Source organism: Pinus tabuliformis, chromosome 7 (assembly GCF_031772625.1).
Source record: "Pinus tabuliformis cultivar Carrire ecotype Pingquan chromosome 7, CPIR1, whole genome shotgun sequence".
Taxonomy (NCBI): Eukaryota; Viridiplantae; Streptophyta; class Pinopsida; order Pinales; family Pinaceae; genus Pinus; species Pinus tabuliformis.
The window spans coordinates 425,842,229-425,914,317 of record NC_142293.1 but is presented as its reverse complement, the minus strand read 5'-3'; positions in this window follow the sequence as shown (position 1 = coordinate 425,914,317).

Below are 72,089 nucleotides of genomic sequence, written 5' to 3'. Positions count from 1 at the left end.
AGTGACCGGTAGCAGATTCTGGGTCGCGTCCAAACAGTAACTATATCAAAATAGCGCATCTAAAATAGTAACAACACAGTAAAGACTCAGGAGCATCCACAGACCAGTATAGTATAGTGTGGGCAAGTTCAAAAACAAACATAAAAATATCATCTGCGGGAAGAGATATACCGGTATGGCCGAGGCCCCGCAAACCAAGCGATGAAATTAATGAAAAATTCATAGCTTTTTCGAATTTGAGAACACTCCAGAATCCAGATAAGATTAACTCTCAGAGTCTCACGCACAACGAAATTAAAGGAATATCTCACAACTTACGCTTGACTTGACAAGAACTGCATAATTTTACGGTAATGAAACCTAAAGCACTTAATTTCAGTAAACGTGGCGGAATCGAGGATAAACGCTGAACGGCGAAAAGAAAAAACAATTAATTTGGAGAACGCATCGTATACTCCAGGCTGGTATGCACACAAGGGATTAATTAAGCCATAGGCCCGTATGACTCAACCTAGTACAATAGTCACAGACTTCAAGAGATAGGTATTACAGGTATTATAGATTTTTACGTTTTTTTAATGAAATTAAACATCAAAATGACAGGTTGGGAAGGTATACTACGCGTCTAACCTGGGTGGAATTTTTTTTCCGTACCGTCAAATACGTTCTAAAATAAAAAATTCGTCCTATGGGACGTCAAATTCCAGGCCTGGTCGAAAGCATCCTTTTAAGCATTATTAATTTTTTTTAGTGTTTATAGTATTTTTTTTTGAATTTTTCAAAAAGAAGGGAAACTCAATATATTAATGATATAATTACATTTTATATTATTATTATTATTATAAATATTATTATTTGAATATATATATATATATATATATATATATATAGAATTTAATAAGAGTGATTTATTTCATTTTATCATGAAAATTTTTAATTTTTAAATAAGTTTTATTATGGTAAGATAGACTAATATCATATTTTATCCATACCATTTGTCCAAAAACCTATTTCACCATCAAACTAATTTATGTTTATCTCATTCTAATTTAAAATTTAAATTTTTAATTAAATTGAAAAAAGAAAAAAAATATTATTACTTTCGAGATAAACATGGACTCTTTATTTTTCATTATTATTATAAATATTTATAAATATTGTATAAAAAATAAATCTTTATTATTTAATTATTAGTTCTAATAAATTAAATTAAAATATTATAAATACTATATATATATATATATATAGATATTTTTTTATAAATATATAGATTATAATAAAAATAAACTAAATATAAATCAATTTTTTTTAATATGTGTGATTTAACTTATTTTAAAATCATTCGTAAAATGAAGTTGTTGAATAATTAAATATTATTGATTCTTATATTGATATTATAAGAAGAATATTCCTGTAATTCTTAATTATAATAATATTATAAAAGTTAATAATTCTTAATTATAATAAGTAAAATGAAGTTGTTGAATAATTAAATATTATTGATTCTTATATTGATACTATAAGAAGAATATTCCTGTAATTATTAATTATAATAATATTATAAAACTTAATTCTTATTTTTTTATTTAGAAGAATTTATATTCTTCTATCTAAATAAATTATATCTCTAAGTTGGTATATTTTATAAGTGTTAGAAATAATGAGTAATAGTTTTAGAAAAACTATGGATAAGTGAAATTTTATTTATAAGAGAAAAGAAAATCTACCTTGAAAAGAAGAGCATGACTAGATTTATGGATGGTTTATCCAGTTATTATAGAATTTAGAAAAATATGATTTATGGATGATTTATGGAGTGATTTTAGGAGAAATTCCAAGCGTACATTAAAAGATAAGTAACTATGTTATTTGAAAATTATTGTGTTTGCATATGGTGCATGGAGAAATAAGAATCAAATTTATTTGCTTGAAAAAAATTCATATGATAAAGAGTGGGATTATTTTCGTGGGAAAACCTCTATGGACTTCCAAGCATAGAGGAGTAAGTGCTTTCCTAATTGAATTCTTCAAAGATTTCATGTGCATTGAATTCTTAAAATATTTTTATGGCTAAATAATTGTATTAGTTGCATGATTTACTGGAAAATAGCGTCCTCTGCATATCAAAAAATGTGATAAATATGTAAAAACCAAAACAGGGTATTGTAAATAAGCTCATTCTTGCAAGAATCCTCTTTAATATTTCCCACTTCTCGAAAACCCTCTCCAAATTTGATGGCAAAAACATAAAGTATGAAATATTTAAATCTAGAAAACTGTGTTGCAAAGATTCATTCAAATCTTCCTAACCATGATACATGTGTAAAAATTGAGAGAGGTTTTTTTAATGAATCCATCCATAATAAAAACCACTTGTGTTTTCCAAAAATCGTTTCTGCGTGTTCGGAAAATGCGGCCAAAGTTGATGGCTAAAACAGGAAAAATAGAGTAGAACAAAGTGTTTTCATTTGATTTATGGGCGCCATAAGAATAGGTGTTATGTGCATATAGAGATAAACATTGTGTTAATTTTCATGAAAAGAATAAATTAATTCCAACCATAAACAAATAACTATTAATTTTGATATTTTTTGAAAAGTGATATGTTATTCATATGCACAAAAATGGAACAATTGTGTTGACAATTCTTGAAAAATAATTAAGTTATTTCATTTAAAATATATGTTTTCATGATGCATGTGCATTAAGTTTTTAAAGAGAAATATTGGACTCTTAAAGAGAATATGTGCTTATGTGCATAAGAATAATATCTTGTATATTTGATCCACTGGAAATGAATATGTAACTTTTTTGAGAAAGAGTTCAAATAAAACCTTTGCATAAACGACAATTGGTTGTGTTATTTGAGAATGATTTCTTATTCAAGTTATTTATTGATGAAATATGACAAATTTGTCTGGTGAAATGATAGGAAAATATTTTCTATTGCATGCATAATAGCTAGTGAGTTAGCTAACTTTCGGAAAAAGAATAATTAGTGTGTTAATTTCCTTGGAAAATAAATAAATATATATTTGTATTGGAGGAAGTATTTGTTGTGTTAGAACTCTTCAAAAATAAGAGAAGAAAAAAAGAAGTCCTTGTATATATTATGGAATTAAATTCTTGGAGAGGAAAATGGGTAAATGTATGCTTTATTGTGTTAAGATTCTTTTGGAAGATTCTTTAGAGAAACATATACACTTGCATGCATGGAAAAATATACTTTTGGGATTGGATTTCTGGTGAAAATGAAGGTGCGATCGCATAATATTGATTGTATTAGCCTTCTTTTGGGAAGAATAATATACATTTCCACACCTAAAGGGATTAACTATAGTATTAGTTTTCTTTTAGGAGAAGATTATGTATAGTTATAGGGTTAGATATTTTGGTAAAAGGAAAGTGTTTCTTTGCATGCATGAAAGAATAAATGTTATGTGTTTTATCTCTTGGAGAAGAAATGTGTTTATCTTGCCATGCAAGATCTAGTTAGTTTCCTTTGCAAAGAAATATATGTTTGACATGCAAGAATAATAAGCTATCATGTTATTTTTTTGTTGAAGAGGAAAAGTAGTTGCATGCATGAAATTGTAACTATTATCTTATCTTTGTTTGAAATAGAGCTTGCATTTTATATATAATAGTCATTGTAAACAACTCTCCTATGGAAAAAATGTTTTTGGAAAAGAACATGAATTCACATGTATAAGTATATAATCTATTGCGTTAATCCATCTGGGAAAGAAACCATAACAGTAGGCACAAATAAAATTACTTGTTGGGCTAGTTCTCTTGAAAACTTGTTATGCATTTGCATGCACAAGAACAATATTTAGTATGTTAATTTTTCTTTGGAAATAATATGAAAGTGCATGCAAGATTATGTTAGTGTTTTCTTGGAAAGATGACACTTGATAGTGATTTTCTTGTTAGTAATGCATGTTTAGTGATGTTAAAGAATACATTTCATTACATTATGTCTATTATTTATGCATACACATTAATAGACGTTGAAGTGTCACCAATAAATATTGATTATTGGTTAATTAATATTTTATGTTTTATCTGATCATGATATCTAGTGCGATGATATAAGCAATGATAGGAAAGGGTGGTGACTTATGCAAAGGATAATTCACATTTAATGTTGTGGTAGATAAAGATTTGTTGGTCCATGTAGATTTAGGAATGCCAATTGTCAGATGATCCACTAATGGGAAGAACCAGGTTGAAAAGAGTTAATGTTCATGGCTTCATGGGTAAATGATATCATGATGTTTATAATAGCCTATAACTAGTTATGCTTCAATTCAGATGATAATTATTTGTACTGTTTTAAAAGAATGGCTAAGGACAGACTCCTTTACAAGCCATTGAGTGAGGGGTGAGCACCCTAACGAGAATTTGAATATAAAATTAAATGTTTTTTTGTTTTCCACTATGGGGTTTCTAGGGTATATCAATGTCTAATGGTGTGATTTCTTGCTGTTTCTTCCTTACATGATGTGATGGTTATATTATCAAGAATTTGATTAACTAACTGAGTTAAATTAGTCATGGAATTAATTAAATGTTACATTCAAAAGTTTAATTTAATATGTTGCAACAATGGTAGTAAATGGTTGTGCAACTCACTATGTTTTTACTAAATATTTCTCTGTGCAACTATGATGGTTATCATAATGGTCGTGGAGGGAATATAGAAACTAATTTAGAAAGTTACACATTGGTAAATGTTAAAAATAAATAAAAATTTCCTAACACCATGCGTTTTCTTGCGAGGTTACCTGGTATGTTATAAGTGGTATCAGAGAAAACAGTTGCAACACTGGCGCCTTTTGGGAATCATTAAGAAAAAAACCATAGGTATGGTGCTAGTGGGAATCATCTCAAGTATGATTCTAATTGAACTTGTATTAGACTAAAATTAACATGAGATTTGTGATGCATGATTAATTACCGCATTAAAGAGTAAAAAGTGATAGCAATTCTTTAAAATTTGTGCTCATGACATTTTCCTATCAGTGCGGATAAAAAACAATAAAACCTCTATTGCACCTATGAACATTCTTGACAACTAACTAGTTATAGTGAGGTTTAATTACCAACCTTTGCATGCATACTATTACAATAATGATTATGGTGCATAAAAAAATTGACTAAAGCTGCAATGTACTGCTTATAAAGAATGAATGCATGTATGGTTTGTGTGATAACTAAAGAATATAGAAGTTGGGGTTGACCCTGAAGAGGACAATAGAATGTTTTGAAAAGCAAATACATCGAAAGAACATCTTTAGATGTTAAAAATAAACTATGAGTGAAGTGGAATTCATATAATGAACTTAAATTCAGTGAAAAACTAATAGCAGCATGATGTTGGGTTTTATTTATTCATGTAGAGTTGTAGATGAATGTTTGCATTCCATGCATTTGACAAAAGTAGTAAATAAGGTTCAAAATTTGGTTGTTTTAAAGAATTGTGTCCCTGAGAGTTTTGGATGAAATTTAACTCAACATCAGCGGGTATTCATACCATTAGGACATGTAACCTCCACTTTGATTCCAAAAACGTGCTTTTTAGACTCAGGCACATAATCTGGTCCATTTTGTTGATTTGTTGCTGCCCTATAGTGATTGCATATTGAGTTGTTTTATAGAAATTTTACCATTCATGACATTAATATGATTCATGCTATTTGCTATTTCTAGTTTTACTATCTCTCTGATAGTTTAGGCATCTCTATGACAATTTATTTCATCTCTGCTAACTAATTGCTAAAATGCCTCAATGTCGGTAGACCAGATGCATGCAAACTATTGGTTAAAATGCTTTAATGGTTGTAGATTACATGCTTGCAAACTATTTTTTAAAATCCCTCAATGGCTATAGATTTCATGCTTGGAAACTATTTGATAAAATGCGACAGTGGTTGTAGATCACATGATTGCAATTTGTTTTTCCAAAATTCCCCAATGGTTGTCACTTACATGGTCGCAAGATAATTGTAAAAAAAATGCATTTTGTGTCCTAGTGTTCAATGAGATTGTTATTTCTCTATAATATTCATGGTTGGTAAGGTGGGACCTTATAGAAAGTATAATTCTATGGTATGCAAGATATGTTAATGTTTTTTTCTATGTTGCATGATTGTTGTTATGTCAAAATTTGGAATGTATACCACTTGTATGACATGTGATGAATTGTCGTCAATCTAATTTTACAAATTGTGGAACCCATGTTGAGGGTCAAGTATAGATGCATGGTTTACATAATTTTTATTTTTTATTTTTATGATAACATGCAAACGGAAAATTATGTAAATTACAATGGATTTTTAGACATTGACTATTTTTAGATATTGAATTATTATTGGATTGAATGGCTATGGAAGTCGTGATGGTCCGAACTTACGTGATGATGTAATAATTTATTTTATTTTTGAGCTAATGAATACATTGTTTGATGAAATAATTTTAAAGATTTAGAATACTTCTTATCAGCTTATGAAAAACTAGTGGTGGTTAAGTCCAAGATGGACCTTCCTTAAAAGTGTCCTACAAATCCTTAGAAGAAAATAATAAATAGGACAATATTAACATAATGGGAGAGAAATATTATGTCAATCACTTAGTTGGAGATAAATACTAAGTGGGGTGAAACAAATCACATTGAGAGAGAAAGACATGCTTTAAGGGAAAAGAAAAGAATCATATTTGAAAAAACTAAAGAAAAAATGTGTAGGAAAAAGGTTGGCAGACCTTAAAGCATGACGGTGCTAAAAATATGGTCGGAGAAAACCACCAAGGAATCAATGAGGTTGTTGATTATAGTGGCAAGTAGTTCTTAGCTTGGTGGGGAGCTATTGGAGATAGTTCACGGTTGGGTGGAATATGCTCAGTTCATGAACAATTCCCAAACATTAAATACGATTAGATGAAATTATGTCTATATTTTTCAATTGATTTTGAAATCATCTAAAGGTATCGAATGTTAGAATAAACGATAAGTTTCATGTCTCTAAGTTGTTGTATGTGTTATAGTTCTTTATGCATGATCTATTAATTTATCTAAGTGACAGTTTTGATGAAATAGGGTGTGTTTGTAGGTTTGTATGAGAAAATGAACATGTTAGAAATGACTTATCTATATGCATGCATAGAGAAAATAAATTGTTAATGTATATACTTATGATTTAACTTATGATGGAAACAGTGAGACGAGATGAAAATGGTTGGAGATGAATACCATGAGTTTGAATTTGATTGAAATTATTGTGGGAGAGAGAGACAGTAATTTACAAACAACACCAGTGAGAAAGAAACATTGGTGTAACCCCTAAATAAAAGACAACATCCACTTGATACAACGTTTTTATCATTTTGATGATTAGAAGGCTAGTGCTCTTGGAGTACTTGTGAAGGTATTATGATTAACATATTATTTCACATTGCATAAATAATCGATAATGAAAAGTATTTCATTTGATAAACATTATTGATTCTAAGTATAGGGGGTTTTACGTAGTGCATTATATTAGATATCATTTTTTGGATTCAACTGCATTAAGTAAGTCATTCACGTATCATGAGAAATTAGTCACTTACGACTACCTCTCATGGAAATGGTCATATGTGAATGACCTACTTAACGCAGTTGAATCCCAAAAATATCTATTATTGATTCTACTTATTGAACATAAAAATCCTTCATTTTGAAGGGAAAAGATTCCATTTATGGTTATTTAAATTGTTATATTATGAGAAAAAGTTAATGTTCCAACAAGAGAAGAACACCGAGAATGATTTTATATTTAAGGGGGGGAGTATGCAATATCCATGGCTTAAGCTATTGTAAAAACACTTGTAAAATGAGGTTTTTGAAAAATTAAATATGTAACAACCCTGTTTAAAAATCTATGCAAAAATATATAAAATATGGGCCATGGGACACATATTCTAGGTTGAATGGTGGGAAAAATATTCTAGTGGGTGTTCATTTGGTTTATTATGGCTAAGGAAATTGGCAAAGGCTTTGGAAAGGCATGAGACCTTTATTGTGATTTTATTTATGAAAATAAAGGATATTAGGAGAAAAGAAATGTGGAAGCTCATAGGTTGCATGTGAGGAGAAAAATGAAGGAAAATAATGGAAAATGAAGAAAATAGAGGGCTCATTGATAAAAAGGCTTATGATGATCAGTGGGTAATCTTTTGATAGGTTTTAATGGAGCTCTCTTCTATTCTCTCTCACTCATACTCTTGGACACTTAGAGTTTCTTGGAGCACTCTTGGAGGAGTGTGGCATACTTAGAGCTCTGGAGTAAGAGGAAAAAGTAAGAGTAGGGAAGTACAAGACGACATTGGAATCAACAACTACAACAGGTTTTTCTTGCAAGTACCGAGTTGCATGTATGTTTCCTCATTGGTTTTGGCATGCATGGCACATGCATGTGGTTTCTTGGTTATGATCTACCATTGGCATGGAAGATTGCCTAGATTGACAGTGGATTTCCCTTACCTTTCCAATTCCTGGATATCCATGGAAATTTTATATGTATTTAATTGTTTTGTTGTAGTTGGTTCTCATGTTTCCTTAGCTTGGGTTGAGTTATTAGTCCTAGAAGCTCTGGTTGACAAATGCTTTGGAATCCCTATAACAACTTGGGTTGAGTTACTAGTCCTGAAAGCCTTGGCTGGACAAACGCTATAGAAGCCCTGGTTGCAAAAATGCTCTAGAAGCCCGGTAAAAGTTGTGGGTTGAGTTATTAGTCTTGGAAGCCTTGGTTGGACAAAAGCTCTCGAAGCCCTAAAATGCTTGGATAAAGGCCAATTTGATGATGGAATTGTGATGTCCAACCATGAGGTGGAACCTTTGCTTGATGGGTTGAGGTGTTTGGCCTCCGAAAACTCTAGATGGTTCTGATTGATGTTTTTTATGAGATCGCACATTCATGCTTAGAATAGGGCACAAGAGTGAATGGCTGAAGAGAGACTTGGTTCACCTATTCTATGGTAGGGTGAAACATGGTAGTTCCTTATTGGGTTGGCCTTTACATCATTAATAAGATGTGATTTATCCTTTTTATTTTATGGGATTGTACTGGTTTATATGTGGTTTAGATGGCTATTATTTCCTTGGTATTTTTGTCCCTATTATGCTAGTAAAGCATATGTTTTATGACAATAGCTATGTATGGCTCTCATCATGGTTTTACTTGTGTATGAATGAACAATGTATCTATGGAATAATGGATGAAATGGAAGTTTATGTGTTGTAGCATTAATTTTTCTTAGCGATTCTCAACTAAGTATGAGACCCATATGCTTAGATATATTATTTACACCTGTAGACTACATATTCATGATATGTTTGATGAAATTTGTGTCATGGTCTTATTCAAGTAATATTTTTGATGTTGATATGAAAGACATTATTGTTTACAATATGGATCACAAAAGCCTAAGATCTAACATTATAACTCTACATAGAAGGGAATTCGTTGGTAAAGCTCGTCAGTTTGAACGAGGTAGGCTTCAAGTTGCCAAGAAAAAATTTGCTCTTACATTTCTTAAAAGCTGCAAGGGTTCATAAGTAATTCCATTTTTCTCTCGTATTAATCATCCTTTAAACAATTCAAAGAACATGTATATTTTTATTAAATTGAGTTTAGCTTTAATTAAATTTGAAATTTGTAAGATGAGAAGGGATCTTGATTTTATTTCGCGCAAGTTATTTTCTCTTAATTTAGAACTAGAAAATGGATTGTCTATTTTTCTTTGGGGAGTGGTTGAAGGTAGCTCAGCTGGAAAAGCTCTTCATCTTGAATAACTTTCAAAAATTAAGAAATTGGAAAAATTCGACAGGCTACAAGGTGTCCTCTCTCTAGCCGCAGGTAGATGAACCTCTTTTTATCAAGCATTAGGTCAGATCAATGAGCGGAAGATTTATACACTTAGTGCGAGGGTTCGTAACCAGGTTTCAGATTCTTCTCCTAGTACAGCTATCATGTCTTCTAATTGTAGGTAGCTTATTAATTTCGATCCCAAGGATTCTGGCAGAGAATTCGTCTCGAGAAGTACTATTTCTCCTGATATTTCCCGATGGTTACTAGGTTCAGGAAATAATGCACCCTCTTCGAACTTAAGCAACGAAGTTTGCTTCTCCGATCAGGCTCATCTTCAACAAGTCTATAATGAGAAGTGTTTCAATGGTTGCTTTAATTCTTATCATCCCTACAAAGGAGCTATGGATGTCTCCTTGTTCATTGATTCCTTGTCAGCAGGTGTTGTCATGACTAAGAAGGTTTCTCGGGTCATTGGTGATAAAGCTCTTTTAACCAAGGCTACATTGGATGGTTGTTTCAATTATTCCTCTCCTCAGCATGCTAAATCTCCCTCATCGTCCAAGACTTCAGTTTCTGTTGAAGTGTGTTGCCGTCCCTTGTCTCTGTTGGACTCCTCGTTAAGCATCGCGGTCCCTTTGTATTCCCTGTTCGACGTTCAACTTTCCCATGATAGCGTTGACCCTTCGTGTTGTCGGCCTTCATCTTCTAACCAGTCCGACATTGACCCTTCTTCTCTTTTGCCTTCACCTTCTAAGTTGTCCATTGATGACCCTTCTCATTCCAACACTAACCCTTCATCTCTTATGCCATCTACTATCTTGGCCGAGAATCCTTCACTCCACTGTCCTGATTCCTTTTGCCGTGATGTGCATTCATCTCCCCCTACCCGCGTTCAACCTTCATATGGCATGGCTTACCTTACTAACTGTTATGGCCATCTCTCTGGGTTCATGGTTTCATATTCCTTATCCAAATTTAACTTTGATAATCATAATCCTAAGTCTAATAATCTATTATCACCTAAAATTTCATATTCCAATTTTTTAAGTGACAATTCTAATGAATTGTTATATAATAATAATTTGATTATTAAAGATTTCAATAATTTAGATTTTGTTAAAAATAATTTGGACATTAGAAATGATAGTATTAAGTTTTTGAATAATTATGAGTTTATTAATAAACTCAACCTACATTATAATAATTCAAATAATAATTATAATATTAATACCAACCACCACCACCATAATAATAATAATAATAATAATTTCTCTTCCCCTGTTAAAAATATTATTAATCTTTCTAGTAAAATTGTAGCCAATCCGTTTATAACCTCTTAAATAAGGGTCTTAATTTTTCCCTTTCCCATAATAAGATTCCCACTAATGACATTATTTGTAACATTGAATTTGGTATCAAAGACTTGCTTGGTATTATTAAGGGGGTTATCAGGCAAGATTATGCCATCATTCTTAGGAAGGCTAAGCCTCCCAAAAGAAACATTAACAAATATGAATTTCTTGCCCTTAAATATCTAAAGGAGAAGTCTCACATTTTCATCCTTAAAGCTCACAAAGGAAGAGTTGTCGTCATTCTTGATAAATCAGACTATGTGAACAAAATGAATGACCATCTCTATAACAGTTGTTTCAATTTGGGTTTGAGGGTTATATTGATGCACCAACATTATAGTCGTCAAAGTATTAGTTTCATCTCTGGTGTTGCTCTGCTGCCAGCAGGCCTGGACAGTAGCCCGGTGGAGTCACATAGGAACACAAGCATGGCTCCACTGTGAGTGAGCCTGGTCAGTACCTCGACGGAGTTACTTGCATCACCTCTTTGCGTAAGAAGCCTTTCTCTTCTTTCACCTTATTCATTTTTCATTTTTGAATTCTTTCTCTTTTTTATTTTTTTTCATTTTTCATATTTGTGCATAGCACTTATTCAATTCAGAGGCGAAAGAGGGATATTGACTTATTGAGAGCAGAAGAGGTTGTTCGAGCAGTGAAGTAGTTTATTATACCTCTGACGTGCCTGTTAAGGTTTTCGCCCTCACCTTACTCTATTTGACTGAGTTAACAAGCGTTAACCCAAAAAAAAACCGACTAGAGTAGGTGACACTAGTTAGCGCGCAAGTGTTGTATTTTCACCAAGGTTCACTTCAAACAATACGTATTTTCCTTCGATGTATCATGGAATAAAAGTAACAAATTATTCATACAAAGGCAAGATGACAAATAACTAGGTAGTGATAGGCAGACTAGCCCTCTTGTACTTTACCCAACTCATCTGAAGAGTCATACATGATCTCATGCGAAACTAACCTATGAACGAAACAAGTGAACTAACAAACAACAAAGCAAAGCAAGAGTAGAGGCAAAAGCGAAAGAAAAGTAAGTAAGAAAACAAGCAAGCAAACAAACCAACAAACAAAGAAAGTAAGCAAACAAGCATGCATGCAAACTTATTGAAAGTAAGCACTACTCCTACTCCTACACAGACAGTGCATGGGCCTGATCATGTGAAGTGATATTTCCAATGCAGCCACTGACGTATTGGTTGACCCATGTTGGTGAAGGCTTGGTCCGTGAGTAACCTAGTTGTGCAAACCAGTAAGAAAGAAAGATATAACAACGGAGACAACCACACTTCGTGTTTCAAAGTGCCCATGGGACATAAGTAAATACAAGTGCATGACGAGCAATCCGTGGAATTATCATGAAGTTGTGCAACACTGCGTGCAACTTTGAAGGATAAGCACACTCTTGACTGCAATATGCTAGCAAATGAAAGAATCAAAGACAACTTGCATCATGCATGTGTGCTTGTAATGTAATATTCCTCCAATGCATGAGCGATGGGATCGTGTAGTTCGAGTGGAGGAATTATGGTCTATGTGTCAGATGGATTTTCAATGCATTCAGATGAGTGATGAGGAGGCTTGGGTGATTGAACAATTTCCTGATTAGAAGTGAGACTAACCCCGAGAGAGAAAGGGCTTGATATAACCATCAACTCTAGCGGAAGTGCCTCGATAGTCTTGGGTGTTTCCACTTCATCATTAGGTAGATCGTCATAGACCGGTGGCTTCGAAGGATCAACTGTGATAGAGTCATGATCATGATCAAATATGGAAGTGAATGGATCACGATAGCTACGATAAGAAAAATCAATGATTTCATCGGCATCCTAATGATCAGATGAATCAAACAAAGGGGTAGATGAAAAGCGAATAAACTCATCCTCTGTGTTTCTTGAAAACAAAGATGAAATATCAAGTGGATTTTCAATGAATAAATTATCGTCTATGTTGTCGAATGATGGACCAACATCTAGTGAGCCCTGCGAGTGATCAACAATGGGTGCATTCGTGGATGAAGACACACATGCGAGATCATGGATGACAGGTTCACCAAAGATGTTAGGAAAGAACGGAGGGGGCTCAGATGGAAAGGAGTCATCCTTCGTCGAGTGTTGATGCTCAAGCTGCGATTCATACTCTTCATGAATGAAAGCGCATGTTGGTTGTGCAACACCAACTCTGTCAGTGGCTTGTTCCTCATTCACAACAAGTGTAGAGTCCGGAATGGAAGAACATAAGGCAATATAATTTGGAGGAACAACTGAGTGTGAAGAAGAAGGTCGTGGAACATAATGCATATGGGAACTTGAAGGACTCACAACAAACATTGCACGAAAATGGAGTGAAGTGATGTTGGGAGGATGTGCAAGCTGAACAAGTGATGAGCCCCAAATTTGGTAACATTTTGGGCTCATTTGGCCTAACTACCCTTGTTCAATCCTTCATTTTTCATAACTTATGCATTATTTTCTAGTATGTTTATGTCATTTGTACGAATAAGGGTAGTCACTATTCCTAGGTGGCTAACACGTGCTCATTTCAGGGTTTTTTGACACATGTGGAAGCAAAACCAAGCAGACATGGGCTAGGAGACAACCAAGCTTGGGTTGAGGATTCATAGGGGGTTTGTCTATGGCATTAAATAACCTCCCTCGGGATCTTCACCCCCAACTCCGAGCTCCAAAGGCCACCAAAACCAGATCTAGAAGGTAGCCAAGCAGATTTCTTGGAAGGAGCTGTTCACTCACAGTTTGGGCAGCCAAGTCCGATAAACTTAGGAGGCCAGCCAGGGCCTCGTAGTGTATAAATGATAAGGCTCCAGCCTTCGAAAAGGACGTTTTGAAAAACTTTTGCACATTCTGCACTACGTGTTGCTAGCTCTGTTTTGTTCTTTTGTAGCCATTATTGGCATAACTCTTGACTTATGATTATTTTTTGATAATGGGGAGCAGTCGGATTTGATATCAGCTCTAAGATTTTTATAGGAGGCATAGCTCTCAGGGTTGGGCCCAACCTGAGAGCCTAGCGCCTCCTTATTTGTATTGTTATCTTTCCTTTCAGCACTGTGATTTTCCTTTTTTGCATCTGAACGAAGTTTGTTGACCTAGGATTTAGTTGTGTTGTTTAAGTAGGATACTGTTGATGAATAGAATTACTTTGGATGTATATAATAGATTGGTAAGACAAATATTGATAAAAGCTCCATAAAAGGGTTGCCTGCACTCTCAGTTTCACCTCTCCCTTATTGGATCAGGGGCTGGAATTGTGGAGCCAGTGCTACTCAACAAAAACACTAGTTTGCTTGGCCATGCAATCATTGGTGTAATGTTTTTCACTTGTAGAAATTAGTCATGCGTTTAGACCTTTTTAGATGTGTTGTGGGGAAAAGTATCCGATGCGGATGACCCTATCCCTACTCTAAAGGTGACAGTCTTTAGCAACAACTGAAAGTAAAGTTTTGATGTTCCACTTTATGAAAATACAGAGAGAATGAAAAGAAGGTCAACCAACCTGGTGTCTTTCGCTTAGTCGATCCTTGTCCTTCTCTCTTTGTATCTCGTTCCCAGCTCTTTGCTCTCCTAGCCGATCCAGCTACACACAGAACCTGCACAAAACAGGAGAGAAAACTACAAGATACATGTACTCATAACTGAAGCATGGATTAGGGTGCATCAAATATACATGTAAACACAAAGCATCTATGTAAAACAAGTATATAGGAGAACATGCAAACTTTATTGATAGAAAGTAACAAGGTTCCAGAGGAAGTTACAACCAATGATGATGGCTCCAATCCAGCAGCACCTCCTCGGCAGCAAGAACTCTCCTCTTCACCTCTAGTAAAACAATCACCCAATAGCTCTGACTGTAAACCAACAGCACCTCCTTGCTTAATACAAAATTCCAGCCCTCTTTTAGACCTCATAGAAGAGCTCTATATATAGGAGAGAAGAAGAGAGGATGAGTCAGCTGGAGGCTGGCATATAGCTGACTAGTGTCCTCTCCCTCTTCAGTTAATCTTCAGTTCTTGAGTCCACTTGGAGATCCTTGCTTCCACATGGTGATCAAGTACCTCTTACTCATCACAAGGCGAATCTCATGAACCAAGTGTCAGTTTGGAAGCTTCCTGGGCAGTTGACACCTTGCAGGATGACTGTGCCACTTGGCCAATCTCGCCCAGCGCAGGTAGCCTTCATTACTTTTGACTTCTAGCGCAGGTACAGAGTGGGACAGTTGCATTACAGCGCAGAAGCTCAATTAAGCAGCTGACATGATCCAAAATAAGCCTGTTTCGAAGTGTTTTCAGGTGGAGAACTGATTGGAAGTGCTGTTGTTTGATGACCTTGTTCTTTTAGGGGTAAGAACAACATGTTTAGGGACTGAGGATCCCTGTAATTATCGACATTTCATGCTCCATGACGCGAGGCACAAAAATGTCTATAACAGTTGCCCCCTAAAGTATGAGGCCGTTTATCGGGTGAAATGCTTTATCTAGAGGATCCGAAGTTCGTTCCAGTGCTGAGGAGAGTGCCCTGTAATACAATACAATACAATACATTATTTTTCATTCATCATTATTCTCATGATCTAGCTGAGGCGGGCATTCCCATGCTCAACTTTCTATAAATACATTTTGGTACATATGACAGACGATCGTCTGAAGATAGACTGATAATTTTCTGCTGAAATTATCATCCTTTGAATAGGATGATCATCTGCTGCAATGATGTACATGGCAAATGCTTTTATATTTCCTGAATATATCTCGCAGCCCGGATGGATGAAACTAGATCCGGGGTCTTCAAACTCGTTCGATCTTCACTCTAAGTACAAGTCGATCCATGTGAGAATTGCGCTGAAGTCGAACATGGAAAGACATCGCTTGATTACCGGTCAATAATGAAAACCGTTAACAAGCGCGAGAGGAATCACCAATAATGACGATGACCCTCAAGGTACTGTAGTACAATTCACGTGGCGTGAATAAAGGACTTGGCGTCGAACGCCACGCAAAATCTTCTGGTCGAAGGTCATTGATGTATACCTGTCGCCGGAAGTGAGAAACTTGCCATTGAGGCATGCAAGCTTCAAAGTACTGATGGGGGTGTTCCTAGATCGACTTCTTGGATAATGAGCTGAAGTCGACAAGAAGCGATCTGTCAAAGGAGGGCCTTAATGAATCCCACATCAATGACACGGAACGGAGCTAATGATTTTAGTGGAGGCGAAAACAAACTGTGAAATATTATTCAGGGTGGCGATCATGAATGGATGAAGGATAATGTATGGTAGTGGATGGGACACGGTTGACACTTTCAGAATGACCCCTCTTGAACATATAACAACACTGATGCGATGGATCGGTAGCATTACCCCAAATGTGGATGGTGTGGCGAGGACCATGGTGATGAGACCGGTGAATGAAACAACCCAACCCGATATGGTACGGAGGAAAAGTGTCATGTTCAAGAGTGACTTGCTACCTTTAAACTTTGATGTTCTCCCAATTTTTCCCCAGTCATTTCTGACCAGTACCTCTTTATTTTTGTCAAGCTTGAGGAGGATAACATATGCTTGTTCTATAACCTGCCCTTCGGGCAAGCCCATTGCTATGATTTAACGAGCCTAGCGATAGGGAAACTCGTTCTCGTCTAAAGACAAGTTTGTCGCTATTTAATCATTTTAACGAGTCTAACGACAAAGAAAACTCGGTCCTTTTCATTTTTAGAGAGTCTAAAAAGGTACAGAAAGTTAACTCCATAATTCCTTTTTCATCAGCAAATCCCTTAAGTCCGAAAAAGTATAAAACAATACAGAAGGGATGGCTGTTCGGTACTTTTAACGAGCCGAACAAGACAAGCGCTCGATCCTTTTGTGCAATAATCCCTCAGGTCCAAAAAGATTAAAATTTAGAGGAAGGATAGCGTTCCGGTCATTTAACGAGGTGGAAGGCCAAAACTCGGCAAACTTTTCATATTTTACGAGTCAGTGAAAAGAGCTGAAAGAAGACTCGTCTTTTGAGGAACGAGTGATAAACAAGGATAGCTATAGATTCCAGGTACAGGTTGGAATTTTCCAATCACGGCAGTGTCACAAGGATGGCTAGGTGAAATCACTCTTCGCAGCTGTTTCTCAAAAGAGGTAAACACACAAATGGAAGTGAATGATCGGCCAAATGAACAGTGGAGGTGATGGATGAAAACACGATCAAGGTTCTTATGGCTGATGAATTTACGATCTCAAAAGGTTATTTACCGGTTCATTTTTTCCATGAGCTTGAACTCTGGGGGAAACTTTTGCTCACACTTTTCTATTTTTTAACGAGCATAAATTCAGTCCTAAAACTGCTCGGATTTGCGTTTATTTTTTAACGAGCATGAACTATACCAGTCATATGAAGAACGCCTCTCGTAAGGACCAATTTTTATAGAGCTTATGCCTTACCACAGCTATGCTCTCTTTGGCAAATTTTACTTTTGCCCCACAGGCTTTCTTTCATGCAAGTTTGGAAACGGCTAATCTTAAAACCAAATAAATAACCGCCCCTAGCTTATACTCCAGAAAGTTTGCATGCCCCCAGGTATAGGATAGAATTTCGAGGCTGCCCGTCCTCTCCCCTACTTCTGTTTTTCTTTGGGTGTTCACACTTATTTGTCATCTTGCTAATCTAATGCTAACGATACTTGTCTTCTCGTTATTTTAAGGGGTCTTATGCAGTACTCAAGCTTCCCGTCGGCCCACTTTTAACAAACAGCTATTTGTGACAATAGAAGAACACTACTCAAAGATAAAACATTGGCATTATTGAGGGAGGCTTGCCTCTTTCTTATTATTCCAAAGACGGTTCGATTTGCTGCCGCAAGTCAATCTCTTTCTTCGGCGGTGTCTATCATTGGGTTGTCCAAAGATGGTTACCCTCTGTCACAACAATACGGTCTCCTTCTTAGTAGACTGCCCCTGCTTATCCTTCAAAACTTATGTTTCGATGGGCGAGGCTTGAATTTAAAGATGGTGACTACTTGTCGTAATAAGGGAATTCCTACTTGGGCATTGCCCACTTTTTTAGACAAAGGTGAATGATTCCCAAACACATAACTTTAACAAAAGATCATTATTCTAGAACAACCCCACTTCCTTCGGACGGGGTACGGACTAGTCATGTTCTTCTGCGGAAATTCTTTCTTATACCCGGAGTTTCTTCTGCCCAAAGCAGACCAGGGTGCATGCCCCCTGGGTCCTAGTCTTTCTTTCTGAATCACTCGCGCTCATCGGGAAGGAGGACCGGGGGTGGAGGCGAATCTTGAGTGAACAGACCATTTAGGATTGGTATTTGACTATTTGCGATGCGAGATCCCAGAAATGAAAGTTGGTCTACGAGCTTGACCACCCTTCCTTCGTGTGGAAAACACATTACTCTAAAGAGTGAGGAGACTATCGCTCCCATGCAATAAATATAGTCGCGTCCAAGGAGTAGGTTATAATCCAAGGGTCCTTGAACTACCAACACGTTCATCCTGACGGTCTTCCCTTTCAATGTAACAGGTACATCGGGGAGGATCCCTAATGGTCGACTGGTTCCTTTATCAAAACCTGAGAGATTTCTCAACTCAGGTAAAAGCGCTGGGGAACCCAGTGCTTTCCAAGCAACAGAGGAAAGGATACTCACAGACGCCCCTTCATCAATGATAGTACCAGCCATAATCATTCTATAGATCTGGACAATGATTCTAAATGGTGTACTGGCTGGTAACCGGGGTCTGCCTAGTTGATTCCAATCAAAGGACACAACCAGGTTGCTTGGTGGTGGGACCGAATATACGGCCAGATATGACTCTGATGATGATCCTTCCTGCGACAAAGGAATGGGCGCATTGCCCTGATGCTCATCGGAGTCGGTGCTGATGAAGAGAACCTGGATGGTGTCATCCTTGTTCTCATCAGTGAGGGTGTCGCATGAAGATGACTCTTCGACGACGATGTCATTTGAAGACGGGTCTTCAATGACGGAGTCATTGGACGATAGAACCTCTGAAGGAAGAACCGAGCCAACTGCCGTATCGACCTTTAGACTTTCGTCTGGTCTGGATTCAGTAGGTTCATTCTCAATGACCGACACTTCAGTTGACCACTTGAGTGGTTCAACTGGATTTTCAACTATCGAGGGATTAGGCGCGAGTTTTTGATATCCAGGAGGAAGTCGCAACGGTGAAACCGGGCGATCTTCCAAAACTCTCTTTGCCTCATCTAAGAATGGACATTTGTGGAGGGCATGACTACCTTCACACAATAGACAGGGTGATCTTGGACCCCTTCTTCGTCCTTCACTCTCGCTAGTTGACGGAATGCAATCAACATGACAACCAGAGGTTGATGCTACCGGATTGTGCAACCTTGGGGACCAGTCCCTTAGTATCCGGGGAATACAAGGACAATCACGATGGAAGTGGATCCCTTTGCAAATGACACATGGCAATTTAGGCCCGGTCGGTGCAGTGTGTGGGTTTTTGTCAGCTTTCTTCTGCTTGCCCCCAGTCGCCTTCGCCAGAGGCTCCTTCTGCTTCTTTTCTCTCTTCTTCTTTTCCTTCTTCTCCTTGGGAGGCTAACTTTTGCCGGCTCTACCTTGCGAAGATGAAGGATCAGAGGAAGTATCACAAGAAGTGGAAGGCTGGTGGGTAGTTCTAGATTGTTCTGACTGTTGATTCGAATGCTCAGGATTAGTGGCGATCTGGACTACATTAGTTGAAAAGAGCCATACAGGAAGGCCGATTGTCAATCCTGGAAGCGACAATGTAGCCATATGAGGCGCACCAACATCTCCCCAAGAGGAGAAGGGATTTGGACTTCCGCCAAGGTTACTTCCTTGGTTGGTGGGCTCCATACTTTTCAACTGAAAGATCAACGTGGGAATAACAGGTGATTATGTTCCGCTTAAAATAAATTTTATTAACGACGCTTTTAGACACAAACTTGCTTTTTCATGTTTTAAGAGTCGAGAAAAAGCTAAAGATGACTCTAGTCGCCTTCGATGTATTAACGAGCCCGAAGTGACAAATGCTCGGTTGGACTTTTTCAGTTATAGAGTTTGAAAAAGGCCAAAAGAAACTGCTCTGGAGATCTAGGCAGAGGGTGTGCCAAACTTTTCGCGAAACCACAGAATACGTTTTACGGTACAGGTGGTCGATCTTCGTGAATGCTGTGTTCACTGCATCGCGATCAGTAGGGCGGCCGACACGGCTTCCTAAGGATAAAGGATAAAAGCCTATAGGGGTCTCCCAATATACGCGACGGTACGCGGGAGCTCAAGTCCGTGTTAGTGCCACCGACTCTCAGGAGGAATCACCCACCTTCGTAGAGATCGACAGTCACTATGTTTAACGACGCCGGAACACGTCTCTACCTAGACCTCTAGATGTTTGCGTTAAATTCCAAAGCGTTGTTATGTAAATTGAGTTTATTTTAATGTTGATCTTTCTTAACAGTTTGCCTTTCAGGTTCGCCACGAGATGTGTATATACAACTTCCTATATGCAATCTAAGAATGAGAAGCAAATCTTTTCAATCTTTCAACTTTGAAAACCTTAATCTACTTGAGGGAAAAGAAAGACACAACTTTTTCCACAGATCAAAGAACACACACTAAAATGCACATTTTCCTAAATCGTCAAGCACACAGTCAAATGCAAAATGCACAATGCATGTATTTCTTTTTGTTATCCTTAATGTTGATGCTAACAAAAGGAAACTGTTGTATGATTTTTGAATCAACTTTCAAGTAGAAATAAACAAGCTTGTCCACAATCAAAAAGACACCTTATGATAGACTTGTTTAAACACAGGAAAGTATAGATTCAAACCATAAAAGTGAAAAGCAAACAAACTCAAACAGCCATGAACAGTAATAAAACTAGCTCACAAGACCACAAAGACACTTTTACAGTTCAGGATCTAAGAGGCCACAGCTATACTGGTTCGCTTTTCACAATGGGAAACTGTAACTGAAACAAGAAATACTGAAAGAACATTCACAATTTCATCACACAACTGAGGCGGAATAATGTCAAGGAGAAGTGGCTTACAGCAAGTACAATAACCAGCAAGCAATCAGCCAAAAACAAGTGCAAACAGGGCCAAGACACAACAGGAAGACTGAACAAGACAAGGGTTAACTGGACCAGCGCAGGTTCTAGTCTGCCAATTCTACTCTCAGCGCAGTTCCCGAAGGGAGTACCTACGCTGTAATGCAGGCTGCCTGTGTACAGCCTGCACTGACTCACGAGAGTTTCGTCTATAAAGAATTCCGGGTCATAAAAAGCTCAAAAATGCACTGTTTTTGATGAAATAAAAAGCTATAGGTCAAGTACAGGCTAAGGGATGATCAAGAGGATGAAGATCTATCACAAAGAGTAAAGATTCTTTTGTAGATAAGCTCTTCAAATCTTGAATCTGCTCAGCAAAGAGCAAGAGTAGCAGTCCCTCTACTTCGCTTTTGATATAGTCAAAAGCTTTTCGATTTGGTACTCTTTTCTTCAAGAAATGAATAGCAAAATACTACAAACACCAACAAGATACTAGGATCCCCAGCGGAGTCGCCAGTTTGTTGTGGGGAAAAGTATCCGATGCGGATGACCCTATCCCTACTCTAAAGGTGACAGTCTTTAGCAACAACTGAAAGTAAAGTTTTGATGTTACACTTTATGAAAATACAGAAAGAATGAAAAGAAGGTCAACCAACCTGGTGTCTTTCGCTTAGTCGATCCTTGTCCTTCTCTCTTTGTATCTCGTTCCCAGCTCTTTGCTCTCCTAGCCGATCCAGCTACACACAGAACCTGCACAAAACAAGAGAGCAAACTACAAGATACATGTACTCATAACTGAAGCATGGATTAGGGTGCATCAAATATACATGTAAACACAAAGCATCTATGTAAAACAAGTATATAGGAGAACATGCAAACTTTATTGATAGAAAGTAACAGGGTTCCAGAGGAAGTTACAACCAATGATGATGGCTCCAATCCAGCAGCACCTCCTCGGCAGCAAGAACTCTCCTCTTCACCTCTAGTAAAACAATCACCCAATAGCTCTGACTGTAAACCAACAGCACCTCCTTGCTTAATACAAAATTCCAGCCCTCTTTTAGACCTCATAGAAGAGCTCTATATATAGGAGAGAAGAAGAGAGGATGAGTCAGCTGGAGGCTGGCATATAGCTGACTAGTGTCCTCTCCCTCTTCAGTTAATCTTCAGTTCTTGAGTCCACTTGGAGATTCTTGCTTCCACATGGTGATCAAGTACCTCTTACTCATCACAGGGCGAATCTCATGAACCAAGTGTCAGTTTGGAAGCTTCCTGGGCAGTTGACACCTTGCAGGATGACTGTGCCACTTGGCCAATCTCGCCCAGCGCAGGTAGCCTTCATTACTTTTGACTTCCAGCGTAGGTACAGAGTGGGACAGTTGCATTACAGCGCAGAAGCTCAGTTAAGCAGCTGACATGATCCAAAATAAGCCTGTTTCGAAGTGTTTTCAGGTGGAGAACTGATTGGAAGTGTTGTTGTTTGATGACCTTGTTCTTTTAGGGGTAAGAACAACATGTTTAGGGACTGAGGATCCCTGTAATTATCGACATTTCATGCTCCATGACGCGAGGCACAAAAATGTCTATAACAAGATGTTCCTTTGATTAAGTGTTGTACATGGTTTTCTTTGGGAATAAAGTTGCTATTTATGCGTTTTATTGGCAGTTCTGATAAATCAGCTAAGATTTCGGTTGTATGCAGGACTTGGTTGATTCAGTTAAGTGCACACCGTGCAGGGTTTAGTCATCTTTCTCTCATCCACCTAAGCTTCATCCAGGCCAGCCGCTCCATCTCCTAGTTAGCTTCCTCGTCTCACCACTCCTCTTCTATCCACGTAACCCTACCTTCTTGCTCTCCCATTTCCTTGGTCTTCCTTAGGACAAGTTAGCTCTCCACACCCTCTCATCACTTCGTCCACCAGTCGCTGGGTCATCTCAGACCCCTACCCTACCTCCCTATCCATTCATGCATCCTCTTTCACTCACCCATCCTCCAAAATCCAATTTTAAAACATCCTGTAGAAATTTCTGAACATCCTGTAGAAATTCCTGAAACATCCTGTAGAACCCCTGCAGACTTCCTGTAGAAGCTCACAAACAAGGTTTCTTGGCAGCCAAACTTTGTGAAACTCTCTGGAAGGGTGTTAGGGACCCCTTAGACCCTCTCTGAACCTTCCCAACCTTTCCCAAGCATCTTCCTCCTTGATCCACCCCTGCATAGTGAAAAGCCAGTTAAAAGCACATGCATGATAATTCTAATAACTTAGCCAAAAATACAAAAAGATGTTTTCTTCAAATAGAGGTAGTCTAGATACATGTATTTTACCTTCATAGAAGTAATGGCATCTTCTTCAATAGTTTACCTCCTTTCCTTTGCATCAGTAGGACTAGCTGATAGAATTAGGGTTTGCTAGGGTTATGGTACTATTTTTCAGTTTCTTTCTGCAAGTAGATCAGCTTCCTTTGAGTTAGCTTCCATCCATCGGGTATAAAGCTTCTTCTAAAATCTCATAGAAGTTGGCTTGAGCCCCTAGCGGACTTATGCCAGCTGACCAAGTGACAGCTGCGGCAAGAGCTAGTACTTGTGCATACAGCACCGTCGCTTCCAAGTTTGTTACGAACTACCGGGTTGATAAAAGTAAAGAAGGGAGCTCCAGGAGTTGTAGCATTATTGCTACAATACTGGGGCCCACCATCTTTTTGGCGTCGTTGCCGGGGAAGCGTCAGAGTATTGGTGATTGTTGCTTTTCTTCTATTTTTCCACACTCGCGTTCTGTTGAATAGTTCATTTCATTTCCATTCTGAAATTTCATTTCCGCGAAAATAAAATAGATATTTCCTGCTTTCATAGATTAGCAATTTCAATTCTGCAAGCATAGATTAGCAATTTCAATTCTGCAAGTATAGATTAACATTTCAATTTTGCAACCGTAGACTAGCATTTCATTCCCGCAATTTCATTTGAGCAAAATAGATTAGTCCTTTCCTGCTTTCATTTCAATTTCGCATTTTCATTTTAGCAAGATAGTTAGTTGCAATTCAATATATTTCAGTTTTGCAGGTACAAGCAAAAAAAGCAAAATGCAATCAAAATCCTTTCCATTTCATGCCTCGTAGGAACAGAGATAAAACTGGCAAATTCCTACCCAACACCCCCACCACTTCATTGAGTCACCCTTCTCTCTTCTTTGGTGACAGTGATCCAGAAGAACTTATAGGCGAGCCTCCTGAGACATACGAAGATCCTATACCAGAAGAAGAGTTACAAACCATCCCACCTGAAGCCATGGCTGAAGATGGAAGAGAATATGAGAGAATAGAAGGTGCCTTTCCCATCCGAGAGACCAATGGGGACATGAAAATGAAAAACATAAGCCCCTCCGCTTTACCTCACTTCCATGGGTTGACTACTGAAGACCCTGATACCTTCCTATTTGAGTTTGCTGTCCTTTGTCGAACCTATGACTATACAGAAGATGAGCAAAAACTGAAACTCTTTCCCTCTACTCTCAAGGATGCAGCATTACGCTGGTTCATGGGATTACTTGGGAACAATATCATCACGTGGGCTCAGATGCAGTAAGCTTTCAATACCAAATACCGGGACTATTGTAGGTCCAAGGAAGCCAAGGGAGAGATCTTTCAGATGACCATGGGAAATGAGGAGTCTTTAGAAGATTATGAGGAAAGATTCCAACTTAGCTATAAATGGGCCAGGTGTACACTTGACCTTGAATCTCTCAAGTTGGTCCTGCTCCGAGGAGTCCCTAAAGACCTCCTAGATACCCTTCACATGCTAGCTAGAGGCGACATCTACCAACTAACTTGTGAGGATATAAAGACTGTATTTAGAAACCATTCTAGGGCAACCCGGAAAAGAGGTAGGGGAAACCCCCTTTCAGCTAGTGCTACTTTCTCCAAGCATGAGTTTGTTAATCAGTTGGAGGACCTCAAAAGTGAGGTGATACAGACCATTTCCATGCAACTTGATACATTCCGGATCCAGCAAAAGAAAGAGGAAGCTGAGAGGGCTTTGTCCATCTTCTGTCCTAGGTGTACAAGGAAGCACCCTAAGAATGAGTGTCCCTTACACTCAGTTGAGGTATGCTTCGTTTGTGAGGAGAACCACCCCACAAACCAATGCCCAACCTTACCTGGGTTTAAGGCCATGTACCAAGGAACTGAGGCACCCACTGAACCTCTCTACCTCCTCAATCAAAGAAGGTCGCGTGGACCTAGACCCTACCAGCATGGGATGCAAGGGACATCCCAAGCTTATTATAGCCCCAACCAATTGGCTCCTATGCCTTCTTGGGGGCCCCCTGCTCATCCTCCCTGGTCTGTGCCTCCTCCATGGTCTTACCCACCTCAATACCATACTCAGCCCACTACTCATTCTTTTCACTCACCTGTCCAACCACAGCATCAGTGGAATGCACCTCAACCAGGGTGGAGGCCCCAGTACAACACTCCTCCCGCCATTTTGCCTCCACCACCCACTCAACCACAACCATTACCTCCTGCTCCTCCGAGACAACCCCAAATGCCTGCTCAACCAAACCCGAACCCCAACAACCGACAGGCCCAACAGGTATATACCGGGGAAACAACCTGCCCTACCTATGCTCTGGAGATCTAGGAGATCAACCTGCGATCCGGGAAGACTCTTCCGGATCACCAACCTCCTCCCTTAGAGGACGAGGAAGACAACTAGGAAAGTGAACCCAAGGCCACTCCACCCTTTCCTGAGAGACTAACAGTAACCACACAACCCGACCCAGAGGAGAATGAGCTTTTGGGAGAACTCAAACGGTTGTGTGTAAGAATACCACTTCTCCAAGCCATCAAAGATGTACCGATATACAACAAATTGGTTAAGGAAAAGTGTTTCAGATACCCAGGCAGGCGAAAAAGAGATGCCTCAACCATCAATGTCATACGACAATTGTCTGATCTTATGTTGGGGCAAGTAATCTGTCCAAAGTATTTGGATCCTGGGAGTCCTGTAGTTGATGTCCACATCAATGGCACCATCATACCCCACACTTTGATTGATTTAGGGGCTGCCATTAATGTGATTACCAGGGATACCATGCTCAAACTCAACCTTCAGGGTTCCTTAAGGAAGACCTTGACAGTCTTGCAGTTAGCAGATCGCTCCACTGTGACTCTCGAGGGGATTGTGGAGGATGTCTTGGTCTCTGTTGACTCTTGGGAGTATCCTGTGGACTTCTTGGTTCTTCAGCCAAAGGCAAATCTTACTGGATACCCCCTTATTTTGGGAAGACCTTGGCTAGCCACTGTGGATGCTTACATAAGCTGCCGAGCAGGGAACATGACCATCAAAAATGGTCCTATGTCCAAGCAGCTAGTCCTATACCCTCCTGCCCAACCTTTATTAGAGCATGACTTACCACTTTGGTTGGAAGAAGGAGAAGAGGATGAGGTGTACTCTGCACCCTTGTGCACCTTAGGGACCACCAGGGGAGGTCCCCAAACTGAGGATGATTTGATTGAGACCTTGATTCACAATCCGCCTCCCAGTGCATTGTCCTTAGAGAAATTGGTGGAAGATGCTCAAGCCCGCACCTTAGTGGACCTTTGTGTGACCGATCAACTCTCTCCCAGGGTAAAAAATGTGGATTTTGGCCCCGAGAGATCGTTAAAGATCAACTCCTCCCTGTCTCCTTCCCAAGAAAAGGAGCTACATAGTCTGTTGGCCAGTCATCTAGATGCTTTCGCTTGGAGCTATAAGGAGATGAAAGGAGTCCACCCTTCAGTCTGTACCCATCACATATACATCAAAGAATATTGTAAACCAGTCAGGAAAACTAAGAGGAGAATGAATCCAGCACTTAAGGACATTGTCAAAGAAGAACTGCAAAAACGGTTGGATGCAGGATTCATCTACCGCATCTTGGATAGCGAGTGGGTGTCCCCTCTAGTGTTGGTAACCAAGAAAAATGGAAAGTGGAGAATTTGCGTGGACCGAGAACTGAACAAAGCCACCAAGAAAGACCACTTTCCTCTGCCTTTCATAGATCAAGTGTTGGATGGACTAGCAGGGAAGAAGTTTTTCTCTTTCCTAGACGGGTTCAGCGGGTATAACCAGATCCAAATCAGCCCGGAAGACCAGGATAAGACCACCTTCACTTGTCCTTGGTGTACCTTTGCTTACCGAGTCCTCCCCTTTTGGCTATGCAACGCTCCTGCTACTTTCCAAAGAGAAGTATTGAGCATCTTCTCTGAGCTGGTCCATGATTCAGTGGAAATCTATATGGATGAGTTCACTCCCTATGGGTCCAACTTCCAGGAAGCATTGTCCAATCTACGAAAAGTCCTAACCAAGTGCATTGAGATGAACCTGTCCCTTAGTCCGAAAAAATGTGAATTCTTGATGACTGAAGGGACCGTGCTAGGACATACCATTTCTCGCTACGGATTACAGGTGGATCCTGATAAAATTGCTCTCATAAAAAAGGTTCCACCTCCTCAGAAAGTAAGAGATGTTCAGAGTTTCCTAGGCTTAGCAGGATATTATAGAAGGTTTATTAAAGATTTCAGTAAGCTAGCCTCGCCACTGTTTGGCCTCTTAGCAAAAGATGTTGAGTTCAAATGGACGGACGACTGTCAAAGGGTTCTGAACGAATTAAAGGATAAGTTGGTGTCTGCCCCGATATTAAGAGGTCCAAACTGGGCCCTACCTTTCCACATCCACACTGATGCCTCGAACAAAGCCATAGGGGCAACCTTAGGATAGGTTGAACAAAAACTCCCATATGCCATATACTTTGTCAGCAAAAACTTATCCAAGGTAGAACTTAACTATATTGTAACTGAGAAAGAGTTCCTGGCTGTGGTCCATGCCCTGAACAAGTTCCAACACTACATCACTGGCTATCAAACATTTGTACATACTGATCATGCTGCAATTAGATATTTAATGAATAAACCAGATGTGAATGCTCGTATTATTAGATGGTTACTTCTGTTGCAGCAATTTGATTTGACTATCGTTGACAAACCAGGTAAAGAAAATGTTGTTGCTGACTTCTTGTCTAGATTGGATTTACCTGTAGGTGAAGATGTAACAGTGGATGACCAGATGCCAGATGAACATCTGTTTGCTATCTCAGTACTCTCCCCATGGTTTGATGATATAGCAAACTATCTGGTCTCAGCACAGTTCCCTCCGCATCTATCTTCCAAGGAGAAAAGCAGAATTGTAAGGAAGAGTGCCTTGTTCACTTGGATGGGGGGAAACCTGTTTAAACTTGGCCCCAATCAGATCTTAAGGCATTGTGTAAGGGAGGAGGAAGTCTTTGACATCCTCCTAACCTGTCATGACGGGCCTTGTGGAGGACATTTTGCAGCCAAGAGGACTGCCTTCAAAATTCTATAGGCAGGCTACTATTGGCCCATGCTTCATCAAGATGTCAAGAGATATATCAGCCAATGTGACCGATGCCAAAGGATGGGGAAGCCAACCCCAAGGGACGAAATGCCTCTCCAACCTCAAGTGACTCTTGAACCATTCGAGAAGTGGGGCATGGATTTTGTGGGTTCTATCAATCCTCCTTCAAGGCAAAGGTATTACATCATTGTGTGCACAGACTATCTGACCAAGTGGGTAGAAACCAAGGAAATCAAAGCAGCAACGGAAGAAAAGGTGGCTGAGTTTTTAAGAGAAAACATCTTCTACAAATTTGGCTACCCAAGAGAGCTAGTCACTGATCAAGGAAGCCAGTTCACCTCCAACTTAATTGAAGATTTTCTTGCTCATCACAAGATCAAGCATAGGACTTCCACCCCCTATCATCCTCAAGCAAATGGGCAGGTGGAAGTCACCAATAGAGCATTAGAAGGGATTTTGACTAAGGTGGTGAGCAGAAGCAGGAAGGATTGGGCAGATCGCCTGGTTGAGGCCACCTGGGCTTACAACACCACTTGGAAGACAACAACCGGTTTCACACCTTATGAACTGGTCTATGGGAAGAGAGCTTTGCTGTCAATTGAGTTCGAGTACAACACATTGAGGATGGCAGCTCAGCTGGACCTAGATCTCAGCCACGCCCAACAAGAAAGGTTATTGCAACTAAACGGGCTAGATGAACACAGAATGGAGGCCCTTCTCCACTCAGAAGTGGTTCAACTTTAGAGGAAGATATGGCATGACTGGCACCTCAATGACAAGCAATTCCAACCGGGAGATTGGGCGCTATTGTATGATTCCAGACACAAGGATTTCAAGGGGAAGCTGAGGACAAGATGGTTAGGGCCATATGCAGTGGAAAAGTGTAATGATAATGCGTCTGTTCTCATCCAGACCATCGATGAGGAAGCCATCCCCATGCTCGTCAATGGGCATCGACTAAAGATCTACAGGAAACATCTTTCGAGGCAAGAGTTCATCAAAACTGTGGAAAAATCAGTACTAGTCATAGAGAAGGGTTCTGCCTCTGTTTTGGGCGTACCTTGAGCATTCAAAAAAAAAAAAAAAAAAATCATAATAAAAAGATCCTTGGGTGAAAACCTTTCTGAGGCTCCCAAGGCAGATGGTAGGGGTGAAAACCTCATTGAGGCGCCCCTGCTGTCTCTCTGAAAAATTGGAATAAAAACACAAAAAAATATCCTTGGGTGAAAACCTCTCTAAGGCGCCCAAGGCAGATGGTAGGGGTGAAAACCTCATTGAGGCACCCTTGCTGTCTCCTCAAAAAAAAAAAAAAAAGAAAAAAAAAAAAAAAAAAAGAGAAAAAAGAAAAAAGCAGTAACAGAAAACAGGCTCAAGCTTTTGAAATTAATGGAGGTTGCAGGTATCCCATGCAGGAAAGGAGGCCTCTCAGCTCAAGGATAAGGGTCCCTACCATGCTACCAGGTGACCTCACTAGCACTCCCTCCAGAAACACTCATCTCTTCCAAGGTTTGGGCACGGTCCGGTCATAGTTTAGCCTCCTACAGGAAGCTACAGGACTTTCTACAGGAAGTTCTGTATTTCTACAGGAAACTTCCTGTAGAATCCTAGAACGGGCCAGGACCGGCTGTGTAGGAAAATTTGAAGCCCGAAGTCCAATAAGGAGGCATGCAACCAATGTTTTTCTCCAGCATCCACTGCGGTCGCCTCCTTCCACCACCATGGCTGCCATACGATTGAAATACCTGCGCAGTCAAACTAGAATGTTGGACTTTCAGAAGAAATCATTTTCAAATGAAAACCAAAGCATGCAGAGGTCGTTGCGCTACCTGTCAAAGAAATTCGAAGAACCTGCAACCGTGAACGTGACTCCACTATTTCAGCATGCACCTGAGAAGGAGAAACGACTACAGGATGTCCTACAGGAATCTTGTTGCAGTTGATCTGGCTAAAGCACATGTTATGGAGATACATGAAACTCGGGAGCAAGTGCATGTACTATCCACAGCCGAGCAACCGGTCTCGTAACCAGCAGCATTCAGCAAACTGGAGCTCCCGTGCCTGTGTATGAAGCAACAGCAAGTCGATCCGTCACCCTCGGCCTGAAGTGTGAGAAAAATAATGTCACAACCGCACAGGTAAGTGCCTCACCCTGTTTCATCAAATCACATGAATAATAAAATGTGTAAACATGAAAATGAATGGGTTGAGCAAGTCGGGTAGCCATTCAACTGGCCACCACAACCAGCGCGACGGCCTCGTTCGATCCGAAAAGCTTTGGGGGCATCGACAAGGAAGGAAATGGACACGTGGGAAGAGTCCAGTCGGAGAGAAGCGGCGGTCTAACAGGAGTGGTGGCGGTAGATATGCAGGGAATGATTCGTCGGTCAGGCAGACATTCAATGGTATGATCACAAGTGACGTCGGCCAACGGGCCGACGGGGACAACTCACCCCCGCGCCACGAGTTCCGCAGAGATTCAAATCTACTGGGTAGATCACGTATGGCGCACTACACTCATTTATTCCAACCGCTTTGCAGCCGAGTATGCATCCGCAATTTCCTGAAGGTTGATACTCCGAGTTCTCGGCCTGCTCAATGTCCTGTTGTTGCACAGAAGGCCCAGAACTGCTGAAGCACTCCCCAGAACCCATGCACGACTCCTACAGGAAGCTCAACGTCAGGGAAAAATCAAATTGTTCACGTCAAAGGTGGCAAGCCTGGAACGAGGTAAGCCTGAAAATAGTCCTCCCATGCAATTGGTTCGAAAGGTGGTGAATTCGACGTACAAAAGGGGTAGAAAACCATAAATTTCAGTCTGTGCATGAATTTTCAAGTGTCTTCTTATTTCTGCATGAGAATTGTCGTCGTCGTGTATATGCGGGACTTTCTACAGGGTTTGGTTCATAATTGAGCCACTGTCAAGGCTCACCCATAGACAGTCGTAAATTTTTAACTGTGTGCATGATAGAGGCGTAACTCTGCGCTCTGTCTGAGGAAATGCCAAAGGTCCATCTTTGTATACGCGCCAGCCAGCTCAGGCCACCACAACAAGCTTTCACCATGCCGGGTGGGTTCATCAGGAAATAGCCTACAGACTCAAAGAAACTACGGGAAACCCCCGAGGTGGTAGACCTGTTTTCTCATGCTCGGTGGATGTCATTTTGTGACAAGCTTCAAGGTCACGACGACGAGGTTGCAGAGGAATTCTTGCGATCCTTTCAACCAAAGTCCAAAACATTGGCTGTTGTCAACTTCAGAGGTTTGACCCTCAGGCTTACCCCACAGTTCATTAGCAGGGTCACTGATCTACCGATGGGGGTACCTTGGGACAAGGAGGAGAGAAAACTAGGCCAGAAGGCTAAGAAGGAATTCTTTTTGCCGGAGGAGCAATTCTCAGAGGACAAGAATGGAGTGCAAAGAACCAGCCTACAGCCGTTTTGGAGTGAGGTCAGCCTCCAAATTATGAAGTATATCATGTGCAAGGGGCGATTCAGCATCGTGTATGGATACCAGTTTTTGCTGCTCACAGAACTTAGACACCAAATGGACCTACCCTCAGAGAAAAAGTTGATCATCCCTTACTTCCTCCTGCAGTCCATGACCATGTGTGCCACTAAGTTGAAAGAGGGGATGCCAGATCAGATAGCCCATCATGGGCTCATTAAGCTCCTCGTGGAAGATGCACTTCACACGTATACCGTCCCTCTCTCCTGGGAAACCTTCCAGAATTTGACTAAGGATGATGATATCCGAGTACTGGCTGAGGAGCTCACCTCCTCCAGTAGCGAGGAGAAGGAACCAATTCAGACAGAAAAGAAAGAAAAAGGCCGAGAAAACATGGCCAAAGCACCGAAGAAAGAGCACAAGGGAAAACAAGAGTCAAAGAAAGAGCCCAAGGGAAAATAAGAGGAAAAACAAGGAGGGTGACAAAACCACATTAACCCCCAGGGAAAAACGGCTACAAAGCAGAGTGGAAAGGACTGAAAAGGTCCATGTCAGTGAGGGCACCTCTAAGGCAGCCTCAGCAAAATTGAAAGAAAAATCACCCTCAGCCAGGCAGGCTAAAATGGTGCCATCTGTTTCTATAGGAAGATTGAAAACGGCTTCTACAGGAAGCCAGAAATCAGCCACTACAGGGCTTTCTACAGGAAGTCCTGAAAAAAGAACACAAAAGGCGAAGACGGCCGAAATTCTTGCTCGGGAGGTAGCAGCTATGCTGGCCACCCTAAGTACCTCCCCCAAGCCAAAGGAGAAACGTAAAAGGGAGATTCCTCTGTATTTCAAAGCGAGGAGAAGTGTGAGAATTAAAACTGGCAGGCCCCAACCTCCATCTAAAGACCCAATTACCGTCGAAGACACCCCTACCTCTCCAAGGGAGAAGTCCCCCTCCAAAATATCAGTCACTTATGAGCGTGGGAGCCCCAAGAAAAATACCTGGAGGGAGAGAATGGAAAGGTCAGCGTCAAAAACCCCTCTACAGGATGTTGAAGTAGTTCTACAGGAAACTTTAGCCAAGCTCAAGGAGACCGAAAGGATGGAGGGGGAGGCAGCCGCCTCACCACAAAGGGAAGCAGAGGTAGAATACATCATGGAGCGTAGACCCCAACCCAGCTTGAGCTCTTATTATAACTTTTTGGAGGCCGGGAAAATTATCCCACAAAAATTCACATACCACTCTTCTTTGCATTGGAAGAAGAAAGAGTACGAACCCACACGTGGATGAGGATAGCTAAATCTAAAGGAGTAGCAGATATAGGCCCCTTGGAGGAACAACTCAAGGAGGCAAAAAGGGAATTAGCTATGGCCAAGCACGTGGGAAACTGCCAGCGAGTATTTCTACAGGAAGAGAATGAGCAACTCAAACTGCAGCTACAGGAACAGAGGAAAGAAAGGGGTACAGCCTCAGGGGACACTACAACAGAACATCAAGGCAAAGAAGGAATGCAAGCTGGTCCTGAGGGACTAAACCAGCATCTACAGGAAAGGGAACTGCAAACAGACATAGAGATATAGGCTCTCAAACAGCAGTTGCAAGAAAAAGGGGCACAACTGGCCTACATGGCCAGTTGGGCTATGGATGCTCTATAATGTAGGCAGCCGACAAAATCTTATGGCCTATACCTACGGGACCAGTGGTTGCAATTCTAGATTAATGCATTAGCACAGAGGGGTATCTCCCAGATCCAAAACCCCCAGCAGTTCACAGATTTATGCAACAGTAGCTCCTCAGAGGACAAGGCCAAGCTATCAGAGTTCTACCTCCATAATTTGGCCCTTCCTAATGAAACTTCATGGGATCCCAACACGGTTGTGGGAGATATGCAGCTAATGGCATTTACCCCATGGTTAAACCACGAAGAGAAGAGAGCGACAGAGGTCAGAGATGTTGTGAACCGGGAGTTACATGAACCACTTTTTATCAGAGCAGAGCCAGGGGACCCCACTGCATTGATATCCGCCCACCAACACCTAGCAACCAACCCGCAGACTTTACTAAAATACATGGATCAGCAGGCTCAGGCTATAGCACATTTCGAGGATATGGAGCGACTACTAGGGGACAATTGTGTTCATGCTTGCACCCGGAGGTGGAACACATTGTCCCATAGCCTCAAAATCAGGGAGTATCACACTCCAACTAGAATGAGGGAGGGCCTAGTACGGGTACCTCTCTACAAGAAGTCCATGTAGAACCTCCAGGCCAGCTGGATCGGCCTCAAGCTAAGCCCACCTTTGCTTCTGGGATTGGTAGAAGGAACCACAAAAAAAGAAGAACATAAGCAATGGGAAGAGGTGGAAAAGAAGGCCGGGTTCCATGATAGTGAGGAAGATACTACTGCAGAAGCCTGGGATGTGAGAGTGGCGGTTAAGGCAATGAAGGATGAGGAGCTGGATTAGTTGCTCAAGGATGAGCAATCATTTTAGCAGGGGGGTGATGATGAGCCCCAAATTTGGTAACATTTTGGGCTCATTTTGCCTAACTACCCTTGTTCAATCCTTCATTTTTCATAACTTATGCATTATTTTCTAGTATGTTTATGTCATTTGTACGAATAAGGGTAGTTACTATTCCTAGGTGGCTAACATGTGCTCATTTTAGGATTTTTTGACACATGTGGAAGCAAAACCAAGCAGACATGGGCTAGGAGACAGCCAATCTTGGGTTGAGGATTCGTAGGGGGTTTGTCTATGGCATTAAATAACCTCCCTCAGGATCTTCACCCCCAACTCCGAGCTCCAAAGGCCACCAAAACCAGATCTAGAAGGCAGCCAAGCAGATTTCTTGGAAGGAGTTGTTCACTCACAGTTTGGGCAGCCAAGTCCCATAAACTTAGGAGGCCAGCCACGGCCTCGTAGTGTATAAACGATAAGGCTCCAGCCTTCGAAAAGGACTTTTTGAAAAACTTTTTCACATTCTGCACTACGTGCTGCTAGCTCTGTTTTGTTCTTTTGTAGCCATTATTGGCATAACTCTTGACTTATGATCATTTTTTGATAATGGGAAGCAGTCGGATTTGATATCAGCACTGAGATTTTTATAGGAGCCATAGCTTTCGGGGTGGGCCCAACCTGAGAGCCTAGGGCCTCCTTATTTGTATTGTTATCTTTCCTTTCAGCACTGTGATTTTCCTTTTTTGCATCTAAACGAAGTTTGTTGAGCTAGGATTTAGTTGTGTTGGTTAAGTAGGATATTGTTGATGAATAGAATTACTTTGGATGTATAGAATAGATTGGTAAGACAAAGATTGATAAAAGCTCCACAAAAGGGTTGCCTACACTCTCAGTTTCACCTCTCCCTTATTGGATCAGGGGTTGGAATTGTGGAGCCAATGCTGCTCAACAAAAACACTAGTTTGCTTGGCCATGCAATCATTGGTGTAATGTTTTTCACTTGTAGAAATTAGTCATGCGTTTAGACCTTTTTAGATGTTCCTTTGATTAAGTGTTGTACATGGTTTTCTTTGGGAATAAAGTTGCTATTTATGCATTTCATTGGCAGTTCTGATAAATTAGCTAAGATTTTGGTTGTATGCAGGACTTGGTTGATTCAGTTAAGTGCACACCGTGCAGGGCTTAGCCATCTTTCTCTCATCCACCTAAGCTTCGTCCAGGCCAGCTGCTCCATCTCCTAGTCAGCTTCCTCATCTCACCACTCCTCTTCTGTCCACGTAACCCTACCTTCTTGCTCTCCCATTGCCTTGGTCTTCCTTAAGACAAGTTAGCTCTCCACACCCTCTCATCACTTCATCCACCAGTCGATGGGTCATCTCAGACCCCTACCCTACCTCCCTATCCATTCATGCATCCTCTTTCACTCACCCATCCTCCAAAATCCAATTTTAAAACATCCTGTAGAAATTTCTGAACGTCCTGTATAAATTCCTGAAACATCCTATAGAACCCCTATAGACTTCCTGTAGAAGCTCACAAACAAGGTTTCTTGGCAGCCAAACTTTTTGAAACTCTCTGAAAGGGTGTTAGGGACCCCTTAGACCCTCTCTGAACCTTCCCAACCTTTCCCAAGCATCTTCCTCCTTGATCCACCCATGCACAGCGAAAAGCCAGTTAAAATCACATGCATGATAATTCTAATAACTTAGCCAGAAATACAAAAAGATGTTTTCTTCAAATAGAGGTAGTCTAGATACATGTATTTTACCTTCATAGAAGTAATGGCATCTTCTTCAATAGTTTACCTCCTTTCCTTTGCATCAGTAGGACTAGCTGATAGAATTAGGGTTTGCTAGGTTTATGGTACTATTTTTCAGTTTCTTTCTGCAAGTAGATCAGCTTCCTTTGAGTTAGCTTCCATCCATCAGGTATAAAGCTTCTTCTAAAAGCTCATAGAAGTTGGCTTGAGCCCCTAGCGGACTTGTGCCAGCTGACCAAGTGACAGCTGCGGCAAGAGCTAGTACTTGTGCATACAGCATCATCGCTTCCAAGTTTGTTACAAACTACCGGGTTGATAAAACTAAAGAAGGGAGCTCCAGGAGTTGTAGCATTATTGCTACAATACTGGGGCCCACCAACAAGTGAGTAGGCATAATCCTCAACATCAATCGACAATGCTGGAGCTGTTGAATGAGTGGATGGAAGATAGTTAGTCGAGACAGTGGTTGCATCCACATGAGATTGTGAAGCTCCTTCAGTGAAGAATGTTGTGCGAGGCTTGATTTCAAGCTTCTTCTTGGGACAAGCAGATTTCTTAAGGTAATACTCAAATCAGTCCCAAAGATAAGAAATTTTCATCTCGCTCCTTAGAGCTTGAAACTGCAAGTCATGGAAGTGCGGCCAAAAATCAAAAATCGATTCATGCGGAGCCTTCCATTGCTGTAGAAGCTTTCGGTCAAGACGGTATGGATAAAAATGATAGAAAGTATCTTCAATGAGATCACAAAAGTTCTCCAGTGAGTGTATGTTATTAGCCAATAGGTGGAAAAACCACTGAAGTGGAGATTTTCGAAGTGCGTATGCAAGCAACAAGCTGGCCTGTTTGTCAGAACACCCATCTTCCTCATGAAGCATGGAAAGAAAGTCATGTAAGTATTCAGACTACACCACTTCGCCTTCACCATCATACATGTAAGTGGACAACAGATTGAAGAACTCCCCGGTGATAGTGACATCTTCATGAATTGAGAAACATCCCAGAGGGAGAAGAGTGCAATAATCCATGAAAGATATGCAAGGTTAAAATCTAGATGAGAGGAAACGACTTTTCATTTGGCCCTCCTTCTAGCGCTAGAAATGTTGATGGTGCTGGACCCACAAACATGTCAAGGGGATCTCCCCCGTAAGAAGTCCCAATTAGACCTTAGACCGTTTGGTGTAGGAGTCCCAGCAAAGGGTCGTATGGTAATGCCTTGACCTCATTCGCATAGAGGAAAGAAAGATAACTCTGTTAGTACCAAGGGTGTGATTGCTACAGTGATTCAAGGAAGGTGCACGAGAGGTTCTAACACCTATGGGTTGAGATGAGTGCACCCCTTGGCAACCTGTAATAGTACTTGGATGGGAAGGGAACACACAAATGAAGATGCATCACAAGATGGAAAGAAAGTCATCTAGAAATCCAAAGTGATGGCTAAACCAATCAACACATTTCCAAAAGGTTCATACATGCTCAAACAGAACAGTCCATACATGTGTGCGTAAGAAAGAAAATAGATATGCCATTTAGAGTAAACAAGACAAATGGAATATAATACAACATATGCATGAAATGTGTTGGCTCTTATTATATAAAGAAGTGTAAGTTCCAGTCATATAATACATCCATGTACACCTGCTAGCCCGAACAATGGAACATTATAGCCACAACCGCCTACTCCTCCAAAGAGATGTATTAGATCCGTGTAGTGGAGAAGCTAAGGTGCGTTACAATATTGTCCAAGCTCTCTCCAAGATAGTCTTATCAGAAGCTTGGCTAACTAAAGGCCTATACAATGAGTTATGAGGTTTTATTTACAGCAAAGGGTGGGGTGACCCTTGACATTCCCCTTTGTGACAATTCATCTACCCTCATGACTCTTCATCTACTCTATGACTATTGCATCCAAATATTGACACTTGAGCTTCCACTTGACACAATGTTACATTACAATGCACATGTGCTCATGTGAGACGAAATGGCTTGAGAAATCCATGGAAGACATCACTGAGACTTGTTCTGTTTGACATGCTTGTGATGGTGAATTTGGTGAGTTGATGCCAAGCTTGGTCATTCATGATGGTGTGAATGCATCCCATAGTGACATCTTGCTGAAGCAAACTCTTGCCTTTGTTGCAACCGGTGCATTGGTTCGGCTCCTTTATCCAACTCATCTGCTAACATGCACATGGTCTTATTGGGTGCGACTGAACCGTAAATACACTGATGCATGGTGTCCATGCTAATCTTCAAGGGTGTGTTGGTGGTCATGCACATCAACTTGGCGAAGTACATGTTCAGCTCCAGTTTTACCTGCTTCTTCTCTTTGCCTTGGTGAGTGTGCTGAATGGGTTGGATTGCATGCATGCACACAATGACATGCATGATGCCGAATCCCTTTCATGTGATCAACAAAACTCCTCACCATGTCTCCTCCATGCCAGCTATCGGGATGGATCTTTAACTTGTACGGGCACAGTTTCATCTGTGAGTGTATGTTGCGCCCACTATTGTTCCTGTTCCTACTGCAACTCATTCGTCTATCTGTGTAGCTTCATGTTCTTCCTTGAGTTGCTGCTTTAGCACATGCAACTCCTTCTTTGTTCCATTCTCTATCTTTGTGCATTCTTCATGCCGCGTTATCACCTCATAGCCTGAGTCTCCAAAGTTGCTTTCATCATCAGTAGATCTGTTTGAGCTTACAACTTTGTTTCGCCTCTCTGTTGTCAACAACCTTCCTCTTACATTCGTTGCATTCAGTATGCTTTCTTCATTTGTTATTCATGATGTTTCTGATGTCATATATTGATGTCCTCATCTACGAACAACTTGATGTATTTGTGGGTAGGCAAGTTCAAAGACACTTGATTTATTGCATCCCCAAGTGTGCTCTAAACGATGTCTTTGACTCTGCTCTCTTGAAACCATTGTACCTGCACTACTGAGAGGCTGATGAACACTTGCAATACCTAGAGACATGGCAACAGTCATGGAAAGCAATCTGTTAGTTGAAAACCAAAATGAACTAGAGACTTGACTTGAAACATACCTGTGTGACTGATCATGAAGGCTGTGCAATTTTGACCGGGAGGTCGAGAGACTGACTGTCAAGACTATGGAAGGCATAGTCTCGGCTATTGGGAGACTGACTATCAAGACTATGCAAGACATAGTTTGGGCTATTGGGAGATTGGCTGACTGTTGGAACTGCACAATTCACAATCTTGTCCAGTTGTTGGCTGCTGGAATTATGTAATGCGCAATCTCAACTCGCAATGGCTACAGGCTCTATGCTTGTATTGCATAATTTTCTAGGCTAGCAGTCACTGTCCCTCAGAAATGTGAAAAAAAGTCTTGGAGGATAGTGCTTGGGCAGAAATGTGCATTTATGGAGAGGAAGACAGAGCCTTCCTTCCCCGAATTGCGCAATGCTGTCTCAGTGACAGTAGCGTCTGGGCGAGGTTGCCCAGACTCGCCAACGGACAATTGAATGCAAATGTGAGTGCGAATACATGGTGATACTGAGTGTAAGAATAAGTGAATGATCATGCATGCAAATGGTGAATGATAGATTCAGGAAATGGAAAAACATGCATGTGGGTGAGGCAAGTCACTGAATCAACGACTATTCATGAAAAACAGTTTCATGCATGCAACAACAGTGAGATAGCAACAAAAACTGAAATGTTGCTAGTACAAGCTAATATGTATCAAAAGATAGAAAGTGCTCACTAAAATCAAGAAGACAACATTCATATGTATGAAATACAAAAAGTGCCTGAAATGCAACACAAGGCATGGAAGGCGAGCTTACCCCAAGATAACTGAGTTGTATGAGCCAGCAGCTCCTAGATGTGATGTGGGATGGAAAATATGCAAATTTGATGTGAGGAATGAGCTTTGGAGTGTCTGGTTGATGATTTTTTATAAAATTGAGGTTGTGACACGCATGACACAAATATAGGGAAAGTGACACTTGGTGGGAGGTTTCTGAAGTGATCCTTGCATGTAACCTTCAACTACCCAAAAGTAGATCCCTGAAACAAGGGATGCCTTTGCATGCTGCCTTGGGAGAAGCAACCCATGCATGCAAGTCTATTTTGCTTGATCCCGGAGGGAATCGGTCAACTCCGTTACACATTCAAGAGGTTGTTCGACTGCTGGGAGAATGTGCATTTCTAGCTGGGAGATGGGCTGGATGCCTAGGATATTTGCATAATTTTTTGGTAAAGTAGCTGACTGCTACCCAAATTTTCACAAATTATGGGCTGAGTAGCCCTGCTGGAGAAAATTGTAGAATTTTGACTGTGAGTGTTGACTTCCAGAATTGCACAATTCTGGACAGCAGGCTACTAGTGAGGATTGCATAATTTTTGGAGGGAAGGCTGGCTTCCCTCCAAAATTGCGCAATTTATTAGGGGAGCTGCTCATCCTGTAGCTGGACCAAGTCTAGTAATCAGCCTGTGAGGGGAATGCATCGAGCTATGATCGATAGGCTACCTTTGTGAAAGAAAAACACTGAAGCTTGTGTACTTGACGAATCAAGACAAGGTGCTCTAAAAAGTTGGTAGGGAGGCTAAAAAATGAAGCTACGGAATAATTTTGGAGGGTGGTTGTAGCTGCTACAACATATTCAAATGGAACTGTTGTAGGTATGTGGACTACTTCTGATGGCAATAATTTTGTAAATTCCCTTGCTTCTATATGAACTACGGGGGTTGGAGGTCTGTGCGGATGACCGTTTCCTTCCCCAAAATGTAATGCTTCCATTGTTGGCAGGCGTGCACAATGGAATACATCTCTTTGTCATAAGTGGGATACTTCCAGACTATGTCTGAAAGTGTCTCACTATGATATGCCACTGGATGCCCCTATTGAGTCAGGACTACCCCAATAGCATAGTTAGAGGCATCTGTATCGATCTTAAATGGCTTTTGCAAGTATGGTATTATGAGAATTGGTGGAGAGCAGAGGTGATGTTTCAACTCCACGAATGCCTTCTATTGATATTTAGACCAAAAGAATTTTTCTTTCACTCCTCCCTTGGTAACTTGACTCAAGGGATAAGTAATATGAGAGAATCCCAACACGAACTTGTGGTAGAAATTGGTAAAACCCAAAACACTGCGAAGCTTTGTGAGAGTGGTTGGGGCTGGCCAATCCTGAATGAATTGCATCTTGGGTGGATCCACATGAACCCCCTGCTCATTAATAATGTACCCCATATACTGAACTTGGGTCATGCCATAAGTGAATTTCTCCAAATTAGCACACAACTTGTGTTGCCTTAGTGTTTGGAGAACCTATCGAATGTGATGGAGGTGCTCTTCCCAAATTTGGCTGAAGATAGGATGTCATCCAAGTATACTAGTATGTTGACATTCATGGACCCAGCAACATGTAAGGGGATCTCCCACGATAAGAAGTCCCAGTTACACCTCAAACCGTTTGGTGTAGGAGTCCCAACAATGGGTCGTACAGTAATGCCTTGACCACGATTTCTCATAGAGGTAAGTAAGATAACTCTATTGGTAGTGAGGGTTTGACCACTGCAGTGAGTCAAGGAAGTTTCATGAGAGGTTCTTGTAGAATTTCGCAATGCAGAGCACCTAATAATGCAATATACTAAAGCAAAATACTTGATCTACTTCTACAAACAAACTTGTGGAAGCTTAATCGATTTTGAGCAAGATCAATTAGAACACATATAATAGAGAATGAGAAATCAATCACACATGAACAAAGAAGAATACCCTGGGGAAATCCTTAGCTAAAAACCCTGATCTCTGTATTATCATACAAGTGGAAATATGTCTGGATTACACAAAGCTTTAGCTCACAATCTATCCATCTCTTAGTTATCCCTCAATACAGCTCACAGACTAAATAGACACAACATATGCCTCCCTCCAATCCTCCAAGCCTCCTATTTCCTTGCGCAGTTTCACCTGGGGTCCAATGTTGCCACCTGTGTGAATTCCCACATCACACACTCATCAAAACTTAGAAATAACTGTGCAATCCTCAAGGAATGAATTCCTTCTACATGCAACATATATCCTCAATGGAGTATTCCTACAACTGATAGTACACTGCCCCATCATTTGATCTCAACTAGGACTCTGAGTAAACTGACATGCGTGAGTTATTTATGAGGGAATATTTAGTTATTTGAAGTGCAGTAGTTACATGCATGCATGCATTAACTAACTGAACTCACAATCAGTTCAACAAACTGTTTGAACTAATCTAACTGGATTTAACTTAGTTAACTGAGCTAACTAATTACAACTCAAAGTACAACTCATCCTGATCTCTTTAATCAAGGGATAACTTCCTCAATAAAAGGGGAAATCGTTTCATGTCTTCGCATGGACTTTATGTTTGATTTTCTACAACTAATTAACTCAAGATGAATTAATTAATTATTTTACAAATAGCTACTAAGATCAAATTCGAATCTTGATTCTCAATTTTAGTTTAGGGACTAACTATAATTGGAATGTATCCCGAAATGATATTTATAGCAGTGCTATTTTTAGCACTTCTCTTTTTAGCATTTTTTGTTGCTATTTTCAACTCTCCCTCTCAACAAGAAAGGGATTATCAGTCACCCCAATCCTGTCTCTATGGAACTTGAACTTGCATTTTGACAATGCCTTAGTCAAGATATCTGCATCCAGTTCCTCGGTCGAAACATACAGTAACAACATGATCCTCTTCACCACACAGTCTCGAAGATGATGATACTGGATATCTATGTGCTTGAACTTGTCATGAAATACTGGATTCTAAGAGAGTTTGATACAACTCTATTTATTGCAATAGATCATAGTTGCATCCATCCTCTTACTAAACAATCCCACTAGAATCTTCCACATCCAAATGGCCTCGCATGCTGCTTGACTGGCAGCCATGTATTCAACCTCCACTGAGCTAAGTTCAACTGACCTTTGTTTCCTGTTGTACCAAGAAACTGCATCTGAACCAAGGTTCAAGATTCCTCCAGAAGTGCTCTTCCATTTTGATGGACTCCCTACCCAATCTTCATCTGTGAAGCCCTGAAGCTTCACTCCCTCTATCTGTCTGTACCACAATCCATACTAAGATGTGCCTTTGAGGTATCTTAGCACATGCTTCGCTACCTTCCAAAACAGCTTGGTAGGCTAGACCATAGCTTGACTCAGCTGGCTCACTTCAAATCACAAATATGGTTGTGTGTTCACTAGATACATCAATGAACCCACAAGTTGCCGATAAACAGTAGCAACTACTATCTCACCTGAAGTAGAATCCTCCCTCTAGTTACTAGCTAGAGGAGTCTGCATGGGCTTGCACTTCTCCATGTGGAATCGCCTGAGTATCTCATTGGCATACTTGCCTTCAGACACAAACACTTCCCCATCCTTCTGCCACACTTCCATGCCTAGGATGTAGTATATAAGACCCATGTCTTTCATCTCAAACTCTCTTGCAATGTCCTCCTTGCAAGACTTGATCAACTGATCATCGCCTGTCAAAATCAGATCATCCACATAAAGAACAATGATCAATGGCTTACCTTCTACCATGATGTGGTAAAGGTTCGCATCTACTTCACTCTTGGTGAAGCCCAACCTGGTGAAATAGCTATCGATCTTGGTGCACGAGATGCTTGCTTCAGCCCGTACGAAGCCCTCTTGAGTCGGTACACATGCGACTCACGATCGAAGGTCTCAAAACCTTCTGGCTGCTCAATGTACACCTCTTCCTCAATCTTCCCATTGAGGAACACAGTCTTCACATCCATATGATGGATCTTGCAACCCATCTGAGCTGATAATGCCAACATCGATCTGATAGATGAGTACTTTGCTACAGGAGCAAAAGTCTCATCGTAGTTAATCCTCTCAACCTTTGAGAAACCACGGGCAACAAACCTTGCCTTATGTTTCTCAACACTGCCATCAGTTGCCTACTTTTCCTTGTAAAGCCATCAAGAACTCACCACTGACTTGTCTTGAGGTCTTGGGACAACATCCCAAACACAGTTACGAACGATGGAGTCATGCTCCTCCACCATAGCAACAAACCAGATAGGTTGCTGCACTTCTTCCTTGAATGAAGAAGGTTTAGACTCTACACACTCCCCAACCAGGGCCATGTAACCAATGTACTGCTCGGGTGACCTCCTCTGTCTGCACTGAGAAGATGGTTGTCCCACATTCTCTCGCGCATCCATCATCAACCTATCAGCTTCCCTTGAGCTTTTTCGCCCATCTATGGAAGACTTAGCTTGAGTGGATGTCTCCACTCCTAGATCCTCTGTATGCAGCTACTCCACATCAATCTGAGGCTCCTCCTCCTTTGGAACTGAAAGTTCCTCCTCTGCATGCAACTTGAGCTCCCTCTCAAGTGATACTCGCATGGCTTTCCTCTTGTCAAACTTCAGATCTCTGCGCACCATTGTCCCCTAATTGGTAGGCAGAAACACTCGATAGTTGTGGGGTGTATAAGTGTACCCCACAAGTATCCCCAACTCAGCTGTTGGATCTATCTTTTTCCGGGCATCTTTGGTCACATGGCAATAAATCAATGATCCAAAGATCCTGAAGTGACTCACATCTGGTCGCTTCCCAGAACAGGCTTCCATTTATGTCTTCATCCCTAGTATATGGTGCAGGCTTCTGTTCTACAAGTATACAGTAGTATTGCATGCCTTAGCCCACAAATGAAGTGGTAGTCTTTGGTCATGCAACATCGCTCGAGTTGTTCCCACAATCGATCTGTTCTTCCTTTCGACCACCCCATTCTGCTGTGGGTTATGGGGTGCCGTCAACTCCCGTTTAATTCCTTCTGCTGCGCAAAAGTCCTTAAACTGTTGGGAGACATACTCTCCACTATTGTCACTACACAGGCCCTTATTTTCTTTCCATATTATTTCTTTGCCAAGGCTTTAAACTCACAAAACCTTGAGAAGGTCTGATCCTTCTTCTGCATAAAGTAGACCCAACATCTACGAGAAAAATAATTAATAAAAATAACATAGTACCTTTGTTTAGTGGTGGACGCTGTAGAGAATGGCCCACACACATCTATGTGAACTCACTCCAGGATTGCTCCAGCTTTACAGTCTAGATCCTGAAAGGAAGATTTTGCATACCTACCCAAGATACAACCTTTGCATGCATCCATTTGCTCCAGTTTTCCCTTGGGAAGTCCAATAGAAATCTGTTACATGATCATCAAGGTCCCATGGTGCAAGTGGCCCAATCTTCTATGCCATAGCTCACCAACATCTTGGCTCTGCACCAACTCTGCTTTGGAACTCAATGTAGCATAGTTGTCTACCTCTAGCTTGTAGAGATTCTTAACTCGAATCCCAATCCTCTTGGCCTGTCTAGTGTCGATATGCCTCTTGAATACCTTTCCTTTACTAAAAACTACATCACGGCCTTTGTCTTCTAGCATAGTGGTGGACACAAGATTCTTCTTGAGACTCGGTACATACTTTACATCAGTCAGGGTGAGAGGAGCTCGATGCTCCCTCTGAAACACAACCGTACCTTCATTTGAAACATGGTACTTTCCATCATCGCCCATCTCGATCCACATATGAAGATCCTTCTCCTCCAAGGTACTGAATAGATTCGTGTCGCCGGACATGTGGAAAGAGACTCCACTGTCCAAGTACCAAACACATCCCACCATGGATGAAACCATGCATGTGATGAGAGAGAAATCCAATTCGAATTTTGAGGGTAGTCTCTCACCATCTGATCCCTTCGACGATCCCTTCTTGGATTTCTTCTGTGGACAATTCATAGCATAATGGCCCACCTCATGACAGTGAAAGCATCACACTTTCAATTTGTCAAACTTCTTCCCGCCATGGGAAGAACTAGATTTGGAATGGGACGCCTTCCCTTTCCCTTTCCTCGCCTTACTCGGTAAGGCTATATTTTCTTCATCACCTTTCTTTGATGAGGATCCATATCTGGTGCTTCTTCTTATCTCCTCTTGCATAAGATCCGACCAAAGTCGTTCCCAATCTGGCAGTTTCTCTCATCCATTTACCGAGTCTTATACTTAGCTATGCCAGCTCTTAGGAAGAACAAGGAGAGTAAGACTCACCCTGTCATCATCGGCTATCATGATCCCTACACTTCCAAGATCATCCTTGCAGGTGGTGAGCTTGTTTAGATATGTAGAGATCGTGTCGCCCTTTTCACCCTTAACTTTCTAAAGCTTGTCTTTCATCACCAGCTTCCTCTGATCATTGTTGTTCTGATATAGATCTTTCAATGTTTTCCACATTGAAAAGGGTGTCTCCTTCCCAAGGAGACTCGAGACTATGTGGTCTTGAGCTCCCTCCAGAAGGATTCTTCTTGCTCTAGCCACACATTTCTTCCATTTCACCAATTCTTGGGCATTAGCAGCTATTGGCTTCGGGAATTCTTCATTAATGAAGTCCTTCAAACTGTTGTCCTCTAATACAACTTCCATTCGAGCCTTCTAGGCTATATAATTTGAGCTGCCATCAAGGGCATACTCAAGTCTTAAACCATTGAACACCATTGCTGAAATTTGAGATGTGATAAGAATTCAAATTCTATAATTAGGAACTTCAAACTTCAAACTTCTCCCTTCTTTGTATACTGTTATTCGCTTTGATCACCTTTTCTCTGATACCATGCAGAATTTCCCATTGTAGATCACCTGATAATGCAATATACTAAAGCAAAATACTTGATCTACTTCTACAAACAAACTTACAAAAGCTTAATTGATTTAAAGCAAGATCAATTAGAACACATATAACAAAGAATGAGAAATCAATCACACATGAACACAGAAGAATACTCTAGGGAAAGCCTCAGCTAAAAACCCCAATCTCTGTATTATCATACAAGTGGAAATATGTGCCGATTACACAAAGCTTTAGCTCACAAGCTATCCAGCTTCAGTACAATCCCTCACTATAACTCACAGACTAAATAGACGCAACATATTCCTTCCTCCAATCGTCCAAGCCTCCTATTTCCTTGCGCAGTTTCTCTTGGGGTCCAGTGCTGCCACCTATGTGAATTCCCACATCACACACTCAACAAAACTCAGAAATAACTATGCAATCCTCAAGGAATGAATTCCTTTTGGATGCAAGAGATATCCTCAATGGAATATTCCTGCAACTGATAGTACACTGTCCCATCATTTGATCTCAATTGGGTCTCTGACTGAACTAACATGCATGAGTTATTTATGAGAGAATATTCAGTTATTTGAAGTGCAACAGTTACACGCATGCATGCATTAACTAACTAAACTCACAGTCAGTTCAAAAAACTTTTTGAACTAATCTAATTGGACTTAACTCAATTAACTAAGCTAACTAATTACAACTCAAAGTACAACTCATCCTGATCTCCTTAATCAAGGGATAACTTCCTCAATCAAAGGGGAAGCTGTTGCATGTCTTCACATAGACTTCATGTTTGATTTTCTAGAACTAATTAACTCAAGATGAATTAATTAATTATTTTAAAAATAGTTGCTAAGATCAAATTCGAATTTTAATTCTCAATTTTAGTTTAGGGACTAACTAAAATTGGAATGTATCCTGAAATGCTATTTATAGCAGTGCTATTTTTAGCATTTCTTGTTGCTATTTTCAACAGTTCTAACACAGGTGGGTTGAGATGAGTGCGCCCCTTGGCATCCTGTAATAGTACTTATATGGGAAGGGAACAAACAAGCAAAGATACATCACAAGATCGAAGGTAATTCAACTGGCAATCCAAAGTGATGGTTAAAACAATCAACACATTTCAGAAAGATTCATACATACTCATACGAAATAGTCCATACATGCGTGCATAAGAAAGAAAATACATATTCCATTTAGAGTAAACAAGACAACTGGAATACAATACAACACATGCATGAAACATGCTATCTCTTATTATATAAAGAAGTGTACGTTCCAGTCATACAATACATCCATGTACACCCGCTAGCCCCAATAGTGGAATGTTACAGCCACGTCCACCTGCTCGTCAAAAAAGATGAACTAGCAACGTGCAGTTGTTGGCTTTGTGGGGCTTGACCCAGTTTCAACGTTAGTTAGCCAAACAAATCCCTACACTACTTTCCCTTTCAGCATTAGCCCATGGAGCATGGACCGAAGTCTCACCCGAAGCAGTATGAGTGGATTCTCAAACCAAGTTTCCACACCCTGAGATGGTCGTGATGTCGGTTTATACCCTCTTCCCCTACTTTTGCATAGGTCCCCAAGCATTAGGGCTCTATGAGTCTACCCTTTATTCTAATCCTCATTACCTACGCGAGGGTGTACAATTGACATTCATGCAGCCCTAACCTGTGGTATAGGTATTTTCGCGCAACTATGACAATGTATTGTATAGGTTCCCAAGTTATCTCAAGTGTTTTACCTATCTTATTAATAAATGACAGTTAGCGTCGCATAAATTGATATCCTTACTTGCGTCAATTAACTGATACAATCACATATATTTGCGCATCCAATAATCATCGAAAATTAAACCCAAAACGCAATATAATCAGATGCATTAACAATAACTAAATACATAGTAATTGCAGAATACTTCCCTTTATTGATATCTTCTAGTTTAATATAGATTCTATCCACCCTGCGCACATAGCTGCAGGCCTTTGTGCACTTAGTTGTGGACTTCCACCCTAGGCCTCTACGCACCCAGCTACAGAGCTACCTACGCTAAGACCTGAAACACTTAGACTTCTCTACCAAAACTCTAATGCTTTTCCCTTCACTACTCACTACTTAGAGCTTACTTACGTAGCTCCTTATACAATCCCATGGTCCACGGACCATGGGTTGATCTTTACAGTCAACTTGACACTTTACAAAATAACAGCTGACAACCCTTTATGACTCTTCACACCTTCACGCTCCACGACCAAAAAATGCAGAGAATTTATATCTTTATTACAAAATTATCCCAAAACATGGGCTTTTAGCCCCAAAACTACCCTTGGGGGAACCCGTTCCCAAAAGGCCCCAAACATAAACATGGTGACTTGCCATCGAGTCTTAAATGTCAGTTGCCCACTCCATTTGACCACATTCTTATCTTCAAATCATGAACAGTGACTTTAATGGTGATTTTTCGGCCGACCTGCACAAGTTTTCCCTAGGTAGCGTAGCTTTCTTCGCGTTGTCACTAACCCTATGACATTTCCTTGTTCTGCACAATCCTCCAATCATGCAGTTCCCCAACCCGAACAGTGTAGTTTATAGTCCTGCACCTTCTTTCAGTTGCTTGGAGCACTAATAATATGCTACCCTCATATAGTCACCTAGTTGGATTACCGATGTATGGCTTCAATGGGATGCCATTCATCTTTCCTGGGAAGGGATTTTCATTCAATTTAACCAATTGAAATTCTCCACCATCGGAAATCTCCTTAATGACATAGGGCCCTAGCCATTGCATTCTAAATTTGCCTGGAAATTTATCAAACTTGTTGTCATATAACAAAACTAGATCATTTACCTTAAAGGTGCACAACTTAATGTGCTGATCATGCCATGATTTTTCACGTTGCTTTTGGACCTGTTGGTGAAATCCTGCCATAAATCTTTCTTCCTCAAGCTCAGCAAGCTGCATGAGCCTCTCTTCCAGGGCTCCGTGATCCATCATACCTGTGAGTACCGCTATGTGTAGACTAGGAACAATGTATTCCATGGGCATCACTACTTCAACCCCATATACGAGCCTAAAGGGTGTCTATCCAGTGAACTTTTTGCATGTCGTTCGATAGGCCCATAGTATGGTGGGTATGTGCAGGTCTCAATCACTTCACTGAGCATTGTAAACCTTGGTCAGCGCGTTCTCCAACACCTTATTGAATGCTTCCACCATCTTGTTAGCATGTGGGTGATAAGGCATGCTTTTCTGGTGATATACCTGAAATTACCTCGTTAGCGTGCTAATCGTCTCCTTCAGAAAGTGTGCACCACTATCACTCATCAAAATCTTTGGGCACCCAAATCACATTAGTACATAATCAAAGAGAAACTTCGCAGCGGTCACACCTGTGCAGTCCTTCATAGGCTGTGTGTTCGCCCATCAAGTCAAATACTCTATCGCGGTGATAATGTACCACGCTCCCATCTTCTTTCCTTAGGGCTGAATGGGTCCCACAAAATCTATCGCCCATTTCTCGAAAGGTTGTAACATCATCTATCGGATTATAGGTAGCTCATCTCTCCGTGATGGCCTGCTAGTCCTTTGACACACATCACATGCCTTCCAGTAAGCTTTTGAATCCTGATGGAGGGTTGGCCACCACAATCCTATGTGTAGAATGATTTGTGTGGTCGCTCTTCCTACATAATGGCCTCTTGTGGTGCCCCCATGAGTGTTTGTGAGGATACTCCTTTCAAACTCTAGTACATATCATCATAGTACTTCATCAGAACCCATTTTTACAGATGTTTGGTAATGAGAGAAAAGGCGGACGCGTGTACCAGTAACTCCTTTTTCTATTGGACGGTGTAGCCTTCTACGACAGTTCCTATCATTACGAATTGTATGATGTCTTCAAAGTGACCATCCACAATGTGTACTACAAAGAGCTGCGCGTCAGAAAATCCCTCCTCCAAATTAGTGGGTTCTTCCCCTGTTTTGATGCATGACAGATGGTCTGGTCCCATGTTCAGTCATCCAGGCTTCACAATAACCTCAAAATCATACTCCTGGAACAATAACAACCACCTCAAGATTCTTGCCCCCAACACATGCTTATTGACCAGGTATTTCAATGCGGAATGATCTATATACATCTTAAAATGTCCACCCAACAGATAACGTCTAAACTTCTTGAGCACTTATACCATGGCTAATCCTTTGCGCTCAGTGGTGGAATAGTTCTTCTCAGCCTTGGATAACCTCTTGCTTGCGAATGCTATAGGATGGTCAAATTCTCCTCTTCCAGCCTATGTTAGTACTGCTCCTAGTGCTATACATGATGCGTCTACATGTACATGAAACTCCTTCTTCCAAACCGAGAAGACTAAAATTGGTGCGGTGACAATTTTTCCTTTCAATACATCCAAGCTTTTCTGACAGTCCTCGTTCCACCAGAATGTGACATCAACAACTTCTCCATAGGCGTGGTGATCCAAGCATAGCCCTTGATAAACTTCCTATAGTACCCAGTATGTCCCAAGGTTGTGCGCCACTGTTTCACACTCCTCGGCACCTCCAAGTTAAGTACTACTATGATCTTCATGGGATCTACCATCAGTCCCTATCTACAAATAACATGACCCAATAGGGTCCCAAAAGGATCACAAAATAGAAATTTCTTCAGATTGAGTGTAATCTAGTACCTTTGACAAGTGTCTAGCATTAAGCGCAAACTAGCCACATGGCATTTTACCAACCCAAACATAGTCCAGTCATCAAAGTACACCTCTGGAAACTTATGAATGAAGTCTTTGAATGTAGCGATGACTACGCATGAAAAAATTGCAAGTGCATTCTTCAATCCGAAAGGCATTACAATGTATTGAAAACATCCCCATTCAATCGTGAAGGTCATCTTGCTTCTATCTTCAGGCATGAGTTTGATTTGATGGTACCTAGAGAACCCATCAGTGAAGGAGTACGCTTCATGGCCACCTACATTATCCAATACCTCATCAGTGAACAAAGTTGGGAAAGGATCATGTACGCAAGCGTCATTCAACTTCCTAAGATCTACTCATATCCTTATTTCATCCTTCTACTTATTTTCCTATACCACCATTGGGCTTACCCAATCAAATTCTTTGACGGGCTCAATGATGCCTGTTGTGATTATCTTATCTAAATCTAATCAGACCTTCTCCTTATACTTCAGATTGAGATGGTAAGGCCTTTGCTTAATTAGCTTCACGTCGGGTTTTAGCGTGATCTTCATAATGTCCAATCCCCCTATTATCCCTTTTAACTACGTAAAATTGGTAGGGAATAAATACTGGTGTTCAGAGAGAAATTCAACGACCTTATCTACCATCCCATCATCTGAGTAATCTCCAATCTTCGCGATTTTGGTCTCTGCCTCCTACCAATATTTACCTTTTTCGTTTTCAGTGGCGCGATTATATCGGGATTCTCAATCTGCGGTCCCTCGACCTTGTGGTGACGCTTGGTTTTAGGGATATAAATATTTCATGGCTCAGTTGAGTAGTCCAATTGGCTTGAACCAGATCCAAAGGATCCCGTGGTATACTAAAGATCCCTACATTAACTTCTTGTAGTGCTTCGTCAATATAGTCAAACCCATCTTCGAAGCCGAATGTCATTATGAACCCTTCACCCAGAATATCCCATTCTCCTGTGCCATGGCGGAGCTCTATCTCGAAGCACCAGTTCATTGGGGTGACATCCAAGGTGTGATAGAACAAGTGCACCCATTCGGGTTGTGGCTTTGTTCCATAGGCCTTAGCCCATTTGGCCAAGTGTGCACGTGGATCATCCTTCCTGTCATACTTGTCTGTCACTCATACCTTTGACTTCACAAAGCGTGTTCACATCATCCTCCTACGCTTGCGCCAATCATTAAAACTACCCCTGTGTGTACTCCACCATATCACAGGCATAGCGCACAGTGTCATCTCCAAAACCTAGAAATGCTATTTCTTTGGTACTTCCCTCTTAAATGCATCCAAAAACACATCCACATCATTCATACCATCATAAGTGGGCAGATTTCTTACCTCTGATGACGCACAGTGCAGCGACCAAGTCATCATGTTACAGCTCAGGGTGGTTACTTCATGTAGCCGATTCTGCCAGCACTCTGATTCTTCATCCGAGTCTAAGTTGTAGGAACTCTCACGATCCCATTTAATTCGTCGATATACTGTCAGATTCACCGAATCTTGGTCTCATTCTGTTATTTTATATATGCAGTCCAAATCTTCATCGCTTTCATAGTCACGGACTGGTTCCATATAGTGCGATCCTTCAATAGGATCTAGGGGTACTATTACGTGAAGTTATTTATTTCAAATCTCATCTTTCACTTCTTTAGGTTGATTACCCCATTCATGTCAGTAGTCCAATCAATGCCAAGGAGCATAGGGTAGGGGTTGCTGTCATCCACAATTTCTATTACTTCAAAATTAGCCAATGTGCTTGCACCTTCAATATTTATAGTTACTCGTTGTCGTTGTCCCATGGGGATGATCTTCTACTGATTGGCCATCCTTAACTGAATCGGAGACCACTGTAGTGCGGGTCTCCCCATGCGCTCCCAAGTTTGCTTCGACAAAACGTTTGCATTTGACCCCAGATCCAAAATAACCTGATCCATTTCATATTCTCCTATCTGCATGGTTAGTATCATCTCACACACTATCCTTGCTTTATGGTTACCAATCTTCTACACCACGCGTTGTTCACCCGAAGCATTTCCAATCCATATATTTATAAGTTCTTGTAACCCCTTCATAGCCTTGCTATCACGCAACAACTTCATGCAGGTATCTAGAAAGGTCATAAGAATAGAAGGGTCCATTTCCTAAACAGGATTATCTTGGATTCCTGAGGTAGAGGCCTCAGCAAAGATCTTTTTTTCCTTCATGAATGTTTTGCATGCATGCTCCAAATCAAATTCAGTCTCCTTCGTCGAAGCTCTGTAAACCCATTCACTGTCTTCAGGATGTTTCCCCTTATCATCACCCATTGCAATTCCACTTTGGAGCACTATATTCACATTTGGATCCTCTTTGCGAGGCTCAGCCCTCATCATCTGCAGAATCTGAGTCAGCTACAGTGGTAGCATCCATTTGCCACTTATCCTTGCTATCAGTATAGGAAAATGCTCTATCTCATGATCAAACTGAGTACAATATTTGCATGACAAACGCGTTGGGTTAGTGAATTTACGGGCATAATGTCTTCATCCTCTGAAATTGTAATTGATCATCTGCCCCTGACCTTTGCTAGGTCCTCCTCTGCCTCGGCCTTGTCTGTTCCTCTGAAATCTTGTTCGTGCCATCCCAACACTCTGGTCAGGGGGTCGTGTTTCTGCATGAACTCTATAGGTGGGTGTTCTGTCCATCACCCATTCATAACTTCGGCATTTGTGCTCATCATGCCCTACCAATATGCAGAAGTTGTAGAATAGTTGTTGTGGTGTTTGTACAAACTTCTGCAGCAAATGACAGTTATCAGTCATATGTTTCCCTGCTATCTAACATATAGCGTACCACAGCACAGGTCCTGCACTCGGTTCTGCTTGTGCTTCTGGCCTTAAAGGCATTGGTCCTCCTCCTGCAAGTTCACCAAGACTGGGCAGCGGTCTTTGTCATGCCCCTGACCTTTACATTCCAGGCACCATATCTCTTCACGCGCCTGCAGTCGAACTATTCTGTCCTGCTTCAAACTTTTCATTTCGAGGCAAATATTTTGCAACTATGCGTGGATCTATTGAGCCCTAGATTAGATCTTTCATTGGTGTTTCATGCAGCCTTATTGCAATATCTAAGGCCTTTGCCTAAGTCGTAATCTTTTGTTGTGATAATGCAACCCTTAGGTGAGGCAGGAGTGAAGCCACAAACCACTCGCAGTGTTTTCCATATCTTAAGTTCATATTAGCTTCGTGGATTTTACACTTCAATCTCTGATCCAATTCCGAAGGTGCCTCACCCAGTTTCATCGCAATTTCCTTGAACCCCATAATCGACTGTGCCTTGGATTTAGGCCTACTGAACTCTTTATTCAGTGTGCTCTGGATCTCTGCCAACCCAACGTTTGGGTTATCATTAGAGTACTTGATGTACCAAGTTAGCACGCGATCCTATAAAGCACTGACCAATGTTTCCTTCTTCATGTGATCGTTTGTGACGGCCTGAGCTTCCCATACAACTTTTACGATGAACCAGAACTGGTTCGGGTCCTCATTTTCCAAGCCCTTAAAGGAAGGCAGCTTCACTGAATTCGCCATGTTGAACTATGGTGGAGGTGGTGGTGATGTGGGCAAAGTCACAGGGGGCGATGGTGGTGGAGTTGGAGGTGGTGTGGGTGGAGGTGGTAGTAGCAAGAACCCTCGTTTTATTAATTGAACTGCACTTCGTGGAGAAGCCTGCACTACTCCCTCTTCGTCACTCAACATAGGTGAAATCAGTGGGCTATATTCAGGACCCTTTCTTTCTTCATTCCTATAAGTCATTCCACTTAGCATAGCTCTAAACATCAAGGTAGCTGCATCACCCTTTTTTTGTACAGTAACATCTTAATCCAAATATTTAAAGACTTCAAGTACTTACCTTGTGGACCTTTGAGAAAGTGTTGCTCCACCTTGCTATAACTGACTAAGGTATCGACCGTGAAATTATTCACAAAGCCCCCTATGATACATTCGAGCCAATGATCAATAGTGTGGGAAATCTTATCCTCAAAGGCTTCCAGTATCTGTACTAACTCCGGGTCTAGACAATAGGACCATCAAGCCTCCACCTTCCTTGGCTATCCGCTAGCTTCGCAATCCACTCATATAACTCAAATAGAAAGGAACATAAAAATATCTCGTGGACTTCTGTATACAGGTACCTATCCAGCCACTGTTCCTTTTTCAACCATGGGTTTTTGTTCTCCTGCGCTGCAGATTCATGGATTTTCCTATCCAACTAGTCCTCGACCTCTTTCTTAGTTGGATTCCAGTGATACGACATCACAGATCTCTCATGCAGATTACGGTCCCCACAACGAAACCATTTGTTGGCTTTGTGGGGCCTGACCTAGGTTCAACATTAGTTCGCCAAACAAATCCCTACACTACTGGCCCTTTCAGCATCAGCATGTGGAGCGTGGACCGAAGTCTCACCCGAAGCAATATGGGGGGATGCTGGAACCAATTTTTCACACCGTCAGATGGTCGTGATGTCGGTTTATGCCCTCTTACCCTACTTTTGCACAGGTCCCTAAGCCTTAGAGCTCTGTCAGTCTACACTTTATTCCACCCCTCAGTACCTCCATGAAGTTGTACGATTGACCTTCACGTAGCCCTATCCTGTGGTCCAGGTATTTTCGCGTAGCTATGACAATGTATTGTATAGGTTCCCAAGTTATCTCAATTGTTTTACTTATCTTATTAGTCAATCACAGTTAGCGCCGCATAACTGATATCCTTACTTGTGTCAATTAACAAATACAATCACATATATTCGTGCATCAAATAAACATTGTAAATTAAATCCAAAATGCAATATAATCAGATGCATTAACAAGAACTTGTTAGGATTCCAAGAAACTCTCCTAGGTTGTAGCTCGGAGATGCCTAGTAACATATAAATTCAACTTATTGTTGCAAATGGATGAATGGAAGGAATCATGCTTGTCCAAGCCAGATAACCACTTCTACTTTGTTTCACTCTAGACATCCGTGAACACCCTCAGACTACAAGGCTTTAGACCACCAATTACTCACAATTTAAGATTGGGTGAATATGGAGAATAATGACCACACCAGCAGATGCACAAGACCATGTGATGGCCAGCTGAAACGAGTAAAGAATTCTGCAAATCTAATCTACTAATGCACAGATGGGATGACAGCTCTCTAGCACTAGATGAAGAGAAACCTAAATAACTCATTCAGTGATACATACAAGATTTTAACACAAAGATAGGATGACAGCTACTCTAATGCTAAACATCAAGAGTTCAAGCATACGGCATATCAGTTACAGCTTGGAAGGGAAGAGAAGTGGAAAGTAAGAAATTAACAACAAAAGAAGCTTGTATTAGCTGAAAATGAAGACAAGACGCTACAAGTGTCAAAATAGTTATAGTCTCCAGAAGTTGAACCTTACATCAGAACATCAACCATCAACCCTGATTACATCTTGTTTTCGGGTATATATAGAGTTTCAATACAAAGGAAGTTGGCCATTTTAGGTATGGAGGGGTCATAATTAACCACCAACTGCATTTAACTACCTGATGGAGTCTCTGAGTGCATTTGCTTGTTTTAGTGGATGAATATGATCTTTCTAGGTGCTCTGCTATCCTCTCAGGCAGCTGGAGTGTTCATATCAATGAAGTTCCATAACTACTAAATGCAATTATCTACTCACGCTTTGTCCTTTTCCTCCTCAGCCATACTGCTTGTTAAATATGGTTGTTGAGGAGCAACTGCAAATGGTACTGGTGAGCCAGTCACCTTCATCCTTCAGGTACTTGGAAATGTCAAGGGACGTGGACTGCATGGCGAGTGGATGATTTGGGAGGGGGGAGAAATATCGACCTTCAGATCGAGAAAATATATGGCGGAGATGGCCTGATGGAAGATATTAGAAGAGGCTGGAGCAGGATGAACGTGGACTGTTGGATCTCAGACAGATAGATTTAACGGTGATCGAGAGGCAAAGGCATGTGACGGTTATCGAGTGGGGACAGAGGGTTAAGCAGTAAGCGGTATTGATCGCACCACCTTTGGGCGTCGGGTGGTAAAAGGATGAAGGCACACGATTCCACTCGGTGCATCACACGTAGTGGTGGAGAAGAGAGGAAAGCCACTCTCCATCACGCGCTAACGTCCCACCAATTTATGGGCGTGAAACATGCGACGGCCGTCCAATCTTTGCGGAGTTGATCGAACAGTGGAGAAACGATCAGGAAAGTCACTTTAGTGGGCGCGACGAGAGCCGTTGGATCGGCGAGCGGAAATCGACGGCTGTGATTTAAAGGTGACAATTTCGTAAAGGCACGAAGTCATATGGGCGAGGTTTTATGGGGTTTTGGCTATTGCACTTAGGGCTGGCAACCAAAGGGGTTTTGTTGGTTTTCTAGAAGAAAAACAGAGGAAATGGAGGTAACGGAGGATAAGCAGAGTGAGGGAAGGAATGGAGAATGACCACTATGAGCCTCCTTTAAGCATCACCAAGCGGACTAGGCTCGTTTCCAACCTTTAGAAATCACAGATATGTAGCAGAGCTAACACTGTCTCCTTCTGGGGATGAGATCCTCCCTGTGAGATCTCAAGAACTGCAGACCATGGCCTTTCCTGTGAAAACCAAATTAGAAAAATTTCCTAGTGTTCCATTGGGCATGGAGTCTAATTTAGCTTACACTAAAACTGATAAAGCAACATATTTACAATTTTAAGGCCCGAAGACCTTAAAAAACATAAATTTTCAAAAATCACCCACTAACTAGGCCATCAAAAACTGTCTCTCCATCCATACTTTGTTATATGAAAGTATTGTTCCCTTGGATCTGAGTGATGACAAAAGGTCCCGTCCATAGAGCATCAAACTCCCCATGGTTGCCTTTCTTCTCTTTCAGTGCATCCCACTTAAGAACCAAGTCTCTAACCTAAAAACTATCTATTTTTGCCTTCCTGTCAAAGGCTTCCTTGATTCTCTTTTGATTTGCTGCAGACTTCTCAACTAGCTGATCCCAGATTTGATGCACTTCTGCCAAATCACAAATCCTTTTTGCCATGTCCTCTTCCTCATTCTTCTCATCTTGCAAGAAATTTTCCATAGGGAGGGTTGACTGAATTGGGAATACAACCTTAGTGCTATATACCAGCTTGAATGGATAATTCCCTCTGGATTTCTTGATGGTCACTCTATCAGCCCACGGTGCATACTTGAGCTTAGAATCCCAATTCTTTTTGTTGTCTTCCAATAGCTTTTTAATTATCCTTATCAGGCTCTTGTTGGAAGATTCTGCCAGACCATTGCCTTGAGGGTAGTACAAGGTGGAATGAACTAGCTTAATGCCCATCGAGTCACACATGTCCACCAACTCTTTTGCCTTGAAGGCTGCTGCATTATCTGTGACTAATTTATGTGGACAGCCAAACTTGGTGAATATATTCTCTGTCAGGAACCTCATGACCACATGGTGATCAACCTTTTTGGTAGGGATGGCCTCAATCCATTTAGTGAAGTAATCAGTGGCGACTAAGATCCATCTGTGCTAGCCACTGGAATGTGGATTGATTTCCCCTATGAAATCCAAGCCCCACTGCTGAAAAGGGCCATTAGTACTTATTGGCTTTAAGGGCAGGGACTTCAATTGTTGTTTCCCTTCAAATCTTTGGCACCTGTCACAAGATTTAACAAATGAAAAGACATCAGAAAATAAGGTGGGCCAATAGTACCCAGCGCTGAGGATCTTATGGGCTGTAGTTTTCCAATAGTGATGTCCTCGACATATGCCGGAATGAAACTGCTGCATAACCTCCATGGATTGTTCTTTGTCCAGAAACCTCAAAAGAAAGGTTAGAAAAGAGAAGCATATACAAAGAAGAACCCACAGCCTTTGATCAAAAACTTGATGCAATACTCAATAGCATGAAGAGACTGGGTGATAGAGTGGAATCAGTTGAAAGAAAAGCATCATGGGAAGCTCCACAAAATAACCCTCCTAGAAATCCAAATTTTAGGAGGAACCCAAACACAAACAATGGCAGGGCCAATGCTGATCCGGAAATCAGACCTCCATTTCAAGAAAACTATGCTGAAACTTCCACATTGACTGAGCCAAATGAAGATCCTGAGATTAATTTGATAGGTCTAGATGGTGAAAGTCAAGTTTTTTTAACCCGAGAAGATCATGAGGATGATGAAATCAAACTATTCCAGACCAAATCAGGTGAATCCTTTGATTTTAAACAAGGCTATGACACTGCTGTTTATGAAGTCCATAAACAATACAAACTAAGGAGCAGGGCAGTGAATGTAAACCAGCCTGAAAAGATAAAGGGTAATCAGCAGTCTAAAACAGTCATAGAGCTTAATGACAAAACAAATTTACCTACAAAAGAAATGATCATTGAAGAGGTCACGGAACCACAGTTTTTGAAAGATCAACCTATGGCCACTTCAACTGCTCAACCTGATTCTAGTATTACTCCCCAAGAGATCAGTAACACAGATAAGACACCAAATCGAGATAAAAATGAAGAAGAAGACTTAATGAAAAAAGAAAGGACTGCTACCCATAACCTTAAAGCCCAATCTGAAAAACCTTTTGATTTAGGCACTGAAATTGGCAAGCTTAAGGTAGCAATTCCCCTCTTAGAACTGGCTAAACATGATATCTATAAACTACAGATCAAGAAATCCCTTCAACTCACCAGCAACAAGGACGATGTCAATGTGCTGGACGATACCCTAGAACTCCTATTTGGGCCAGAAGTGGATGGAAAAGCCATAGTCACAGGGGTATTACCTTTTTATGTTAGCTTACATATTCATGATAAAATATTGCACAATGCAATGTTTGATTCAGGTGCCTCTCACAACGTCATGCCAAAAGCAGTCATGGAAAGATTAAATCTAGATATAACAAGACCATACAAAGACCTGTTCTCCTTTGACTCCAGCCAAGTCAAGTGTCTAGGTCTCATAAAGGACTTATGTGTGTCCCTGGTTCAATACCCAAACAAAACAATCCTAATGGATGTGGTGGTTGCTGATATCCCACCTAAGTATGGAATGATGTTATCAAGATCATGGGGAGCTAAACTCCAAGGCTCCTTACAATTAGACATGTCGTATGCTACCATCTCTGTTTTTGGGCAACCAAAAAGACTGTACAGAGAAACACTCATGAAATACATGGTCAGCAGTGAAGAAAAGCCTCAAAACTTTCCCATATATGCTGTCCATTCGGACATAGACTCATACATTCTTTTTAACAGCAATACTGCTCTCACAAAAAACAATGTTGAAACTGATATACTCATACAAGAAGAAAACTCGGATGAAAAAATCATCATTCACAAAACAACAGTTGATCAAATACTAGACACTGCTGATGATCTAGACTTCAAGCATACCAATGTAAATGATGTAACTGCCCTACAAGACAAGCCAGAACAAGCACCAAAACTTCTGCTTACATTGCCAGCCCATGAACAGATCATAAAAACTCCTTCACAACAAAACATTCTATGGTTCCTTGAGTTTGATGGCTCAGTCAACAAGTTAGGAGCAGGAGCTGGAGTTTGGGTACACAATAAAGAAAATAGTTATGCAGAAGGCAGAGCCTATAGATTAAACTTCAGATGTACTAATAATATGGCAGAATATGAAGCTCTTTTACTAGGCCTCAAGTTAGTAAAATTTTTGCAAGCTGCCAGGGTTTCAATCATGGGTGATTCAGATTTAGTCATTCAACAAGTGAAGGGAAATTTTGTCACCAATGACAAAATACTAAGGACTTATAGGTCTGCTGTTGCTGATGTACTAAATGTTTTCTCTGAATTCCAAATCACCAAAATTCCTAGGACCCAGAATCTGCATGCTCATAGTTTGGCCACATTTGCAAGTACCTGCAAGCTGCCTTTTGGACCCCATCACTGTTTTACAGCTGAGGTAAAACATAGACCCTCTATTCCAAACAATGTGAATGATTGGCAAGTATTTGAGGATGACAAGCAAATAAACCATTTTTTAACGCTGCAAAAAGAATTTGCAGGATTAAATATTGACATTGAGACAGCAAGTCAATCACAAATACTTGATACAGCAAGTCAATCACAAATACTGTTCCAAAAGAGCACTCACCCAATGTCACCCAGAACAGCAAAACAAATGCTAAACCCAACCATTTTCAACATGGATAACATTCAGCAAATTCAAGCAATCAATTGTGAAGAAGTGGCTGATGCTGAAACTGAAATTACAGAATTGAAAGACAATTTTTTACCCACTGGCTTAGCTCCTTTGGAAGACATTTTTGATTCAAATGATGTTCCCAGCAAGCCAAAAATGCAGCCCATCAACAATTCCATAGAAGAATGCAACATTGGGACTGTGGAAAAGCCAAAGATTATCAAATTGTCTGCTTCCTTACCTCCGGACCAAAAGCCAAAATACATTGACCTCTTCAAAGAGTTCCAGGATGTCTTTGCATGGAGATATGAGGACCTAAAGTCCTATGACACCGCTGTTATCCAGCATACTATCCCTCTCAACCCTGATCAAAAGCCCTTTAAACAAAAATTGAGGAGAATCAATCCTATGCTTCTCCCAGCAATGGAACAAGAGGTACAAAAAATGTTTAAAGCAGGCATCATAGCACCGATCAGATTCTCTGAATGGATTTCAAACTTGGTCCCCACAAGAAAGAAAACTAGTGAAATAAGGCTGTGTGTGGACTTAAGGAATCTGAACCAAGTATCTCTTAAAGACAACTATCCCTTACCCAAGATGGATCACATTCTCCAAAGAGTAGTAGGGGCCACAAGGATCTCATTACTAGATGGATTTTCAGGTTTCAATCAAATCATGGTACACCCTGATGATCAGGACAAAACAACATTTACAACCCCATGGGGAACTTTCAAATATGTGAAAATGCCTTTTGGATTAAAAAATGCAGGGGCTACATTTCAAAGAGCCGTGGATATTGCTTTTTCCAAAGAGATTCATGACTTCTTAGTCATCTACTTAGATGACCTTACACCTTTCTCAAAATCAGACCAAGAACATTTAAAACATTTAAGACAGATCATTATAAAATGCAGAAAATATGGAATCTCCTTGAATCCCAAAAAATCCCTGTTTGGTCTAGAGGAAGGTAAATTATTGGGCCACATCATCTCAAAAGATGGCATTAGAATAGACCCAGACCGAATCCAAGCTATCCTACAAATGCCCCACCCAAGAAATGTCAAAGAACTGCAAGGATTCTTGGGAAAAATCAATTTCTTAAGGAGGTTTATTCCAAACTTAGCAGAACTAAGCAGATTATTAAACAACATGCTGAAAAAGGATTCAAAGGTCAAGTGGACTGTTGAAGCCAATCAAGCATTTGAAGGTATAAAATTGGCCCTTACCCAAACCCCAGTCTTGACCAATCCTCAGTTTGACAGAGAATTTATCATTTTCTCTTTTGCTTCCCAACATACTATTGCAGCTGTTTTATTACAAAAGGGTGACCAAGGAAATGAGAAGCCAATTGCTTTCTTTAGCAAAGCTCTTAGAGATGCGCCTTTAAAATATCAAATCATGGAAAAACAAGCTTATGCTTTAGTCAAAGCAATCAAAGACTTTAGGATTTATATCCTTTATTCCCATGTCAAAGCATATGTGCCAAGTCCTATTGTCAAAGACATTCTCACTCAAGAAAATTTAGAAGGCAGAAGAGGAAAATGGATTGCCAGCATTTTGGAATTTGACATTGTGATAAAACCTACAAAACTAATAAAGGGGCAAGGTCTAGCCAAATTAATGACAAAAACAAATTTTCAAGCCTTAGACATCAATCAGCTGGATAGTGAAACAGAGCTGGCGACTCCAAAGATCAATGTAGCCTTTGAACAATCCCCCTGGTACTCTGATATATGTTATGTATTACAAAACCTGTGTGCTCCCCTAGGACTGTCCAAAACTAAGTGTAGGTTCTTAAAAATGAAAACATCAAGATTTTTTGTAATGGATGGCAATCTGCTGTGGAAAAACCATGAAGGTATATTGCTGCACTGTCTAATTGAAAATGAAGCTGACAATATCATAAAATAATTTCATGCAGGTGAATGTGGTGGACACTTGTACTGGAAGTCCACTGTGGACAAGATACTGAGGGCTGGTTACTACTGGCCCACCATGTTCTCTGATGTCAAGAAATTCACAACATCATGTCATAAATGCCAAATGTTTGAAGGAAAGAGACAACTGCTGCCACTTCCTTTAAGGCCTATAGCAACAGAGAGACCTTTTCAGCAATGGGGATTGGACTTCATTGGGGAAATTCATCCCTCATCTTCGGGACAGCACAGATGGATTCTAACAGCAACAGACTACTTCACCAAGTGGATTGAAGCTGCCCCATGTAGACAAGCAAATGATTCCACTATCATTCAGTTCTTGGAGAATAATATTTTGGCTAGATTTGCATGCCCGGAAAAAATAATAACAGACAATGCTGCTGCATTCAGATCTAAGAAAATGGTGAACTTCTGCCATAAATTTGATATTACTTTGGGCCATTCTACTGCGTACTATCCCCAAGGAAATGGCCTTGATGAATCATCAAACAAAAGCCTTGTAAACATTATAAAGAAGGTACTTGAAGAGAACAAAAAGAACTGGCACAAGAAACTAGTCAATGCCTTATGGGCAGATAGACTAACAACCAAGAGATCAATTGGGACCAGCCCATATGAATTGGTTTATGGACTAGAGGCCAGATTTCCCTCATCACTAGGAAAAGCACAATTTTTGCATCTCAAAGCAGCAAACTTCAATATTGGCAAGAGCAGTCAAGGAACAAGGCAATCTGACCTATTGTTCTTGGTCTTTCAAATGAAACACCATCCCCATGTGGAGCCACTGTTAGCTACCTATACCAATAGGTTTCATATTTCATGATTGGCTATAGAAGTTCCAAATATGCTCTGCTTTGATCATGCAAAGATCACATATTTCCAAGAAAGTACAAGGTCTGTAAATAGATTAATGCATCCCGATTTTGATGGATGGTCCAACAGCCTAATCTGGACCATGTCATGTTTTAAATTTTCAGTTGTAGAATAGAGAAAGAAGTTTGTCCAAACAGTTTAATCTTGGCAGACAACTAGCTTAGGTAGAGAAGAAAAGGTTCCCAACAGCTTAATCTGGGACCTTGGAAGAAATAAGGGCAGAAGTAGATAGAGAAACAAAAAAAAAAGCCAAGGAAAAGAAAAGGCAAGCAAGGGTCTACAAGTCCAAGTGCACCCTCCAAGAAGAAATAAAAAATGCTAGGCAAATAGCTGGGTAAGTAGTTGGGGTTGCAGAAAGGTTATTTTCACCATTACAGATGTGTGAATTATGTTTTCCAAGGCAAAATTTATCAATGGACAAGGTGTTCATCTTCATCAAGTTACAGCAAGGAGCATGACTAACCTCCCTCTCTCCCTTCATTTCATTGCTAACATCCCCTCTTCAGCTAAGATCCATGGAAGAAGATCATGGTTTCATGGTGGTTCTTGTTCCTTTATAAACCACATTTCCTGTGTAAACTTCTTTTCATTTTGATCTACTCTCTAAACTAAGTGAGTTTCAAACAAACTTAGTGATACCACCTTCCCTTGCCCCCTCCATCCACATTAACCTCTAATTCTATTATATAACTCCCCTATTTTACCCTTCCCCTAATAGTATTAACACCATGGTGTATAAACCCCCAAGTTTTTATAAATACCCCTCCCCTTGGCATTATAGCCATATGTTCTCTGAAAAGGGATCAAAATGACATCTGGTCACTTTGATGAACCTATGCCATCTCTCTCTCCCTTGCTACAGGTCAATCTACTCATTATACCCCTCATTTGCAGAAAAAACCATGTAAAACCCATTTTACCCATAAAACCCTGTGAAAATGTGAAAAATAACCAAAAACCCACTTTTTCCGCCTAAACCAAAGTCGGGCGCGTATATTTGATTTTTCAAAAAATACGTTTAAAAAACATTACAAAAAGCTAAACCGTGACCTTTCCGCCTAGCACGTTTTTCTAAAAATATTATATTTTATTAAACCCGCCTGTCCGTATCGACCGGTCATGTCCCTAACCCGTCCGCCGTTGGATCGGGCCCATCAGATCCGACGGTTCACAGCAATATCGGGTTGGGCCCGACGTTCCCCCGTTACCACCCGAGAAGATGATGAAGGAGTACGTCAGGCCTGTGCCACGCGTCCCCTTCTCACTCTCTCGGGTCAGACTCTGACACTAACCGTGCCGTATCTAAGCCGCCCCGAGAGACCGTGGCGGTTATGCAGTTAACCGTAACCGCTACGGCTCTAACCGCCCGGTGGCTGGCCCACGTCAACTCCACGTCATCTCCGCCCTGCCATTTCCTCCGTCCTTTGTCCACCCCTCCGCCAACGTGGCTGCCACCTCATCGTCCCCCATGGATCAATGAGAACCCGCCACGTCACCCGATGACGTCAGCTGACGTCATCCGACCCTGACCCACCAATGACGTCATGCTGACGTCATCACAAAAAGGCGTCAAATTTGGGAAAAAGTCTATATTATGGCCAAAATTTTCGCTTTTACGTTCTTTTCGCTCTATTTTTCCTTGCTCTGTTGCATGCCGTTCGCGTCCGATTCCTCGCCAACCTGCTAAAATCAACCAGGCGACCTCAAGAGCACCAATCCAGCCTGCTCATACAACCTCTGTTCGCTTTTTTACCAGGTATTTTTCGTCATTTCCCTCCGTACGCCTGCAGTTGTCTATAAAATCTCACAGGAAGCTTAAAAGGACGTTAAACTCATAATTCACCGGTGAATTCCTCTACAGAACCTCTGTTTTCAACCACCACCTCGAAAAACACTAGCTGAGCCTTAAAATTCCCAAGTCTTGTCAAAACAATTGAGAAATGCTCGCGCAATCGTGAGGCAGTAGTTATATCCTTTAAAAGCTTGCTACAAGTGACAGAGGGAGGCCTGACAGTATTGCAGCCCCAATTCAAACAAAATTTCACTTGCTCTTGGATTAATTCCCCTCTAATAGCTGTAGCTCACTTGCATTGTGATAAATCACCCCTGGACTGGTCTGCTCACTTCAAACAGTTCAATTACAGCTTAGAAGACTTAAAAACATCATGGAGACACCAATTGCACTCAATATCAAACCTCTGAATGCCCCTCAAAGAGAATTGGAGTGGAAAGCACTAGGAGATGTGGATTACCAGATGATGGAGTGGTTCAGAATGGGTTCTAAATATAACATTCATATGCTCAATGAACTAAAAGCCCAGCACCTCAGTGGGGCTGACATCCTGGGAATTTGGGACTCCAATCTACCCATATATAACCTTCCTCAGGCTACCCCTTTTCCTGAATTCATTTACAGATGTCAGGAGTGCTATGACCCCTGTCAAAGAGCTGTTTTGAGCCCCACTGGCTCAATCCTATTTCAAATTACCCCTGAGAGCATCAATGAGATGCTACACTTCCACACAACAAAGTCATTGGCTCCTCTCTCCATGGAGCACCTAATAAGGAAGGGAACTAAGCTGGCAGATGATCAGATCATCAAAATCAATCAGCTGTTTGTCACACCAACCTCTGAAACCATCAGAACTCCTCCCATTGGATATGAATACTTAAATGATTTGGGCAAAATGATGGTGGATTTGATCAGTTATGTCCTGGGGTTCAGGGAGTGGAGGATGTGGATGACAGTATAATGGCAATGCTGTCCATATTTTCACCTGGAAGGGCTCCTGCCATTCACTATGACTATGCCACATATATTGCAGATAGGATCCATGAGCAGCTAATAAATCTGCCAAGGGAAAGATTATTTAGGTATGCCTCATACATCTACCATTTGTTTTTGTTCTACCAATCAGATAGCTTCCCACTCCTCTTAAAGAAAGTGGATGCCCAGGGGAGTCCAAGATCAGTTGTCTTCTGGACATCAGTTTTCCACTGCAACTCAGTGTCACCATATACATATAATGAGTTTATTGATTTATTTATTCATCCAGCTTTGACACTACTGTATGGTGTCCCTCCTCCAAGATTGACTGATGATATGAGGAGAGTTCTCCATTTGTCTAAAAAATACAGCATTGGTGATTGGTACTTCTACCAACACCACACAGTGATCAGGGTATATGGCTGTGAGTTGAAGCCATATAGATTGCCCAGGTATGCCCCAATGAGACTGTTTGCCTTGGAGTATTTCAGGCAATTCGGAAATGCTGACTGCCATCACTTTGAAAGCAAGAATAAGAAAGTACAGCTGAAAATAAGGAACCAGCTGGGACCTTTCCTTTTTAACAAGAGAGAGGAGGGATGGAAAGAGGCAGACGAAATCCTAGAGGGCCTTGGACTACAAACCAGTTTTTCTTGGGTACCCTATGACCCCAATCACTTCATTTCACTAAGAAGAATCAAATATAAACTAGGAACCTATGCACATGTGAGGCAGCCCGAGATTGAGCAGTATGCTAACACACTGAGATGGGCAGAGGGCACCTTAGAAGAGGAATTTAGTGAAGAAGAGTTGTTAGAAAAGGAAGCCAGAAATATTCAAAAGAATGCTGATCTGGAAAATTGTGTACAGGTTCCCCTCACATACAAAAGGCAACTTGGGACAGCAACTTCCTCATCAACAACACAGCAGGCTGCCGAGGATACTACACACAGCAAGGGCAAAGAAAAGCAGGTGGAACAGCCACCTCCTTTAACAGAAGAACAAGTAGAAACATTGCTGCAAGAACAGCAAGAAGAGATGGAAAAGCAAGCAGAAGGGCTGCAGCAAGAACAGCCAGGGTAGCAAGAGCAGCAGCATCAAGAGCAACAAAGGCAGGAGCAACCTGCCCAGCAAGAAAAGACAGTGGAAAATCCTAAAACCACTGAGCAAATAGTGCCTCCGAGGCAAGATATTACAGCTGAGGCATCAATCCTCCAGACCCCTCAGAGGGAGGATACATTCATCTTTAGGAAAAGAGACAGGGAGACTCGCCCCACAACATCAACAACTCATGGGGAGAAAAGGAAAAGAATAAACCCCTTCTCTGAAGAAGAAATGCCAATGGGGCAGTCCTTTGGCATGGTTCCACCTAGCAGGGAAACATCAGCAAGTTCCTTACAAGAGGAACAAGATAGAGCATTGGGAGGAGAGGTCAGCTCCTCAAGGCAGCAAAGGGAAGGTGAACTTGGCATTAAGCAACAGTTCATCGAAATCAAAAGGAGAAACGAGCCTATCAGGATACAACTGTACAATCATCTGCTGAACATGGCTCCTACAAATCAACAAAGGCTCATGTCTGCCTTTGATCTACAAGAAGGCAAAATGATCATGAGTCATTTTATGCCAACAGCACTACAGCCACAATCTGCTTCAGATTATCTCAGGACTAACCTGGAAGTCCTGGCTAAAGACATCCACCTGATGGACAAGATTGAACTACACAAACAAACGGGTGAAATGGTCTATGCTTCATTAGCAGACCAAACTTTGGACAACTACAGGCTACACAATAGCCTGAATAATACAGCGGCCCAGCTAGAACTGGAGAAGGCATCATCCCAAGCAAAAGACAACAGAATAAGGTCCTTAGAGGACATCATTATAGAGATTGGGCATGATCCCAAAGACATCAAAGGCATACAAGAGATTCTGAAATTGAGGGATGCAGATTTGGCAGCTTTAAGAAGGAAAATCAAACTCCCAGCCACAATTCACCCTCAGACTGATGATGTAGCCAAACAAAGACATGATGAAAGGGAAAACACTCTGCTGGTAACCCTGTACAAGCAGCTGATGCAAACACAGGAAAAGCTAGGAGAGGCAGAAGCAACAAAGGCAGCATTACAGGCCACCTTGACACAAAGAGAAGAAGGGCAGACTTCCCAACCTCCTCCTGAAACTATCAATCTGGAAGAAGATGCCACTACTACTGCTCCTCCTCCTCAACAAACAGAAGCAACAGCACCGACTACATCATCAGCTTCACCAACAACAGAGCAGACTCATAGTCTGGATATGCAGAAGCTGCAAACTGAAATACAAGTCCTGGAAGCTCAAATGAAAGAGCTCAATGAAGTCAAAGAATCCCTAGCCAGTGTGAATGACAAGTATGATAAAAGCAAAAGAAATGTGGCTGAGAAAGAAAGGGATGTCAAAACTTTAAAGAGAAGAATAACAGAGCTGGAAAGGGAGCTCACACTGGACAAGGTAACTGCTGAATTAAAAACTGTGCTGTGAGCCAATATTGGCCAATCTATTACTGACCAATGGCAGTATATAGAGACCATCCATGAGCAATTAGAGCTCATTCCAAGAGCACGAGCAGAAATTCACAAAGCAAGGGCTACTCTAGGCAGCACGCCTGAAGTAGCAACAAGGATGATCAATGTGCTCAACCACAAAACAAGCAGTCAGTTGACTGCCATAGGTATATCTAACAGAACTGAGCACATCCAGTCGATCAAAAGGGTTCTCACACTCAAGAATTTGGTACAGACATTAGACAGAAGAACCCAAGACATGCAGACCGAGGTAAACAAATTTATGGAGAAGTTTCAGGTGTTGGAAAGCAGAGGGCTCCCTGGTTTACTGAACAACGCAGGGAGATTATACACCCATGACCAATATGCCAAAAGGGTCAACACCTTTGCCACCAGCCAGATCAATGAAAGGCCCAGCAGCTCAGAGGAAACAGGGCCAGCTACAGGACAGACTATCTACAACAAGGTAGAAAGTCTATTTTTCATAATGAATGAGATCAATCATCTTTTTGATGCAGCTCCCAACTTTTTCAAGTATACAGAAGCAGAAGAGACCATGGGTGCAATCCTAAGGCATCAGTTACCTACTCAAGAATGGTGGACCAATGCCATACAAACTATTTTGTGAACAGAGTGCCATTCAGCAACTTTTTGCTCATATAAAAGGTAAAAACTTCCATACACAGGACAGCTGCAAAGCGATCAGCATACAGTCAAGATTAAAAGCTGAGCCAACTCAGCAGAGATTTCGGCCAAAAGGCAAAATAAAAGCTACAGGTGTCCAGGCCGAGAATCTACAGCAACGCAGCTCCAAGAACGCATTATCACAGCAGTTATGCAGGTCACTCCAACCGACTTAGTAGCCTCCAAAGGCTAAAATATCTTCTGACAAAGCATAAAGACACATTTACTTTATATTCAATGCTGTAATAACTTTCTGATTTTAATATCTTAAGAGTTGGTGAGATTATTAAATCTGAGATAACTTAGAACTCAGATATTTTTGTAAAGACCGAGAGTATATATTTGCCCCTCACATAAGTTTGAGGGGTTGTTGTTGATTTCTCCTGGAGAATTTACCAGACTGTAATTCTTTCAGAGCTTAATAAAAGTGATGGAATTTCTCGGACTTCTAGAGTGTTGAATGCGTTCTGATGGTAGTTGAATCTGCTGGATTCCTGTGTACTTCAAAATACAATAAGTCTTCTGTGCCTATCTTTGTTGTGTGTCTTCTATCTATCACATTTCATGTATGTTTCTAATTCTAACTGTTTGGCAATTAAGAAAAAGAATAACTTTCAGGATTTACTCATGCAGTACCCTGAGTTCAATCTGTGTTGTCAATGAATGTTTTCTTCAGCTACCGTTTTGATAAGTGTAATTCTTAATTGCTGCACTATCAAGAATATTGCTTTCACAGTGATCTTTGCTTTCAGGAATTCGAGTATGCTCCTGTATAAACAAGTATCACCTTCAAATCACCAGTTTAATAGAAAATTCTTAATTTCTTTCTATTGGCTGACCATGCATCACTCACTAAGTTAAAGTTGTTTGTTTGTATTACACAACAGGCCCTGCAAATCTGAAAACCATCACCTCTGCATTTCAAAGCTTTATAACCTCCAGACTCCATTGCCCAATGGTCTATTGTCCTTTAAACACTACATTCTGATCCCTGATAGAAATCCCCCAACCAAAATATAAAACAAACCTGAGCATTAATAGCTAGCCTGAAACACCAATAGAACAGTGACAAATTATACAGAGAGAGCCCTCTCTGATTACAGCTTGGCTAGAAGCTGCAATCCAAAGATTGGTTAGTGGTTACCCCGGCCGTATTCCCTTGGGAGTCATAGGGAACAACCTGGGTGTTAACATAATTGGCGACTCCACTGGGGAATTCTTAGGATTTTTCAATTACTATCTATCTTCCAAAGCTACCATCAAGCCTGAAACCAGCCAAGAGGCCTTAGATCTGTTTCTGTACCACAGTGACAGCTTTAGGGAA